Raw genomic sequence first — 71,765 nt, 5'->3', positions numbered from 1 at the left:
GGATCCAATATTCTTTTTCTTCAGTTGCACGGCTTGTGCAAATCCAGAATCGGGGACCAAGCAAAGCGTATCCGGCCGGCTCCCCAGACGTGCACATCGGTCGCGCTATCACACAAGTCCGTGAGTCCGCGATCCGCATCGATCCTAGTCCTAGGTAGGTAGTAGGCACGGACTGTCAACGGCGTGGCGCAACCGAGCGCAACCGCCTCCTCACCATTTTTCCGCGTGGATAAAAGTGATGGCCCGAGAACTGTTCAAAAACATCCCATTCGCTGTACGCGATTCCTCGGTGTTTTTCTTCGCCTCCTCCTTCGGGAAAAGGGACGGAAAAACGACGTCTTTGGCGTGGACGCGAGAGGCCCGGGGCTTCGACGGAACCGTGCCTACCACGGTACATTAGGCTCATGTAGACTGCAGCGGAGCACCACCGTGCGTTTCTTTGGCTGGGTGAGTCCCGCACAAGAAGAACTCGGGATTTGAATTGGGGCGTCCATGACTCTCACTCCACTCGTTGTCTTGCGACAACGCTACTACTATACAGTTTTTTTGTGTGTGAAAATGGTCGACGACAATAAGGTGAGCGGGCCGCCATGGAGATGCTCTGGGTGGAGCACATGTCGTCAACAGGGACCGGCCGGTTCGAGCTAGTTGCCGCCTTCAGCATTGAACGCTCCGGTGCTCGTCCGAATGCATGCCACGCACGATGCCCTCCCAAAGGCCAAAGATCCTTAAATTCACTACTCCTCGATTATGAGCAAGTACAATACAACTGAGTCAGTTGGTTATAAGAAATAAACTAATATATTTTTATTTAGTTAAAGAAAAGAGAAGAGAAGAGAGAAGGTAAACGAGCTCTTAGCTAAGAGCGAGCTTTAGCACGTGCTCCTAGGCATTTTGTGAGTATGAAAGGTTAACCATATAATGAAGAAGTAGTACACTTTTACAATTAACTATTGTACATATTGATTATAAAATGAGCTATAGATGACATGACAATTGCTTATAACCACCAGCTGGCTATACTATTGTATTTGCTCTAACAAACACCGGCCTGCATGCCCTCTCTCGCAAATTGCCGGCCACTAGGCTGCAGAGATCAGTAGTTGAGTTTTCAAGAGCTGGCTTTTCTTGGCTCCACCACTGCAGGTATATACCCACATCCTTTGTCGAAAACCAGTACTAGTATGCACAGCACACCCGGTCCTTCGAAAGTAGCGTCTTCGCTCGCTCTCGTGTTGTTAATTTTGTCAACTTTGCAGTGGCCAGATCTTCTCCATGAAACGGAATAACTAATTTTCCACACCGCAGACCGCACACGGTCCCTACATATCCTATCCGTTTGTTTCATCCGCAGTCGCGACGCTCCTCCTCCTTCCGTCCGCAAGATACGATACCACGACGCATGAGATTTGAGCGAGGGCGACTCCAACTATAATCCGGTGGACTTTTGCGAGGTGGCCGCCGGAAATGGTACAAACGTACGTACAAGACGTGACGTTAGTGTTTCTGGTGGATGGGAACAGAAAATAAAAGTGTACGGACGTGTTGCCACTAGACCAGGTTATTTGTATTATAAAAGACACGAAAGGATGAATCCAACTAGCAATATTAATAGTCGGATTAATAAGTTCAAGGTTGTTAAGCCCACTAACGAAACGATGTTAAGAAAACTATTGTACTCCCTCCGTCCCAAAATAACTGTCTTAACTTTATACTAGCTCTAATATAAAATTGTACTAATCTTAAGACACTTATTTTGGGACGGAGGGAGTAACTAGCAATGTACGACCAGACCAACGTCTCGGTCCCAAAAAAGGAAATCACCCACTCCCCCCACGCCCCAACTCATTTCTTCCACGCCCGCCGCCCTGCAACCCCTCACCCCGTCACCGCGCTGGCCCTCGCTACCGCCGCCGCCTCGCCCCCGTGCCGCACAAGAAAAACTCGGGGCTTCCTTCCCCGAACTGAGGCGCCCATGACTCTAAATCCAATCGTTGTCATGCGATAACGCTGGTATTTGTGTGAGAAATGCTCGACGACAATAAAGTGAGCGGACCGCCATGGAGATGCTCTGGGTGGAGCATATGTCGTCGAGACATGGACGACGGGCGACGTGATCACTACTGACTAGGCACAACTCAGTGGTACTACCAATACTCCATACCTGGATTCCTAGCTATCCAAACAGTATGCAGCCAGGGACCGCCCGATTCGAGCTAGTTGGTGCCTCTGACATTGACCGATCCCGTACGTGCTCGTCCGGATGCACGGGCACGATGCCTAGCTACCTCCCAAAGGTCCTCAAATCGACTACTCCTCAAGGGTGTGTTTGGTTTCAGGATGAGGTGGAATCGGATGGGTTGGTTCCATCCCTAGCAGTCGTTCTCGTGTTTAGTTGGGTTAGGAATCGGAATTGGGTCATCCGCATGCAGGAAATATTCCCTCCAGATGCTTCACCAAGTGATTCTGCCGATTTGAAGGAACCGACTCATTATTCGTCCATGAAAGCAAGGAAAAAAAGAAATAACCAAGCAATTCTCACCGCGCTCACCCCCGCACCCAAACAAAAGTTTCCGTGGTTATTTTTTTTGTGGTTATTTTTTTGTGGTTATTTTTTTCATTTTCGTGATTATTTTTTTCGTGGTTATTTTTTCATTTTCGTGATTATTTTTCGTAAATATTTGGTATGTACTCATGATCATATATTTTTATTTGCATGTGTTGAAAATAGAATGAAAATGTTGCTGAAAATTTAAATTATAGGCTTATCAAATGCAAAAAACTCTATTTGTTCAGAGATGTAATCTCACCATTTACAGATTCTTCTCATTACATCTCTCCAACTAAACACCGGAACGAAACCAACCCATGACATTTTTTATCATCAACTGAACACAAGGATGAAACCAATTCATGACTTTGAAATGAAACCATAACATTCCATGACTTTTGGTCCTCAAACCAAATACACCCAAGTAACCAAGACCACCCACCCTGCATATGATCCTCGCGAGTTGCCGGCCACCAGGCTGCAGATTAGTTGACCTCTGCACATGCGATATAATATGCCCCAGCAGGTTAATTAAACTACACGAAACGATCACAACACACTCTCGTTCTGTCGGGTCAACTTTGCAGCGGCCAGATCTTCTCCATGGAAAACACACCGCAAGGTCCCTCTACGTATTCTATCCGTTTGTTTCATCCGCCGTCGCGACGCTCCTCCTGCCTCCCTCAGTCCCTCCGTCCGCTAGATACGACGACGCGTTCATACCTCAGGGCTAGCATGCATGCCACCGCACCATGCGTGGACGCGACGCCGGTTTCCATTTGAGTGTTTGGAGCCACGATTTCAGAGATCTGATCGAGGGCGACCGCAGCTGTAATCCGGCGGACTTTTGTGCGGTGGCCGCCAGAATACTAGGTAGACCGAAGCTTATCTGTCTTGTGGTTACTAGTAGCAACTCTATAATGTTCTTACTATTTTGTGAGAGAACTGGGGCTCCAATTTACACTACCACGGGTACGGCCAGTGACATTTTGCGTAAAGCACCGGCAACTGATGATGAGTGAATGGCAACGCCGGAGGCCGCGCGCCAGCATGGGTCGCATTTTCTTCACGTGAATCTTTCAAATGGCGTCATTGCTTAGATGATGCAGTAATTTCCATCTTGTTTAAATTAAGAACTCGATCGTGAGAAGTTGTCTGGTTTCGTTCATCTATTTATTTTCCGTTCAGAATTTATGTAGTTCTTTTCTTAATAGATGAAAAAAATACATATAGTTTTTTTCTCTGTTAATAAGAATATACAGTGGTCCATAGAGTTTGCTCTTCACGCAGCACATAGTACAACGCATACCTCGTCTCAAAACAAAAAAAACATCACATACCAGTTAATGCTATATTTTTTCAATGAAAATTTAGATTTATTCTAAAGTTCATCAAAAGTAGAAAGCACCTCAAATGTAATAAAATTTACATCGAGTTCTTTAGGTTACGGCGTAACCACTACCGTCGTCAAAATGAGCCGCCGACGCACTTTTGTTGTCGCAATTCACCTGATGACAGAGCCTGTAAGACAATTCGAAGAAGTGCCACAATCCATCTAGGGACTGGAAAAAGCTAACTTAAACTACTAGCTGAAGCAAAGGCATTGGGATTCCTCTCCTCACTACCGACCACCGGAGTGGAAGGCACCGAAACATCCACGGGTTCGACGGGGAAGCTTGAATGAGAAAATTAGACTTAACGGCCGTACGGAATAAGTCAATACCGCAATAACGCCTTCATGTTTAACAAATAATTATATTGTATGTATTTTTATTTTATGTGGGGATTGTAGTAAGGGCATCTCCAACGTCGATCCTCAAAGTCGAAACTGTCTGGACTACGTGAGCCATTCAACACCGGCTCATCGGTCTATAGAGCAGTCATGGCAACAATTTGGATAGCGTGCTCCAGCGCGCCATATGGATCAGATTTATTTGAATTTCAAATTATCCATTACTGACAGAGATATATTAGATAACTTCGGATGACAGCGTGCTGCATCCGTATCCGCGGACTGGCCCCCTAGTCCACGAGCGGATGTTGTGTCTGATTTTTGAGTCAATGTTAGTGCAAGTACAATAGTAGAGCCGGCTGCCGGCTGTAAGCTCATGCCATGTCATCTATATCTCATCTTATAGCCAACATGTACAATAGTTGGTTAGAAGAGTGTACTACTTATTTATTATATGACACACATTTCATTCTCACAAAGTGCCTAGGAGCACGTGCTAGAGTCGGCTCTTAACTAAGAGCCGCTTACCTTTTCTCTTCTCTTCTCTCTCCTTCAACTAAGCAAAAATATAATATTTTATTTTTTATAGTCAGCCCACTCAGTTCTATTATACTTGCTCTTAGAGATGCCCTAAGGGCAAATCCGGACATTCAAACGCCACGCTAGGACCGATCACACTTCAAATTTGTTCATCTACCTTCGTATACCTCATACTTAAAACCTTAAACGCATACAAAGCATGCCGACAAGAAAATTCACGTAGGGCATGCTTTGTATGCGGCTGGGTCTCTGGCCGTGGATTAGTTGAGCGTGCCGCATCCGTGCATTCCGATCACGCGGCACGGCATGGCACGGAGCAGACATTTGCATCGAGCCGCCGCAGCCGCCGCGATCCCGGGGTCATCGCCGCCGGTCCACGTGGGCGCACCCACCCCCTTCCTTCCTTCCTTCCCGTAGTGCTTCCCACTCGTCATATCCGCCGGCAAAGGAGAAGGCGAAATCGACCTTCCTCCGTCCGTCTCGCCCCGCCCGCTTATAAGTAGCCGCGCACGCCCCGTCGCCGCCGCCTTTGGGCACCACACCACACCACAACAGCTGCTTCCACCGCCGCGCCGAGGAGCTACCTACCCGGCCGCGCACCGCACCGCTTCCTTCCTCCTCCTTGCCCCGCCGCCCGTTCGGATCACCGGTACGTACGCTGGTACGCACGACTCTCTCCCGTCCCCGTCCGTCCGTCCGCAGCTCGGTTTGGTTTCTATGGCTAGCTAGCTAGTAGGTCCCTGGTCGGGCAAGGTCGGCGGTGCTCCTTCCTCGGCGCCGCCCGCCCAGCTCGTCATCAGATGCTTCCCGACCGGCCGCCGGATGGCCGCCATTCTTCGCGAGAACAAACAAACGCGGCGAGCTTTCCCGGCGGTTCCTGCTCCGTTTTCACAGTTTTGCACATGACGGCCCAGCCCCCCGGCCGCATGCCTCGCGTGATTGACTCCCCACGTCCACGAGCGGATTCATTCCCTTTCCAGTTTCTTACGGCTCGCAATATTATTATGTCAACCGGAGTGTTGACGTCTTTGTGACAACAAAGTTGAGGCGATGAGATGAGCTTTTCTTCCTCAAGTCGTGTGCGTAGACCGAAATAGTTTGCCCCTTACGAAGTGCCAAGTTGCTGTGGACGGGCCCATCCAAGAACTTAATTTTTAATGCTTCAAAAACAATATTTTAAAGTTTCAAAAAGTAGGGGGGAAATCTGTGAAAACTTCACGCATTCACGACGAATCTGTGAAATCTCGTTCAAAATATTATGAATTGCAAGCTGGACAAAAATATCCCGGCCCAACAAAAAACAGGCCCATTTTCATGCATGCATTCTCTTGTTCTACGCCACGTACGAAAGTATAGTTATGAAAAATTTCTTGAACTGGTTGTAAATTGTATTTTTTGCGTGTACACATTTTTCAATCTTTTTTGCAATGTGGAAATATGATATTTTTCCCATCCCCTTACGTCGTTTCTGTTGGTAGGTAGTACTACTAATGCTACCAACTTTTTTCTGGTCATAGTAAAACTAAGCAACTAGATCCGATGCCTATTGTGCATATAATAGTACGTTGAGGTTGTTTCTCTCATCAGCTCATGGATCTACTGAGGAACCCCTTCAAGGGAGTGGTCGCAGATGTCAAAGGGAGAGCGCCTTGGTACAAGGACGACTGGCTTGCAGGGCTCCGAGCTGGCTTCGGGTTAGTTTTCTTGTATTTTGCATGTATATAAACAAGAGAGAATTCCTTATTTCACCCTTTCTTAAAATATGCTTTCCTATTTAGTCCTAAAAATATTTTTCTTCCCCATACAACCCTTAAAGTAAAGTTGTTTCTTATGTGAAATTTCTGTCAATTTTAGCTATTAACGGTGTTTAGCGGAACCGAAAAAGATAATTTTACCTCTGTTGGACTATTTGACTAATTTTTTCAATTTTGCACACAACTGAAGAACATATATTACTATAAATCATTACCGTTCACCAATCGACCGAAGCCAATCAACTCTAAAAGACATGCCTAAATAAAATGAAATACCACATCTCCACTACATGCATTCAGGAGCACACACGCGGAGATCACACAGTGTGTGCTCGCCATGCACCACGCAGCTGTTTTGGGCGTGCTATGGCCCAACATGATCGATCGTTGCCCTGCCACGATGCCCATATATGCTAGCTGCACCGTAGATGCCTAGGCCACACCCACATCGGCTGTGTTCTGCTGTTGGTTATGCTGCCGGCAACGTGCCACCGTCGCGTCCACAGCAGCACATAGATGGCCGTTGTGTATAGCTCGCCGAGTCTGCCGGGTGCGTACGTACTGGTCGTAGCTACCGCGCGAGTTGGCCGGTACCACCGCACCATGAGGCATGAGCCTCCGCGTACCGCCGTCAAACCGTGCGTGTGCCTATTGACCTGAACCGCCATCTCGTGTGACGCTTACCCGGCAGCCGTGCATGGCCGACTCCCCACACTGTAGGGAAGTGGCTCTCTCACATTCACTTTTGTCTTCTCAGCATACAAACCCAGGGGTAAAAACGACTTTTCATGTGGGGAACAAAATAAAGTTTGAGTGTCGATCGAAAAGGAAAGAAAAACCTCTTTTGGGCCAAAAAGGAATCAGATTTTAAGAAATGGTCAAATAAAGAATTCTCGCTATGAACAACCCCAACCATATCATTTTTAGCATGTTTGCTGAGGGATTTGCTTATGTATGTTTCTTCCCTTCCGATGTTTGTTTGCCAGGATATTGGCACCTACCATGTACATATTCTTTGCCTCCGCGCTCCCTGTCATCGCCTTCGGAGAGCAGCTCAGCAACGAAACAAGTAAGAGAAAATTTAGCATGATCGTCTTAGCCGTCTATATTTTTTTATCATGCATTTGTTTTCAATCAATTGTCAGTTTCTTCACAAAAAAAGAGAATCCGTTGGCAACAGTCTTATTCCGCATGCAAAATTAAGTTTGATTTAGTTTGTTTGGATTTTCTTAAGCCACACACGATTTGTTTGAATCATCCATCCATATACCATATTTAGTTTATTTTTCAAATATGCCAGAATCTTTCGAATATGTCAGCTCTTTGTACTGCGGGAAGTACATGATTCTTATAATGTTTAATCTCCAAAGAATGTGTGAAGTTCATTAACTGAATCCCCCTTTTGCAAAAATAATATTAATTAACTTAATCCCCCTGATTTTGTGAACAAAGTGTCTAGTTTGTTTACGAAAAACGATAATGTGCAGTAGTAGTTCCCTTTTATGCCACAATGCACTAATCGGAGGATCCAATTTAATCTTTTGCACGATAAAAGAAACATCAACAATCAAAGGCCAGGATTCACTACAACTCTTACCACTCTAGGGATAAGAAGGACCATTGTAAAACTACCCAACATGTAAATGCTCCCCTCTTAATTACCACACTCTACTACACATGGGAAATTTAAATTTTCGCTCAATCTCTAAAACTAAGATGTGATCTATTTCAGATGGTATTCTCAGCACAGTTGAAACTTTGGCATCTACTGCAATATGCGGGATAATACATGCGATTCTTGGAGGGCAGCCGATGATGATCGTTGGAGTCGCGGAACCTACTATTATAATGTATACGTATCTCTACAGCTTCGCCAAGAAGCAGCCAGGTCTGGGAGAACGGCTATACTTGGCTTGGGCTGGATGGTACGTAGTATAGTTTAGGTACTAAAATAGATTCCACCACATGATGCGGATAGCTTTGTTATTGCAAACGTAATTAAATGCATGCTCTCTCTTGACGTGCAGGGTCTGCATTTGGACTGCTATCATGTTGTTTCTCTTGGCAATGTTCAATGCTTCCAATGTTATAAGCAGATTCACGAGGGTTGCAGGAGAACTTTTTGGGATGTTGATCACCGTTCTCTTCCTGCAAGAAGCTATCAAGGTGTGCTATCATGTCTAGCAAATTAACCCTAGCTATTTTCACTGTGCGGAGGATACTTAATACGGGCACTATCCATATATTGCAGGGAATCGTGGGCGAGTTCAGTATGCCGAAAGATGCTGAGATATTTGACCGCAGTTCGCCGATATACCAGTTCCAATGGATATATGTCAATGGCCTACTTGGGGTTATCTTCTCAATTGGCCTGCTATACAGTGCACTCAAGACTAGGCGGGCAAGGTCATGGCTGTATGGTATAGGTTGGTCACACGTTTACTTCATTTATCTTGTTGTGTGTATTTAGTCGGTCGATTACTGTGCCACTATATTTGACTTGCCATTTGCAGGATGGCTTAGGAGCTTCATTGCCGATTATGGTGTCCCGCTTATGGTGATCGTGTGGACGGCATTTTCGTACGCGCTACCGAGCGGGGTCCCTTCAGGAGTGCCTAGGAGACTCTTCAGTCCACTTCCTTGGGAGTCAAGTTCATTGGGTCATTGGACCGTAGCAAAGGTATCAATTCAAATTACTTGTAGTTCTAGATGTGTAGATACTATTCATTGTCTTGTTAGTCCAAATTTAGTAAAGCTTATATTACATGCCAGGGTTCTGAATGTTTTGTTTTTCTGGGTTTTACTCTCAGGATTTGTTTTCTGTCCCTCCGGCATATATATTTGCAGCCATCGTGCCTGCTTTGATGGTTGCGGGACTGTACTTCTTTGATCATAGTGTAGCTTCACAGTTGGCTCAGCAACAGGAGTTCAATCTGAAGAAACCTTCCGCCTACCATTACGACATTTTGGTACTTGGATTCATGGTACGTGGTTTTTACTTCATTTCATGTACAGATTCTTTTTCTGTGAGCCTTTTTACGGTTTCCTTAAGAACCTATAATAACCAACCTTGTATGCCAATGAAAATTAGGATAACCAATTTTTATTCCTCGCGTCTCGCGTGGTACATAAGAATGGGGATTAGTGAAGAGTGGCCATAAGAGGCCTGCACAATACATTTTACCTGTGCATGGTAGAAAAATTACTCTTACCAGACTGCATTTTAACTCCAAATTTTAATTTACCATGTGATGTTTCCTTTTCTCATAGTATGTGAATGGTGCAGGTCCTACTGTGTGGTTTAATTGGCATTCCTCCAGCAAATGGAGTACTTCCTCAGTCCCCCATGCATACAAGAAGCCTTGCTGTCCTCAAGGGGCAGGTTAGTGAAATTCAGACTGATTTGCGTCACATGCTACCGTAGTCAGAATTGCTCAACCCTTTTCTCTTTTTCTGTCAATTTAGCTAATGCGCAAAAGGATGCTTCGAACTGCCAAAGAAGGCATGTCGAACCGTGCAAGCAGTTTGGAAATCTATGGAAAGATGCATGAAGTGTTCATCGAAATGGATAATAAACAGGATGTGAGTTTCTCTATCTTTGTCATCTTACTGCCTAATTTTCCCTTCATCCATGCACAACACGTGAAGTATTTTGTTAGCAAATGCTATTGCACGAGTTGCCAAAATCACTTTAAGGTAAAGTCATGTAGTTGCTTCTGCATCCTTCTTTTTGGATAGCATGATATGTGTCATATTTTCATGTATTAGTTCCATTCCATAAAGTTTGTGCATTAACATTTCTATTATTTTTATAAGAATATTAGAAAGTAATCTTCATATCGCTAAAAAAAAAACTGGCACGCAGGCTGATTCTGTTGACAAGGACTTGAAGAGCTTGAAGGATGCTGTGCTGCGTGAAGGCGACGAGGATGGAAAATTGGCTGGAGAATTTGATCCAAGAAAACATATTGAAGCACATTTGCCTGTTCGTGTCAACGAACAGAGACTAAGCAACCTGCTACAATCCTTGCTGGTTGGTGGCTGTGTTGGAGCTATGCCGGTTATCAAGATGATACCGACTTCGGTCCTCTGGGGTTACTTTGCCTACATGGCCATTGATAGCCTACCCGGGAACCAGTTTTGGGAAAGGATACAACTTTTATTCGTTGGAGCAAGCCGACGCTACAAGTAATGTCTATTTCTGCTTCTGTTCATCCCATTTGATTTATTGAAGATTCGCCGATTATATAACAGATTGCACTAATCGGCTATTGTAAACATTGCAGGGTTTTGGAAGGTCCCCATGCATCTTTCGTGGAGTCGGTGTCTTCGAGAACGATATATGTTTTTACAATCTTTCAGATTGTGTACTTCTTGATATGCTTCGGCACAACATGGATACCGATTGCCGGGATCCTTTTCCCGCTGCCTTTCTTCCTCATGATTCTCATCAGGCAGTACCTGCTCCCCAAGTTTTTTGAGCCCAATGACTTGCGGGAACTGGACGCGGCTGAGTACGATGAACTTGAAGGGGTCCAACATGAACACACATTGGTATATATAACTTCAGCTTGTCTTCTCCTATAAATTTTTTTGTTTTGCTTTTGTTTCATTCTCTGCAATGCCCCAAGGTGTCGGTAATCCCTTATTAATCTGAAACTTTTTGGTTCCTCGAGCAGGAGGAAGATGGCTCCATTTCAGGAAGTTGCGACGGCAGGATTGACGCTGAGATATTGGATGAACTCACAACACACCGTGGGGAGCTGAAGCACAGGGTTGTGAGCCATCGTGAAGAAAGACACCTTCAGGTCCATTCAAATGCCGTTCAGCCAAGCGTGTGAAGATAGAACAATGGCCCAGGACCGACCGAGGATTTCATCAATGATTCTATCGGAAATGAGGAGGGAAATCCTCAGGCAGTCGTTCTTTGCCGACTGCACTATTATCTTTCCGTGATAATATGCACGGTACTGGTAGTATAGCACTTTCCATAAGACAGGTAGCAGTGAGAGCAGCAGACTGAAGGAAGTATTGCCGGAATAGCAACGGTGAGGAGTAGAAAGATTAGCTGATTTGGTATTGGAGGAAAACTGTCCCTCTGTGATCTGTTGTTGCTTGTGTGCCTGGCTTTGCTCTGTTTGAGTGTACCATGTTAAAAGTATTGCTTGATAAGCAACGGCACCGGGATTTCTCTCCCCGCCACCAACTACCGGAGTGGCATGCACCGAAGCATCCACGGGTTCGCCGGTGAAGCTTGATAGATGAAACTAGCCTTAGCCGCCGTACGAAATAAGTCGATAATGCAATAACACCTCCATGTTTAATGGAGAGTGTTACTCTATGTTTTTTATTTTGTGTGCGGGTGGTAGTAAGAGCATATCTAACGTCGACCATTAAACCATACGTATCCATCTAGACACAACTGTCTGGATCAAGTGAGCCATTTAATGTCGACCCCATCGATCCACAGAGCTGTCCGGGCCATAATTTAGATGGTGCGACCCCGACATGTGTTATGGATTGGACTTATTTAAATTTCAAACTACCTTTTACTACTGGATATATAGTGGATAGCTTTAGACGACGATTGCTTCCCACATACGTGTCTGCCGACTGATCCCTTGTCCGCACACAGATACGATATGGGATTTGCAAAAGATATACTTTAATATTGTACCATAGACTCCACAAGATCATGACCTTGCTATAGCAGGGACACGAGTTCAACCTCGTACAATATGTAGTACCATCAATTATAAGGCATGTATACTATAATATAATAATAATATATTGGACAGTAAACAACTATAGAAAGATATGTTGCGGCATGTCTCTCCAATAGGAGAGGAGAAGCTTTATATAGAGGTGTAGCCGGTTGGGTCACAACCAACTAGAGATATACATGAGAGAGAGATAGAGATAGAAAGTTAAATACAAAGGGAGTTACAACTATACAATATCCCTATAATATCTCATGTCTAACACCCTCTCTTAATCTAAGCTTCTCAAGTTTAGATTACGCTTGAATTCCTCAAATGGTCTCGTAGCCACGGCCTTTGTGAAACCGTCGGCTACCTGATCTCTTGAAGGAACAAACCGTATTTCCAATTCCTTGCTTGCAACCCTTTCTCGAACAAAGTGATAATCAATTTCAATATGCTTGGTCCTTGCATGAAAGACAGGATTTGCACAGAGATATGTAGCACCAAGATTATCACACCAAAGACATGGAGTTTGTATATGACATATCCCAAGCTCCTTGAGCATTGCTTTTACCCATATAACTTCAGCTGTTGCATTTGTCAATGCCTTGTATTCTGTCTCAGTACTGGATCTAGAGACAGTTGCCTATTTCTTGGCACACCATGATATGAGATTGGGTCCAAAGAAAACTGCAAACCCACCTGTAGATCTTCTATCATCCAGACAACCTGCCCAGTCAGAGTCAGAAAAGGCACTGACAAGTGTGGAAGGAGATTTACTGAAGGTGAGTCCAGCATCCAAGGTGTGCTTAACATATCTCAAGATGCGCTTAGCAGCAGTCCAGTGAGCTGAAGTAGGTGCATGAAGAAACTGGCAAACCTTATTGACTGCAAAGGAAATATCAGGTCTGGTGAGTGTCAAGTACTGAAGTGCACCTACCAGACTTCTATATTTTGTGCCATCCTCTGAATTCAAAGGAACCACTTCTGCAAGGGATAATTTTTCTGAGCTAGAAAGGGGTGTTGGTGATGGTTTGCACCCTTGTAACCCTGCCTTGCTCAAGAGATCAGATGCATATTTGACCTGAGAGAGATGAAGGCCCCCTTCTTTATTTCTATTGACCTCAATACCAAGAAAGTAATGAAGATCTCCAAGATCCTTTAGAGCAAACTCTGAATTTAAATCTTTTAGAAGAGCAGTAATAGCATCATTGGAGGAGCTAGTGACAATAATATCATCCACATAAATAAGGACAAAGATAGCTATCTGTGACTTATTGTAGATGAACAAGGATGTATCAGACTTGGAGGGAATAAAGCCAAGAGTGTACAGCTTAGAACTCAAACGGGAATACCATGCTCGTGGTGCTTGTTTAAGTCCATATAGATATTTATCAAGCCTGCAGATATGAGATGGTTTATGTTTGTCTTCAAACCCAGGAGGTTGCTTCATATAAACTTCCTCTTCCAGAACACCATGAAGAAACGCATTCTGCACATCTAGCTGTCTAAGACTCCATCCTATGGACACAACAACTGATAAAACAAGGCGAATGGTGGCAGCTTTAACAACAGGACTGAATGTGTCCTCATAATCCAGTCCATACCTTTGTTTGAATCCCTTGGCAACAAGTCTGGCTTTATAGCGATCAATGGTACCATCAGATCGGCGTTTGATGCAATACACCCATTTGCAATCAATGATATTTTTACCTTGTCTAGGAGGAACAAGATGCCACGTGTGATTTTTCTGAAGGGCATGAAACTCCTCTTCCATAGCCATGCGCCACTTTGGATCAGCCAATGTTGCATCAATGTTGCGGGGTTCATCGGGTAAAACAGAGGCAACTAGGCCATACCTAGTTTTGTAGTTTGTCCGTGGGATAGTACCATCTTGGAGGCGTGTACGGGGTGCTGCAGAGTTCGACGCAGCCGAGGATCCAGCCGCTGGCAACTGCTACTGGTGCGCCAGATCTGCTGTGGCAGGGTCAGCCGACGCGGAGATGGGTGAAGCCGCAAGGGAGCCAGGTGATGCCGTAGAAGATCCAGGCGAGGCGAGCAGATCAGCCTTGGAGTCAGCAACGGCATCAGACCCGGCGGCGCGTCGATCAGGCCTGCCTGGCGCAAAGGACACGGAACCCAGCGCTGCGGAAACCGGTGCAGGCCGTCGGTTGTACACCAGGGGGATCGGCGCAAACCGCACAGGCGGTTGGCGTGCAGCGGACGCGGAGTCCCGCGCGGGGGTCAGGCAACACGTGGCGTCGGATGAGGGGTGCGGAGCAGGGGATGGTGGAGTCCCCCTGGCATCCCGACGCGGCAGTGATCCCGACGTGGATGCTGTTGGGGCTGGTGCATGCATGCAGGGCGGGGCCTGGTGCAACTGCAAGCCCGAGGTGGATGTTGTCGGTGCTGACTCGCGCAGTTGTGGCGATCCCGAGGAGAGCTGCAACAGATCATCATTGGGGCACTGTTTTGTCCTGCAGAAGCTTGCTCAGGTGGTGCAGAAGATGAATTAGTCATATTTTGATCAGTACAAATATCAGCACCCGCACACGAGACACTGGAAGGGTTAGATGGTAGGAGAAGAATTTCTTTTCGAAGGAGTGCACCAACATTGGGGTGAAGACGTGAAAAGGGAAACTGTGTTTCATAAAAAACGGCATCACGTGAGATGTACACACGATCAGTAGACACATCAAGGCACTTGACACCTTTGTGTTGTGTACTATAGCCAAGAAAAACGCATTGTATGGAGCGATACATGAGTTTGCGAGTATTATATGGACGTAGGTTGGGCCAACATGCATAACCAAACACACGAAGAGCTGAGTAATCGGGTGTTGTGTGAAGAAGGCGTTCTGTGGGAGTTTCATGAGAAATAGTGCGACTGGGCCACATGTTAATGAGGTAAACAGCAGTAAGAAAAGCCTCATCCCAAAATTTTAAAGGCATAGAGGCGGAAGCTAGGAGTGCTAAGCCTACTTCGACAATGTGGCGATATTTCCTCTCAGCAGAGCCATTCTGCTGATGAGCATGTGGGCATGAGATATGGTGAGAGATGCCAATCTTTTGAAAAAAATAGTTGCTTCTCATACTCACCACCCCAGTCATACTGAACTGCAAGTATTTTGCTATCAAATTGGCGCTCTACAAGAGCTTGAAAGTTATGAAACACTTGAAACACATCTGAACGTTTCTTAAGAAGGTAGATCCATGTGTATTTGCTAAAATCATCAATAAAGATGACATAGTATTGGTGTCTACCAACAGAAGTGGGTGCTGGACCCCATACATCAGAGAAAATAAGTTGCAAAGGTTTAGTAGAGATGCTAAGAGACACAGGGTATGGTAATTGATGACTTTTAGCTCGTTGACATGAATCACAAATGGTTTCTAGATTTCTCTCACCAACAACTGGGAGATTATTTGTACTAAGAATACGATGAACAGTAGCAAACGAAGGATGACCTAAGCGACTGTGCCACCTCTCAGCAGAAAGCTTGATGGCACCGTAGACTTGTTTATTTGCTTGGCAGTAGTGGGGAAGCAAAGCATAGAGGCCTTGGACACAAACACCTCTATGAAGAATTTTCTTCGTGACCTGATCCTTGATCAAGAAAAAGAATGGATGAAATTCTAGAAACACATTGTTATCAAGGGCAATACGATGAACAGATAATAGGGTTTTGGAAGCATTGGGAACATGAAGGATTTCATTGAGAGCAAGGTTTTTGTGTGGGGTTTTGATAAGTGAATGACCAATATGACTTATCTTCATACCTGTACCATTGGCAGCAGTCTAGACTTGACCATGGCCACGGTATTTCTCCGGTATTGACAGCTTCTCTAACTCACCAGTGATGTGGTTTGTGGCGCCCGTGTCCATGTACCAGTTGGTGTCAACACCATAGGATACATCTGCTGCGGCTGCAATCTTCTTGCTCTGGGAGTTAGGATCATCGGTATAACGCCAATCACAGTCCTTGGCAACGTGATTTGATTTCTTACAGATTTGACAACGGCCCTCATAGCCGTCATACCCTTGGAAGGGGCGCCCCCTGTTGTTGTTGTTGGGAGGGCGCCGAGTGTTGTTGCCGCCGGCCGAGGAGTTCTGGTGATAGTGACCACCACCACCACCTGTTGGAAATATGCCCTAGAGGCAATAATAAATTAGTTATTATTATATTTCTTAGTTCATGATAATCGTTTATTATCCATGCTATAATTGCATTGATTGGAAACACAATACTTGTGTGGATACATAGACAAAACACTGTCCCTAGTAAGCCTCTAGTTGACTAGCTCGTTGATCAAAGATGGTCAAGGTTTCCTGGCCATAGGCAAGTGTTGTCACTTGATAACGGGATCACATCATTAGGAGAATCATGTGATGGACTAGACCCAAACTAATAGACGTAGCATGTTGATCGTGTCATTTTGTTGCTACTGTTTTCTGCGTGTCAAGTATTTGTTCCTATGACCATGAGATCATATAACTCACGGACACCAGAGGAATGCTTTGTGTGTATCAAACGTCGCAACGTAACTGGGTGACTATAAAGATGCTCTACAGGTATCTCCGAAGGTGTTCGTTGAGTTAGTATAGATCGAGACTGGGATTTGTCACTCCGTGTGAACGGAGAGGTATCTCGGGGCCCACTCGGTAATACAACATCACACACAAGCCTTGCAAGCAATGTAACTTAGTGTAAGTTGCGGGATCTTGTATTACGGAACGAGTAAAGAGACTTGCCAGTAAACGAGATTGAAATAGGTATACGGATACTGACGATCGAATCTCGGGCAAGTAACATACCGAAGGACAAAGGGAATGACATACGGGATTATATGAATCCTTGGCACTGAGGTTCAAACGATAAGATCTTCGTAGAATATGTAGGATCCAATATGGGCATCCAGGTCCCGCTATTGGATATTGACCGAGGAGTCTCTCGGGTCATGTCTACATAGTTCTCGAACCCGCAGGGTCTGCACACTTAAGGTTCGACGTTGTTTTATGCGTATTTGAGTTATATGGTTGGTTACCGAATGTTGTTCGGAGTCCCGGATGAGATCACGGACGTCACGAGGGTTTCCGGAATGGTCCGGAAACGAAGATTGATATATAGGATGACCTCATTTGGTTACCGGAAGGTTTTCGTGCATTACCGGAAAAGTTTCGGGCTCATCGGTAGTGTACCGGGAGTGCCGGGAGGGGTGCCGGGGACCATCGGGAGGGGTGTCACGCCCCAAGGGGTCTCATGGGCTATGGGAAGAGATAAACCAGCCCCTAGTGGGCTGGAATAAGTTCCCACTAAGGCCCATAAGGTTTGAGAAGGAAAAAACACAAGGTGGAAAGAGTTTCCAAGTGGGAAGGTGGAATCCTACTCCAAGTAGGATTGGAGTAGGACTCCTCCACCTCCAATTTCGGCCAAACCTTTAGGTTTTGAGGCTGCCTCCTCCCCTCCCTCCCACCTATATATACGGAGGTTTTAGGGCTGATTTGAGACGACTTTCTCACGGCTGCCCGACCACATACCTCCATAGTTTTTCCTCTAGATCGCGTTTCTGCGGAGCTCGGGCGGAGCCCTGCTGAGACAAGATCATCACCAACCTCCGGAGCGCCGTCACGCTGCCGGAGAACTCTTCTACCTCTTCGTCTCTCTTGCTGGATCAAGAAGGCCGAGATCATCGTCGAGTTGTACGTGTGCTGAACGCGGAGGTGCCGTCCGTTCGGTACTAGATCGTGGGACTGATCGCGGGATTGTTCGCGGGGCGGATCGAGGGACGTGAGGACGTTCCACTACATCAACCGCGTTCACTAACGCTTCTGCTGTACGATCTACAAGGGTACGTAGATCACTCATCCCCTCTCGTAGATGGACATCACCATGATAGGTCTTCGTGCGCGTAGGAAAATTTTTGTTTCCCTTGCGACGTTCCCCAACACCACCACCACCATAGCCTCCGCCTCCTCCATTGTTCTGATGGCAAGGACCACCAGAACCACCTCCTTGGTGATAGCCGCCGCCACCACCGTTGTGATGGCCACCACCCGAGCCATAGTTGCCGCCACTAGGGGCGCCATAGCCGCCGGCGTTGCCGCGGGGAGCACCTCCACCGCTGCCCTTCTGGTTGCGGTAGCCGCCCCTACCGGCGTCGGAGCGACCGCGGGAGGCCGCGTTGGCAGATGACTTGAAGCCACCGGCGCCACCACCGTGGAACATCTCGATCCGCTGATCGAAGTTCGCCACGAGGGAGAAGAGTGCGTTGATGGTGACAGGCTCAGTACGGACATCGAGGGCGGAGATGATGGGCTGGTAATCCATGTCCAGACCCGCGACGATGAAGGAGATGAGCTCCCCCTCTCCGAGTGGTTTGCCCGCCGCCGCGAGCTCATCGGAGAGGGAGCGCATGTGCCCGAAGTAAGCCGAGGCCGACTGGGTACCTTTCTGGGCATTGGTGAGGGCAGATCGGATGTTGTTGACGCGGGACAGGGAGACGGCGGAGAACATGGATGCGAGGGCAGCCCATATGGCATGTGAGGATTCGAGGGAAGCAACCTGGACAAGTACCTCCTTGGACAGGTTGCGAAGAAGATAGGCAACGATATGCTGATCCTGGATCAACCAGGGGGCATAGGCAGGGTTTGGAACAACCTGATCCTTGCCGTCTTTGTCTTTGGTGGAGATGGTTTTGGAGGGTTCTTCTAGGGTTTGATCGATATAGCCAAACAAGCCAGCACCCATTATCTGGGATCGTGCTTGAGCTCTCCAAAGGACATAGTTCGTCCTGGAGAGGGGCTCGGAGGTGTTGTAGTTTAGGGCGGCAGAGATGGGAACAATGGAGGATGACATGGCGGCGGGAGATGGTGGGGGATGGATGGAGATTAGCTAGATGAGATGGAAGGGCCTGCTTTGTATACCATATAGGAAGATATGTTGCGGCATGTCTCTCCAATAGGAGAGCAGAAGCTTTATATAGAGGTGTAGCCGGTTGGATCACAACCAACTAGAGATATACATGAGAGAGAGATAGAGATAGAAAGTTAAATACAAAGGGAGTTACAACTATACAATATCCCTATAATATCTCATGTCTAACAACAACAACAACTCTAGCCCGAGTAGATGCTCTTACCCCCTCTTTTCATATGAGGTGAGTAGGTGATACATCTTCAATGTATCTATATTTTTTGATTGTTCCATGCTGATATTATCACTCGAGTTTGCTTTTGAAGTATTTATTTATCATTTTACATTATTTTTGAGCACCAACCTATGGACCCACTGCCTAGTGCTAGTTGTTTTTTGCGTGTTTTTCACTTTGCTGGTTTTCCATACCAAACGAAGTCCAATTACCGTGAAACTTTTTGATGATTTTTTCTGGACCAAAAGAAGACCAACGAGCATCAGAAGAAAGCTGGAGGCCTCACGAGGGGCCCATAAGCTATCAGGGTGTAGCCTGGGGGTGTTGATAGCTTGTGCCCCCTCGAGGCTCTCTCGACTCCGTTCTTCGAATTATAAATTATCATCTACCCTAAAAACACCAGAGGGAGTCCCAAAACACTTTTTACGCCGCCACAAGTCTCTCTTCCTACGGGAGGCCATCTGGAGCTCAGTTCCGGCATCCTGCCAGAGGGGGCATCGATCACGGAGGGCCTCTTCATCAACCTTGCTACCCTCATGATGATGTGTGAGTAGTTCACCACAGACCTATGGGTCCATAGTCAGTACCTAGATGACAATCTCTCTCTTTGATCTTCAATACAATGATCATCGCATCTTTTCTTTGATCCATATGATGTAATTCCTTTTGTGTGGTGCGTTTGTTGGGATCCGATGAATTGTGGATTTATGTTCAGATTATTCATGATAAATATTTGATTCACTTCTGAATACTTATATGATTCTTATGTGCATGATTATGATAGATTCGTGTTCTCTATAATCTATTGAAATAGTTTGGTCAACTAGATCGGTATTTCTTCGGTGAGACAGGTGTGTTGTGGTAAGTTCAACCTCGCAAATTACTATATCCCAGTGACAGAAGGGGATAGGATGTATCTTTGTGTTGCTGCTACTAAGGATAAAACGATGGGTTTATTCATATTGATTGAGTTTACTTTGTCTACATCATGTCATTTTACTCCATGCATCACTTCATTCTTCATGAAATTAATACGTAGAGAGGCAAGCATAGAAGCGCTCTTGAAGTGAAGTAATAGTAATAGGTGCAGGCAGGAGTTGGCCTATTTTTTTATGGACGTGATGCATATATACACAAGATCATTGTCGTGAATATCGCATAACTATCTTTTTTTTGTCAATTGTCCAACAGTAATTTGTGTACCCGTTGTATGCTATTTTTCCATGAGAGATGTCATTAGGGAAAGCTATTGCCCCCGGGTCTATTCACAACATATTGATAAAACATTCATTACCTTGCTATTATTTACTTGTTTTTATTTTATCTTGCTATCTACAATTATCTACACACTTCACTTGCTTGCAAATAACAAGACAGGAGGATTAACAACCATCTTGCCCGCGTTGGGTGCAAGTTTGTTTGTTCTCTTATGTGCAGCCGTTGAAGATGGTTGTGGTTAATATTCCTATTGGTTCAATAAACCTTGGTTTCATAACTGAGGGAAATACTTACCCGCTTTGTGTTGCGAGCAACCGTTCCTCTTCATGAAAAACCCAACACAGATCACGAGTATCAGTAGGTAAGAATTAATCAGACCACTCGTTAATTAAATCAATGGCTCACATCTATTATGTACTCTTAGCTCTCATATGAAAAAGGGAGGTAAGAGAGAGCATGCTAAAATTTGCCATCATGTTAATGCAGTATGCAACGATCATAGAAAAGAAAACATCACAAGGTTAAGGTCACCGTAACACCACCATTACTTATCAATGGAGTGAAGATTTCAAAGGAAAGCAGTACATTAGTATATGATGCATGTAAAGCCGCTTTCCTTCTCTCTCTCGATACTCGGCCGCTTAAACACACCCATGCCAGCAGCCTCGTGACGCTCTGCTCTCTCGCCTCAACAGATCCATTCCGTGTCATCGTCGTGCTTTGCTTTGCGTGTGATGTGTCATGCCAACAACCTGGTTGTCCCGTCAGCAGCCTCCTTCCGCGCCGGAAGCCTCATTCTGCGTCAACACACCCGTTTCGGGACAAAATCACTGTTATGACCTTATACGTAAAAAATGCACTAAATGAAATCATCAGGAAAGTATTTCACGATCTGACCCTTTTAGAAACGCCACAGCCCGCGGTGTTGCTCGTCAACTAAGAAACGCATGTCCACCCCGCGTTTCTACATGTCCGCAACGCCACACTAGTCTGCGTTTCCGACCACAGCTGCAACACCAAGGAGCCTAGGTTTCTTCGGACGATATTTGTTTAGGCCCGCCCCACTCACCCATCAGCTCGTTCTTCCTCCTCTCCTAGCTTCAAACAGAGACGAGAATCCCCTCTCTCCTCCTCCCGATCCCCCCTTCGATCTTCCTCCTCCCTCAATGTCTTTTCCTTGTGCACAAGGTCCTCAATCGATGCCGCACACTAGCCGCTTTACTTTCTTGTCACGGTGGTTCATCCACCAATGTGCGGGCACGTGCTCAGTATAGAATGGATGTGCATTCTTCCGCCCGTCCATCTTCCAGCCGACCACGTGCTTCTTCCGCTCATCCATCTTCTAGTGGAGCTCATGGTTTGTCGAGCCGAGCACATATTGAGGAGATGAAGAAGAAGAATAGGAGACAGATAACGAGGCGGATCCGGACTACATGGAGCTTGGGGCTTCGCAGACGGAAGACACTCCGCAGCCAACTCAACCTACTCAGTCGACATAAGAAACAAGCCGAGCTAGCTCAAGGAACATTCGACGTCCTTCATGGCAGAATACTCCAGAGGGCTACGTCAACAAGGGCAAGATCCCTGCGAAAAGAGGGAGGAAGTGAAGTGATGACCGATGCTTGTCATGTGTTAACTTGATATGCCTTACGAGCACTTGAACTTATCGTGTGTGAACTATCTATGTGTGAAGTATTTATGTCGTTTGAACTTGTCATGTGTGAACTATTTATGTCATTTGAACTTGTGATGTGTGAACTATTTATGTCGTTTCAACTTGTCATGTGTGAATATATGTTATGATGTTGTTAATGTACATATTGTGAATATATGTTGTAAATATATATTGTGATCTTCTGAGTTTGCTGCTGGTTGTGGTAAAATAGTGCAGAAACAAGAAGCGTAAACGCCAGGGTCCATGGCGTTTCAATGAGAGGCAGCAACGCCAAAGTCAATGGCATTTCTTAGTCTACCAGCAACGCAAGGTAGATCGGTGTTTCCTGGTTGACCAGCAAGGCGAGGTAGATCAGTGTTTCTTAGTTTACCAGCAACGCCGCGGGTTATGACGTTTCTAAAAGGATCAGATAATGAAATACTTTCCTAACGAGTTTATTTTATGCAATTCTTCACGTATTAAGGTCAGAACAGTGAATTTGTCCTCGTTTCGCGTTGCTGTCCCATCCCGTCCCGTCCCATTGGGCTTTAAAGTTGTCTCCTTCATCAACCAAAGTCACGTATGCTTTGCTCTGCTATGTCCCGTCCCACCAGATCATACCGTCGTTGTCATGCTCTATCTCGCGCCACCAACCAAACTGAGCAGTTGCCAGTAGCAACAACTCGAGATCGTTGTAGGCAATAGCAGTAGCTAGTAGCGGCAACACGAGATCCATACACAAGTGCTATCAGCGACACCAGCAGCGCACCCCATTCGCTAGAATTTGTTCAGCCAACAATCACAGTACGGAGCACAGGTCATGTAGGGCGCAGACGCTCAGTGAGTAATAGGGGACGCACGTCTGATTAATTCTTTTGTAGGAGTAGTGGAAGAAAATATTATTAACATTGACTTTTCTACTCTTTTCTTTTTCTCTAGTATGGAGTGCCACAGTCCCAGCAGACTTGCGAGGATTTATTTTCTTCTTCTTAATTTCAGTGGAATTTTTGTACCCAAAATTTCACAGCCACACCCCAACCTCCAAAAGGCACATGCGTACTTGAAGAAAACATAATTATGGTATCTATGTGAAATGTCATGGCTTGAGGAAAAAAAAAAGGATGGCATCTATCTGAAATTCCACTTCTATAAAAGGCACCCGCGTACAAACATTCCACTTGTACAAAGATAATGATGGTATCTATCTATTTGAAAACATAACCATGGTAAAAACATAAGCCATGTCTATGAATGTCTACTTTCTCTATGCAGCCATGACTTGAAAAAAACATAAGCATGATGTTTATCTGGTTGTAGAAGGCAGGACATTTCAGGGAACGGGCTGACTGTACTAGTACTAGTACATGCATAGCCGACATGTAACAAATATTTTATCCTCTCTTACCTCGGGTTGGACGCGTTCGCATAAGTTAGATCATATGAATCTCGTTTACTCACATATACAATAGGCAGTGGCCAATAGTTACCTTATGTGTCTGAGTATTAGTCCGTTATCACATACTCCCTCCGTCACGGTTTAGAAGACACGCTTGGAAAATCTCCGAAATCAAGATAGTCATCGATTGGTTGTGAGATGTAGTAGGTGTAAATGATAATGCGCTTAATCAACTGAGAAAATACTAGTACTAATGTGTAAGGGCGCATGCATGAGTACTACTAGTACTAATTAATATAAGTAATTGCTTTCGTGTCTTAAACCTTGTCTATATTAAAAACACACGCAAGTTTAACTGTGTCTTCTAAACCGTGACGGAGGAAGTACTACAATACGCGCTTGCCAGATGTACGCGGGTTTAAAGCACAATTAAGAGAATGTGGCGACTTTCTATTTTAGGAATGATTGTGACTTTCTATTTTAGGAATGATTGTGCTATTACCCCATACTAGTCGAATGCCTGTGCGTTGCCACGAGAGATATAAAAAACAATGATGTTACCGATCAAATAATCGCACTATTCAATATTTGATGTGCTTATTTTGGAGCATAAGATAATCTGATCAATTTGGTTATCAAGAGTACATTATTTATTTAGGCATATCATAGAAGTGTTATGAGCTCTAAGTTTTATGAATAAAATTTTGTATGACAACATTTCAAAAACTAAAATTGAATCCGAACTTTAGTGAAAATCCCCCCTCCTTCTTAACACTCCCTCCTTCCCAACATCTAAGGCGCGCTTGACTTTTTCTTGATCTTCATGACACAACTCTGACAATTATTATCATTTATTGTATCTCTACAATTAGTACAAACATATATGAAATAAATTTATGTTGCAAGAAAATAATACAATACAATTTATACATGCCCAACCCATGTACATTAGTATATAAAAATGATCAAAGTCGCACAGGCGTTCATGAAGGAGGGTGTACCAAAAGTAAAAGTCTACTTCATGTATTCCCAGATGTAATACTTAAAATTGCACGACATTCCCTTGAAACATGGGTACTGACTTTTGACCGAAAATCTTTGATATGATTGGTTACAATTCTCACAATACAACAATGACACACCTCGTTAAAGATAGATGGTTTCTCCTTTACAGCAGCAAATACATGTAGAAAGCAAAGACATGTTATATTACAGCGTCATGAATACTTACACCAGTGTGAAGTTGTCCGCCTAATGGCTATAGAACTAACTTAAAATCCTAATATTAAAGCTTAAGAGCGTAGCAACATATCATGTCTGTTTTTTTGCACTTGTGAAAGATTAGAAAAGCAGGTTTAAATTATGATGACAAACTCATGTAAAACTACATTATGATAGTTGCCACCTATCTAAGATTATTTAGAATCAAACTCAGTCAATATGTTTGACAAAAAATGGAATGAGAATTGTAACACGTGAGATCATAGATGATGTGAATCCGCAACAAGTCCCCTGCCCATTTTTAGGACGCTCAACAGTATAGAATGGGCAACCTCCAAACCTGCAAAAGATTGCTAAATGAATATTAGAATCTTCTGTTTGGAGCAAACACATAAAAAATTGTGATAGGAATAGCTACATTCGAGAATGGAGTTAAAACTTTGCCAAACTTGTAAAACTTGAACTTTTTACTGCTTTCAGCAACCTAACGTTACTCATCTGAAATGCATATGATCTTGAAAATTATAGGTCTAATAACAGGAAAATTTGATACAAAAGTTCCATTCAAGCATGAAATTAAAATTTGTCAAACTTCAAAATCTTGCAATGTGTTTTCTTGCTTTCAGCAACTATACCTTAGTTCTCCGTGGTGAACAATAGTCTGAAACTAAATTGCATAGACCTTATATGAGCCATCAAGGAAAAGACGAGCATTTTTTGAGGATTAGGTTTCACCTAGTCAAAGGCCAAATTATAAATCAACTTAAGAAATGTTCTTCCATCTCTACCTCCATCTCCGTGGATCCATTGTCTTAAGTAATGCCCATGATGCAAGATGCAAACAAAAGAACAGACGTGAGCACTCACAAAAGTGGATGAATGATGTGACTTGAGACCAATGGTTCTTGAAGAAGAGTCCGTCCGAAGCTTTAGCAACAATATCCAAGTAGAGGACTATATCAAGTCTTTGTGATGGAGTGGAACGCACCTAGGCTGGCCCTGGAGCAGAGGAGGGCATAGATGAAATCTAGTGCATTCCCCCCCTTCTATTTCAGCTGCAAATAAATACTCAGTATGACTACAAGTACATATTGGTATTCTTTACTATCAGAAAAACCGGTGTCATAAACTTTTTTGTGGGGTCATAATCATCCACAGTGAAATTGGTCAATCTTTTCAATCGACACTTAAATATTTTTATATTATTAGGTGAATTAGTAACATTTTGTTCCTATTCAAATTTGTATCTTCCTATAGTTTTCAGTAGGTCGTTCTTCAACAACAATTAAAGCTAACTCCTCAGAATTTCTAGAAGTAGAAATACTTGTTTTTTTTTTTGCACGGAATCAGCAGGGTACTTGTATCTATTATTAAAAAAATGTCAGTACCTCACGTGGGACTCAATCAACTCACATGCATGATTTCACTTCTCATTATCAGATGGATACTTTCTAGATAACACGTTGCTAAGTGAATATGAATCTTGCTTATTAGCACAAAAAGATACTAAAAGAAATGTGCTACTCCCTTCGTTCTCAGTTTACAAGGCATGCACGTAATTCTAGATTGACAATTTAACTAACTAAATATGTATCATATGTGATGAAAAACATATGTTTAGAAACTACATCCGCATAAAAAATTAATGATATAATTTTTGTGACATATAAGAGCATCTACAACCGGATTCCTCAAATGACCCCTCATACTCCCGCGGGCGCGCTCGATCAGTGACCGAACTAACGAAAGGAGGAAAAAAGTGACCCAAACAGATCCCTCATATCGTCTCTATATGTCCAACCTGTCCGCGCACCCTCATATCCATCTCAAATATGAAAGGATATGAGGGCTCCCGGACGCGCCTGGGCAGTCCGGCACATAGGACGCGACCCCACCCCGTACCACCTTTTTTTTTCTCTCTTCCTATTCACCAACCACGTGTAAGTGACCGGACATATGAGGAAAAAAATAAAAAATGTGGCTACGCGTACAGATAAATAAGGAACACGCCCGATCACTGACCGAACGTGTTCGCACGCGTTTAGGGATTCATATTTGTAATGCCCCGATGTAGATGCTCTAATGCATATTTATTTAGTCAAATCAATAACCTAGAACTACGCACATACTTGAAAACTGAGACGGGAGGAGGGAAGGGTACAAGAAATTAAGAACACTGCTAGTTAAACAAAGCTGCTAAGAAAGGCATGGAAGAAAGTACTTGGATGGCTAGAAAAATAGAAGTCCGAGTTTGTCTTTTCTAATCGGGGAATTTGAGGATTTGCCACATCTCTCCCTACACTTTGATGATTTGCGGGTCATAGTTTATTTTCATTTTAGATAAATAATACACCACCTGTTCAAACAACGAATCAGAGGTTTCCGAGAAGATAACAAGGGCTGCAAATATCACAATAATAATTTGAAAGACCTTTTTTCTATAATCTTTTTCACCTGCTGACTCATTTCACCTTATTCCATATGCTGCCTCATTTCACCTTATTCCATATGCTGACTCATTTCACCCTTTTCACCTTATCATTTCACCTGCTAAGCTCAGTATGGTTGGTCATTCTCATTTATTCCTTGCCCGTGTCATTCCCATTCCTCATATTTTTCACTTGATCAGATCAGTTGAATAAACCTGTCAAAAATTAAAAGCATGAATAGATTTACAAAAATAAAATAAACAGGGAACATGATGAGATGCACAGCATGATGAAGTCAAACAGTTATGAAACATGGTTGCAAAGAACTTCAAGGTATGTAGGTCAGTATATTACTATAGCAAACTATTCAGTTCTATATTTTCTAAAGGTCCATGTATTTAGACGGTGTATAAATTAGCTCTGTCTCACGATTGTCCGTGTTCTACTTATGGTTTAGATGATGTGTTCGGCCCAAAAATTCTGATGCAAAAAGTGTCAAATTCTTGATAGGCAGATCATAAAAACTTAGATAAAGGTGAACTCCAAATGCACACATTAAAAAAGCGAGAACAAAGAATCAAATTCTTAGAATCTACAAATGCAAGACGACTCAAACAAAATATAACATCAGGTTAAATTTTGAGAGGAGGGTGCAAGGAACCATCTGAATCTAATTATGTTTCTCATCAAGTCTAAGCTTGGCGCGGCCTTGTTCTCTTGATTGCCGCGTGCCACCATCATTATCTTGAATTGTTTCAAACATAAGTACAGCCTGATTCTTCCATTTAAGAAAAAACTAAATCAGTGAGCAGTCCATTAGTACTTTGCAAATATTAGTACATCAAAGTGGTGAGGCTACCACAATCAACAGACACTCCCGGCCATGTGTACATGGATGTGCATATGATAACTGCCTCCGCTGCTTTGTCATCTTCTGCCAACATCAGACGTCTCGGCTTCATGCTAACCTGTCATTGATGACCACAAGAACATTATTTGTTGTTGTTCTTATATATTCCAACAGAGACATAATACATAAGAATTGCACTTTTGACAACATTTACACTTTAGAAACTTGATATGTTGTCATTAATAAGTACTTGAGTCTAGATGATTTGCAAGTTTCTAAAGTACATAAGACTTACTCACCCACCCAATAACCACGAATCTTTACTTCCTAATAGCCAGTTCAACATCTTCATTTTCTCTCTCCATCCAGGGTTTCTTCCTCCGGTGATGTCCATCGACAGAAGCAGAATGCACAGCTAAAACTTTGAACCATATACAATACCTGTACCTAGTATTTGCAGAAAAAAGTAGGTATGGCAGCATCCAAACCATGCCAGATACATGGATCCGCCCGTAAGTTCGGGAGTTGTTTGCATGTGAGCCCTTTGTTGTGACAATTTTTGTCCGGTTTTTGTTAATTAATTAGGAAACTATCTTCTTCTTAATTACTGAATCAGGCAATACTTTTGCCTCCTTTTAAAAAAATGTATACGTCCAATTCAGCAGAATTAGGAAAGAACATTACAACAGAATATATGAAGATGGAAATTAATACCTTAATACCAAAATACTATTTGGTGCCTAAGCAAACTGTCGATTCTTTTAAATTCCTACAGATCAGAGGCCATAAAAAGATTACATTTTAGCAAACTTTGCCTGGAGTCAGTGGCGGAGGACGAAAAATAAATAAGGTGGGGCAAACACTGAAGCATATTTTTTAATGCAAAACCCGCATAGATAACACACGTTAACAGACAGGTCTGGATCACCTTGTATGTTATCTACACAAAAAATGGATATTTCATGTCCTTGATCCTCAATATTCTCCTTCATTGTGGCTTCAACGGTACCTGTAACTTGTTCATCAGGTGTGAAGTTTGCATTCTCTCCTTTCACTAAATCTGTAACTTGTTCAGCAGGTGCTTAATCTTGATGAACAAAATGTGTCATAGCATTGAGACTTTCATGGCCTCATGGGTACTTGGATTGGAGCTACTGCAACTACCAACGGCCTCAGAATCTACAATCCATCACAAAAAAAGTCAGTAAAATCACTCGATTGTAGGTTGCTAAGTCATTCTCTGAAAATGACAGTAAAATTCAGACTATTGAGCGCCACCCACACGCGGACTACAGTCCTGGTGGTTTCCAGCCCCACCCCCAAGTGCGCGCTCCTGTTGGCTGCTGCTGGTTGCCAGCCCCGCCCCCATGCGCGCGTTCCTGTTGGCTGCTGCTACTTGCCGCTGCGAATGGAGCCGCTGTTGCTTGCCGCTGGAACTTGTTCAGCAACTTGGCGCCTCTGCTTGCATTCCTCTCCTCCAGGCTCCAGCGCAGGCGCAGCCACCATGCGAGAAGGCCTCCGTGTTCTAAGTGACCCGTCGGCCAGCGCCCACGTCCCTGAACACCTCCACGCCCACGCCTCTGCTGGCATGTGCATCTGCCGATTCCTTAAGCTTTTGAACCAGCCACTGCTCTGGTCGACGTCGAAACGTAGATCCAAGGGGGAGTGTGTTGGTCGTCCTATTCGACCGACACCACGCTAGTGGAGATCGTGGCACATCACATGGGAGGCGGCGACGTGTGAAGATAAGGATCCCTTAATATGTCATCGACGACAGGACGACGGCATCACGTGGAGTGGAGACCACGGTCGGCGCTCGCCGATGGAAACCGCAGTCCGTGGTGCCCCGGCGAGCGGCGTCGCAGGTTGAGGCCGCATCACGGCAAGAGCCCGGTGGTGGAGAAGGGTGGTGTCGGATCGCACTGGTCGCGGCGGCGACTTTTCCTGTAGAGAGATGGGATCGGGAGGGGAGCGATTTGGGAGTTGGGGAGGGGGAGACGTGCGTGCGTGCTTGCGAAAGTTTTTCTCTGTCTACGTTTGGTCGAGGATGGAATTGTGGGATGCTTTCTGGGCCATGTCGTAGGTGGGGGTGGGGGTCGAACGAGGTGGCCCATAGCGGGATGGTTAGTCGTACGAGGGGTGAGGGATCGAGCGTGGTTGAACCATCACGACGACGGCAGATCCCCCTTTAATAATAGAGATAAAATATAGAGGACAACACTAGACAAACACATACACAATAGACTAGACAAATCTCATAGATCCACCACAGTACAATACACTACCAAATCTCATACATCCACCATAGTACAGTACACTAGTCATTACAGGGTTTTTTAAAGGTCAAGGGGAGGGGACATTTGCCCCCACCCGAATTTTTTGACAAAAGTGATGGTCCAACGCAGAGACCTATTTCCATTTTGCGTCCATTTTTTGTCCGCATTTGGATCACATTTGGGTCGTCGGCGGACATAAAGCGGGGTTTTTTTTTGTGTCGTCCGCATGTGTACGGCTTGACCCAGTTGTCACACACCCACCCACCCACCTCTGCCTATTTATTTAACTAGCAAATGTGCATGTGCAACGCACGTATTATTCACGATGTAGTTGAGCAGGTGAAAATCGATTCCTTAGATCGCAATCATCCTTCATGAAAATTATGAGTCATTGTATGAAGAGTTTTCAGTTGTAGAATGCAACTATGTGCAACCATGAATACACACCCTGCAAACTGGTGGACTTAGTCTTCTCTACTCCATAGTGTATGAAACTAAAAACTCTACTCCATACTACATGAAACTAAAAACAAAATAACAAGAAAAGATAAGTTCATATAGTCTAGAAATATGGACAGGAGGGAATACATTATTTTGAGCATTAGGAGATGTGGGTACCGATTTTCAGAAGTAATCACTTGTTTGTGCCTTTTGGAACACAAGTTGGCAATTGACAATGCAAAAAAAAAACATCATGTCATGCAAAATGTGCTATTTTGCAGTGCCCATGGTTTCAGAAGTCCTAAAAGTTATAAGCCCACGAAACATATATATGAACAGAAAGAATGCATTTACACATGCTAAAAATACTTAGACATTTTTTCATGTATAAGTGTTGGAGATGTATCAGGATATACATGAGGATGACCGGGTGATTCTACATTGCCAAGAGTGGCAGCCATGCCAACGCACGTGACAACACGTCAACCTAATACATTACAAGGAACCATAGTACTCGCTATCACACAAGACATTACACCGGCGCATGGTCAGAGCTATCAGATCAAGCCCGTGTAATCCTTAGCCCTGCCTTCATGCTCAATCTTCTTTTAGTAACCAATAGGAGCTCTGCCCATTGATTTAGAAGAGAATTGTTTGATTAATCTAGGAAAACCAGACGAAACCCAGATACAAAGGGATTCACTACCTAGGCCAACAAAATTCTTAGACATAATTAAGAGGAGCAACAAATCTTGGTGATAAGATAACATGAGCGAAATAAAATAAAATACAAAACAACATTGTCAAAATATATTGCTAATGGAAAACAATGTTTCAAAAAAAGGTGAGCTGGAAAGTAAAATAATGAGCTATATGCTAATGGAAAACAATGTTTCAAGAAAATGATAGTGATACAACACACTAAACATCAATAGAACAGTTTGTTGATTCATGTCTAGAGAATTCAGACATGACAATCAAGGAACATGATTGACATTCCTAGATATCCGCCCGAAGAAATCCTTTGTACCGTCAAATTGGATGCAAGTGACTTGTGGAAAGAATATAAACTATTATGGTAATTTCTAAGATAAACTTAGCTAGCTTCAACATCCACTATCTAAACTGCACAATATATCAATAAAACTAACTACAAAGCTAGAATAGTACGTCATGTTACATATTTCAGTACAAAGGGAATAAATGGCTCTTCAATAATCATGCTAATTGATACATATTCCAACTAATCAGAATTGCAAGTAAAATTGAATTGGAAATCACCAAGCACGTGGGCGGCATGTCCATCAGCGTCATGGGTGGCGCGACCGCCAGAGAAAAGGAAAAAATAGAGCACATGATATATATGTTTGCATATGGTTGATGGATATTGTACCTTTGAGTCATCTCGTGTTGGCTCGACTTGTGTACAGAGAGCTTTAAGCGTGTATGTGTCACACCCATAAGCCGTAGATTTAGCCTCGGCTTCAGCAATGACATCATACAACTCCTCCTTATTGTGTTGGATAAGAGATGCAAGTATCTTCATACGAAATGTTGGAAACACGGAAGCAAGCGGAATTGAGAACTATTGACCAAATAATCTTGACAAGTGATCTGGTGTACTGTGTAGCATATAACAATCTAATTCTAAGAAAAAATAAATTTGGTTTTACTGTATATTTCATAGTAAGAGCACATAAACACTGTCATACTAGGAAATGTGTCAAGCATCATGTCAAGCAGCACAACAAAATATCAATCTTGCTAGGAATCAATAAGAAAATGTCTTGTGAGGAAGAGCATCCACATGTTCTGTGGATAGAAGCGGAGCATGCAAATCATGAATTGAAGTACCATCTTATTTGAGTATCAATCCAAGTAATCTCTATGGAGTTGCCTTACCTCAACCTACTGGGGAGACATCAGGAGAAAGGAACAGTAAATATCTCACTTATGTTGGTGACTGCACTCAGTCAGGAGGCGATGCTTCCCTTATTTGTTCTTCAAGCACTAGAGGGTACAGTCTCTCCTAAATAATTTACAGCATGGCCATGTCCTAACAGGCTTAAAAGAAACAGCCACGCATCGCCATGCGCATCTGCCATATGGAGCTCGTCAGGGGTTAATGGAGGCACCTTGGATGGAGTGATTACTCGCTCATACACAGCAATTCAATGCATGGGTCGTCAGACTGGGAGCATGTGCTAACTGAAGAAACCGGATGGAGCTAAATGAATCTGAAGGTTGAAGGCAAAAGGAAACTCACCTAGGGATTAAGCTTCCTCACAATATGCCTGCCTACGGCAAGGGAGGAGCGAGTAGGTCACGGTGTGGTTGTGCTTGCGATGGGACAGACTCGGCGACGAACAATTCTCAACCGCTGCGACGAATGACGCCGACAGTTGTGGCGGTCGTTCGGCTCGGACCTCGGCGCTGGTGCGTCAAGGACTCTAGGGGGAAGGGGGAAGGCCATGGCGTTGGGCACTAAAGGGAGGAAGTCTGGGAGGACGCTATCGGCGGGAGAACCCTAGTGCGTGGTTGCCTCCTGGAGGATGCTGTCGGCGGGCGTCCTCTCAGTCTAGGTTGCCGAGGGCGCCGATGGGGAGCGGTGGTAGAGAGAAGGGAGGCGCAAGGAAGAGGAGAAGGGTGGAGCGGCAACGATGGCTGCGGATTTGTCCTCGATCTGGAGAAGGTCGGGGAGGCACGGTTCGGGTGGAAACGAATTCGAAAATCAGGGTGGGCCGCGGGAATCGAGGGACGCGGAGCGCAGACGATTGGCAGACCACCCCGTGTGCTCGGCAGAACATTCCATCTGAGTCGTTGATTTCGGTGGTTTGATCATGTGCGTAATATGAACAGTATGATGTGTTTAAGTTCTTTTGATCGGAAGGTCCTGGTTATCCTGTGTACAATTTGTGGTGTGACTTTAGAAAAGTTTACGTTTGCTCTTTTAATAGTAGTATAGATTCGTTGGTCTATCCTCACTCATCTTTTTTTTTAAAAGGAGGCGTCGCCCCGGCCTCTGCATCGAGTGATGCATGCAGCCTTTTATTAAACATGAAATCAGTCTGAATCAAGTACAAAGTGGTCTCAAAAAAGAAAAAGAAAAAGAGATACAAGGTGTCTATCGCGCCACAACCGATGATTACAATAGGCCTAGATGACTATCCACCTATCCTATTAATATGTCGCCATCCAAATCGGTTGAAGATACCCTGAGCTACCATCTCCCAACGGACACACCCAGTAACCAAAGGCTCCCTGACTTCCACAAGAGTGAGTAAGGACCACGTACGGATCAAGGCAGTAGCCCTGAAGATGATCTGCAAAAAGTAAACGTATCTTTGTCTGTTAAATACTAGATCATTTCTGCAGTTCCATGCAGCCCACAAAAGGGCACAGATTCCAACCCGAATAAGTTTAGCGTAATCAACATTAACCCCCTCCAGCCACGTCCCAAATAACATGTTAATGCTAGTAGGAGGAGAAATGTTAAAAGCAATATGTATCGAGCGCCATAAAAGTTTAGCCATAGGATAATCTAGAAAGAGGTGCTTAATATTATCTTTATTCTAACAGAAGCTGCATCTTTGATTTCCTTTCCAATTTCGCTTCGCCAAGTTATCCTTAGTTAAAACAACTCCTTTGTGAACAAACCACGTGAAGATTTTTATCTTAAGAGGAACCTTGACCTTCCATATATGCATGGATTTTGGAATAGGTGAAGAATCTATGAGGTGCACATACATAGATTTTACAGAAAATATACCATTAGTGGTCAGCCTCCATTGAACACTATCAGGGCAGTCAGAAAGGCTAATGTTCATCAACCTTCTGACTAGATGCAGCCATCTAATCCATCTATCACCAATCAAGGCTCTACGGAACTGGATATTTAGAGGAATCTCACGCAATACTGTCGCAACGGACGTCTGTCTGCGTTGGGCAATATTGTAAAGCTGCGGATACTGAATAGCCAAGGGCTCCTCCCCTAGTCATGTATCTTTCCAAAATCTAGTTGATTCACCATCACCTATGATAAACCTAGTTTTGTTAAAGAATGCAGTTTTTGACCTCATCAGACCCTTTCAGAAAGGTGAGTCGCCCGGTCTTGCGGTGACCTGAGCTAAGGTCTTGTGTTGTAGGTACTTGTTTTTTAGAATTTATACCCACATACCTTCTGTTTTCACAGATAATCTGAATAACCATTTGCTAAGCAGACATCTGTTCTTAACCTCTAAATTTTCAAAAATCCTCACTCATCTCTCTTCTATTATTTTATTGCGACAGTACCGACGGACAGGTCGGCGGAGGATCCAACCGTTGGATGCATACGCTGACCTATTTAAAAAAACGGACACGATAAACGACACAAACGGACAAAATGCGGGCTTCCTTTGGATCGACGCTTTGGTGATGCTCCAACATTGTCCATAAGAAAGGCAATTTAGCAGTGAGAGCAGCAGATTGAATGAAGTGTTGCCGTAATAGCAATGGTGAGGAGTAGAAAGATTAGCTGATTTGATATAGCCTCAAAACTGTCGCTCCGTGATCTGTTGTTGCCAGTGTGCCTAGCTTTGCTCTGTTTGAGTGTACAAGGTTAAAAGTATAAGTATTGCTTGATAAGCAGTGGAGTGGATGCCGTGTCCCCTGGCTGTATTTTTGGTGTATATGTGCTTAATGAAATGAGGTGCATTTACAATGGGATGGCTTCAATTTCAGTCGACATGCCACACCATCCAAACAAATGTTACTACAGTTTGCTGCTGCTTCCGGTCTTGGTCAGGCTGCCCATGGCCCGGGCCTTCTCCCGGAGAACAAACTTCTGCGTCTTCCCCGTCGAGGTCTTGGGCAGATCCTCGAACACCACCGTCTTGGGCGCCATGTAATGCGGCATCCTCTCTCGGCAAAAACCGATGATCCCTGCTTCTGTGGCCCTGGCGCCGTCCTTCAGTTTCACGAACGCGCATGGCGTCTCCCCCCAGTGCTTGTCGGGCCTCGCCACGACCGCCGCCTCCAGCACCGCCGGGTGGCTGAAGATCACCGACTCCACCTCGATGGAGCTGATGTTCTCGCCGCCTGATATGATGATGTCCTTGGCCCGGTCCTTGAGCTGGATGTACCCGTCCGGGTGCCGCACGGCGAGGTCGCCCGTGTGCAGCCACCCTCCGGCCATGGCCTCCTTGGTGGCGTCGATGTCCCTGTAGTACCCGCTCATGACGGTGTTGCCGCGGAACATCACCTCGCCCGCCGCCTCGCCGTCGCGCGGCACGCTCTCCATGGTCGCCGGGTCCTTGACGTCGACTTCCTCCATGGCGATGTGATGGAACCCCTGCCGCGCCTTGAGCCGCGCGCGCTCCTCGGCCGGCAGCGTGTCCCACTCCGGCATCCACGTGCACACGGTGGCCGGGCCGTGCGTCTCCGTGAGGCCGTAGATGTGGTACACCACGAACCCGAGCTCCTCCATCCCGGCCAGGACGCGGGGCGGCGGCGGAGCGCCGCCCGTCATGACGCGCACCGTCCCCGGCAGCAGCCTCCGGTCCGCGGCCGGCGCGTTGACGATCATGTTGAGCACCGTCGGCGCGCCGCCCATGTGCGTCACCCCGTTCCGCGCGATGCTGTCGAAGATGACCCCGGCGGTGAAGTGGCGGAGGCAGACGTTGGTGCCGCCCTGCATGGCCACGCCCCACGGCAGGTGCCAGCCGTTGCAGTGGAACATGGGCACCGTCCACAGGTAGGTCGGCATCGGGGTGATGTCGTAGGCGAGGACCGTGCCGATGGTGTTGAGGTAGGCGCCGCGGTGGTTGTAGACCACGCCCTTGGGCCGCGACGTCGTGCCGGACGTGTAGTTGAGCGTGATCGGGTCCAGCTCGTTCGCCGGCCACCGGACGTCGAACTTGGACGGGGCGTTCTTGATCAGACCCTCGTAGTCGTAGTCCGCCGCGCAGCCGGAGTCCTTGACCGAGCCGGCGTCGTCCGACATGATCACAAGGAACGGAATGCTGGCGGCGTTCGGCTGATCGGCGAGGCGCTTCAGAGCGGCTTTACCGATGTCGAGGAGGCTCGACTCGACGAGGAAGACCTTGGCGCCGGAGTGCTTGAGCAGGGCGGACACCATGGCCGCGTCGTGCCGCGTGTTGAACGTGCAGAGGACGGCGCCGGCCATGGGCACGGCGAAGTGCAGCTCGTACATCGCCGGCACGTTCGGGCTGAGGACAGCAACCTGCACGTCGGCGGCATGGTTAGCTGCGTGCGACAGATGAAAGATCTGCGTAGAGCTTGGGCTGTGACTATTTTTCACTCTGGTAAGAAAGATAGAACACGGACGAACGGACAGAGAGCAAGCAAGCAAAAAAGGCAGAGAGCGTGACGGCAGTTCCATAGTCCACACTCACCACATCGCCGCGGGCGACGCCGAGCCGCGTGGCGAGCGCGGCGGCCACGCGGACGCAGCGCTCCCGCACCTCCCTCCACGTGCGCCGGCGGGCCTCCCCGTACACCACGGCGGCGCGGTCACCGTACACCGCCGCGGCGCGCTCGATGAAGCTGAGCGGCGTGAGCGGCGCGTAGTTGGCCGCGCAGCGCACCGTGCCGGCATCCATGTCCAGCACCTCCGCCTCCGGCTCCTCCCCTTGACCCCTGCCTGCCACCAGGCTGGAGAAGAAGGACGACGGCGACAGGGACGCGCGCGGGCGGCACGGCCATGGTGTGGATAAGGAAGTAAACGCGCGCACCCCGGCGAGATCGGGGCCTGGATTAGAATAACGCTGGTGGGGATTAGAATAATGGTGGCGGATGGGGATCAGCTGACGCTGGTGCTGCGGCTGGACTGATCCGATGTTGTCGTCGATGCTGCGATGGCGATGGATAATTAGTCTGCGGAGCAGCGAGGCTCTGCTGCTCATGGCGGGGGGCTCCTGTGGAAGTGAGAGTGAGAGTGAGAGTGAGGGTGATGGTGTCAGGAGGAGGGAGGACGATCACGGAGGCCACGGGCTGTGTGGAAAGCGGACAACGAACTTGCGTCAAGCTGCATGCTCTCTGGATAAAAACAACAGGCGCTGATGGGATGGGATGGGATGGGATGGGATGGGATGGGTTGTTGGATTACTTGCGTGCTTGCTACGGAGGTACGTACACACACAAAAATTAGGGGAAATGTCACAAAACTGATGTCAGGATTTTAAGGTTAACTCCAATTCACGATTTCAAACGGGCGTCCGTTTAGTTCAGATTTGATCCGCTTGAGATGGAAAAACGAACGTCCATTTCCGGTTTAAGCCGGCCTAGTGTCGAGACACACAATGCACGCCCGGCGTCGCCAACTTGTCTGTGGTGAGCGTAATAAGATGTCCTAGCGAACGCATGAAATTGCCATACGAAAATAGATAAAATTGCCATGTTGCTTGCGTGGATTTGCCATGCTTTAAAGCGAAAAGTGCCATGTACTAAAAGACTTTTCAGATCTCTAAAGTAGTATGCTAAAAAGTCTTATATTCTTTTATATAGAAAAAGTATTACAAAAAATATTAAAAAAAATCGCCACACGCACAAAGTAATTGCCATGTGTTCTATAGGATTCTGATGGTCCTAAGGACGTCTGTTGGAATTGCTTAAAAATCAGACGTTTGTTGGTTATCATTCTTTTTTTTTTTTTGAAAGATCCAGCTTGAAATGCTGGCATATATTAGAACTTAGCAGGTAGAAGGGCGGTTACATAAAGGCGGGGGATACGGTCCTAGGACCAAGGATAAAAGAAGGAGAGAACATAAAAGAGGAAAAAAACGAGAGAGCCGATCCCTCACGGAGGATCCCAGAACGGGGGCTCCAAGAAGGACGCTCCAGCTTGTCTCCATAGTTCAACGGTTCTTGTGATTGCGCATTGAACGTCGCGTTCATGCGCCCGCTTGCCTGTGAAAGTGCAATCATTCCTATGTTTCCAGATCTCCCATAGGATCAGAATGATCATCGTCTTTGTAGCCTTCCGTTGACGTGGTTGGGCCGTCCCGATCATTGTGGTTATCTTCTCGGCTGATCCAGCCTTTGTCGCCCATAAGGTAGGGGACAAAGCGGCACAACCGGCCCTGGAGGCGGCGTATGTCCAAATCTGCGGCGTCATGGGGCATTCCCAGAACAGATGAACTGAAGTCTCCAGGTTCCGTAGGCATAGCTAACAGAAATAGCCGTTTGGCCATCCCCGACGTTGCAGTCGGTCATTGCACCATAATCTGTTGCGAAGAACTAGCCAGCCAAAAATCTTGAGCCTAGGTGGCGCCCATGTCCTCCATATCAATTTGTTGAAATCTGACGTTAGCCTTCCTTGGAACTGTGCTTTGTATGCCGACCTGGCCGAGTAAGTTTGCGAGGCCTCAAGGTTCCAAGTAATAGTGTCGGCAGATTCCGTTTGGAGCTGCAAGTCTCTGTTTTGTAGCCATCTGTGTAGCCTAATCGCCTCCTCCCAAAGGTGTGAGTTGGTACCATGTGCTAGGTCTGCAACCCAGGTGTTGTTCCGCAGTGCGTCCCGCACTGATCTTTGCTTCCTCCTGGAATGCTTGAACAGGGATGGGAACAGTGTCTTAAGGGAACCTGAACCCGTCCACGAGCAATGCCAGAAGGATGCCTTTGCGCCGTCGCCTAAGGTGACCGTTGTTGATGCGGTGAAAAGCTCTCTGTCCACCTCGTCGCAAGGAAGATTCATGCCCTGCCAGGGTCTGTCATTGCTCGTCCATTGCAGCCATAGCCACCTAAGCCTGAGGGCCCGGCTGAAGCGGTGTAGGTCAAGGATGCCAAGTCCCCCATTCTCCAAGGGGGAGCAGACTGTTGGCCAATTCACTTTACTCTTGCCTCCACCTAGCTCACCGTCTTCTTGAGCCCACAGAAATCGTCGTCTCGCTCTATCTATCTCCTCGAAAAATTTCCTGGGCGCCCTTAGTACAGCTAGGGCGAAAGTGGGTAGGGCTGAGAGGACGTTACGCACTAAGACTCGCCTCCCGGCTATGTTAAGGAGCTTCCCCTTCCATCCTGCTAACCTAGCCCTGATCCTGTCTAAGATAAACTGGATGTGGACGAGCCTAAGCCTCGATAAAGTTATTGGTAGGCCTAGGTAGGTAAGCGGGAAGGCGACTACTTCCCCTCCGAAGGCGGCTAATATGTGGTGCAGATCCATGCCCTCACACCTGATCGGGGCAGCTGTTGATTTGGACGGGTTGATGAGTAGCCCCGAGGCTCGCCCAAAGTCACGTAGGATAGCCATGAGAGCTATGATCTCTTCTGCTGCTGGGTTGGCGAAGATGACTGCGTCGTCTGCATAGAGGCTAACTCTGAGGGGAATTCCCCTGCCTGGCAGCGGAGCAATCGCTTGTAATTCCGTGGCCTTGTCAAGTAGGCGATGGAGTGTGTCAATGGCGATGATGAATAGCAGCGGGGAGAGGGAATCCCCTTGTCGTAGTCCCCGTTGATGGGTGAGGTAGCAACCCGTAGCGCCGTTGAGCAAGACGGCCGACGAGGCCGTGCAGAGCAGCATGGACACGCAGTCCCGCCAGCGCGCCGGGAAACGCAGCTGTTGCATTACCTCTAGCAGGTATTCCCATGAGACGCTATCGAATGCTTTAGCAATGTCTATCTTCAGGAGAAGAGCTGGTTGTTTCTTCCTATGCAGCGATCACACTATATTTTGCACGTATAGGAAGCTATCTTGCGTTGATTTGGAGCGAAGGAATGCAGATTGCGCCGGCGAGATTATGGTGGTAATCACCTCGGAGAGACGCCTGGAGAGGACTTTGGAGATAAGCTTGGCCACCGAATGGATAAGGCTAATCGGTCTATAGTCGTGTATCGTACTGGCACCGTCCTTCTTTGGTAGCAGAATTATCAGGGCTGTGTTCAACTTGGCGAAGTCTCCTCTAGACAGATTGTAGAAGCTAGCGAATGTTGCCATGATGTCTCCTTTGATAATGTGCCAGCAGGTTCTATAGAAGGACCCCGAGAAGCCATCTGGCCCTGGGGCCTTCTCTGCCGGTGATGCTTTGATCGCCTCCCAGACCTCCTCCTCAGAGAACGGGTTGTCTAAACCCCTATTTTGGACGGATGGTAGGTTGAAAATCGACCAGTCCACTTGTAGAGATCGCTCTATCCTGCTACCCATGGAGAGTCTGAAATGGTCGTGGATGGCCTCCTCCTTATGCTCATGCTCTGTAAGAAAGTCGCCTCCTACTCGAAGGCAATGAATAAAATTCTTGCGCTTCCTACTAGTCGTCTTGGCGTGGAAGAACTTGGTTCCCGCGTCTCCCAACCGGAGCCATGTGAGCCGAGAGGCCTGTCTCCTGCGCGCACGCTCTAGTGCCGCGAGCCCCAGTAGTCGTAGTTTGAGTAGCTTACGGAGGGCCTGTTCTGCATCAGAGAGGCGGCGCCTCTCCTGCGCGACATCTAGCCGTAGCACTATCTCTACTGCCACATGGAATTGCAGCCTGGCCTGGCTAAAGAAGCTCTTACTCCATTTCTTGAGCTCTCTTGCAGTTCTCGCCATCTTCGTGGCAAGGCGTTGGAATGGACATGATGACCGCTCCGTTCTCTTCCATGCCTGCTCTACCGTTGCATGGAAGCGAGGGAAGCTGGGCCAGAAGTTCTCGAATCTGAATAGGGCTGTCCTGGGGGCGGTAGAAGTGTCAGCTAGAATCAGCGGGCAGTGGTCTGAGGTTGCTGTTGACACTGCGATGAGAGCTACAGATGGGAAAAAACATTCCCAGGAAGTGTTGCAGAAGAATTTGTCGATGCTCATTAAGGTTGGGTCATTTCGCTCGTTGCTCCACGTGTATCTACGGTTCTTGCATTTGATCTCTTTCAGCCCCTTAGCGTCGATGGCTGCTCGGAACCTACCCATCAACCTACGGTTGAGATTTATGTTATTCTTATCCCGTGACTCATATATGAGGTTGAAATCACCGTTGATAAGCCAAGGATCGTTTGGTGGAGGCGCCGAGAGCGAGAGTTCCCGAAGGAAGGCGTCCTTTCTCGCGTCATCCGCCGGACCGTAGACTGTCGAGAGACAGAAGTCCTGCGCCTGTCCGAGGAAGGTCACTTTGGCAGTAATACCAAAGATCCCTATGGCGTGTGATGAGATTGTCACCAGATCCGTGTCCCAAAGGATCGCCGCGCCTCCACAAGTACCTATCGCCGGTAGCACGATACATCCAGTAAGCCTAGCGCCACCGATCTCGCGGACTAGCTCCGGTGACCAGGACGCGATCTTCGTCTCTTGGATGCAAAGAATGGCTGTGCGCTGGGCGGCTGCCAACTCCCCGAGAGCCGCTCTCTTGGCTGGATTGTTCAAGCCCCGAACATTCCAGCACATAATGGGTTTAATCTTGTTAATCATCTAAAACACAAGGGGGACTCCGAAGGGTAGAACAGGACGGCCCATGGCCGCGACAACACACCACCTTCCTACACGATTTGGGCCGGCGCCCACCAACAGCACCCAAGATGCGCCGACACTCTAGCTTCCTACTACTCCCGCTACGAACTGAAGAACAAACTAGATAGCTATAGTAGGGGGTCGGTCGACCTCGGAGGCTAATACTAGGTGTAACTAACATGATCACACTATGGCCTCATCGGCAGCTCCGTCGGGACCATTCATACGAGCCATGACCCGTAGCGCCTCATCGTCGAGGTGTGTCAGCTTGGCGATGACCGAGATGTCGCCGTCGGATAGAGGTTCTTCGAATCGCTGGAATAGGGCCTTTGCTACATCTGCCGTGAGCCTATCCCGAGGGCCGAGCAGACCAAGCTCCTTTACGATGCGCATGGATGCGCGCTGTGCCACCGGAATTGAGGAGCCGATTGCAGCTTGCCGTGCACTGGAACGGGTCGGGGTTGAGGTGGCCCTCGTCTTGGAGGGCGCCGCGGAGCGGCGCGCGGGTGCAGGAACAATGAGCGGCTGCTGCTTGGAGGTCCGGAAGAGACCTCGCGACTCCGGCCCGGCTCCTCTCCCGCCGAGCTCCAGCTCCCTGACGCGTCCGGTGACAGCCCCGAGCTGGACCTCGAGGGTGTTGGCTGCTGAAGGGGTGGCCTTGTGGAACTGTCCCAGATCGGATGCCGCGGCCGACAGCGTCGGGCTGAAGGCATCCAGCTGCACTGACTCCCCCGGGGCTTGGAGGAGGGTGGCGTCGACGAAGTCGAGCGGGGCTGCGACCGCCGCCTCCGCGGCGCTGTGAACGTCGGCTGCCAGGCCGTCAACGACGACGGAGGCCAGGGAGGGTTTCTTTGCTGTCTTGAAGAACTCTTCGACCGGGTCCTTGCCGGTTACACTGGACCTGCGACCTGAATCTGGCTGGTCGCCTGCCGTAGCCTCGCCCGCGGGCTTGGCAGGCCGAGACGGAGCAGCAGAGACAGTAGGACGCCCCGTCGGGCGCCTAGCCGGCGCCTTGCTCCTACCTGCCCTCGAGCGGCGGTCCGAAGACACCCCAGCACCACGCCTCGTCGGCGGCGACCTGCTGCGATGGCGCCGGGAAGGCGAGCCGCGGGGGGCGCGCGAGGCACCGCGGCGCAGAAGGACGTCCTTCCAGGACCTGTGGCCCCCTGCGCCCGGGCCGTCGTCGCCGTCCCGGTCCTTCGGGCGACTATCTCTTGGGGCGCCCCGGCACCCCACGCTGGCCACAGGTGCGGGCGCCCGACGGCGCTCTCGATCCCCTCCTTGGCCGTCTTCCACCCCCAGCGTCCAGGACGCAGGGGCCACGAGGGGGAAAGGAGAGCTCTCGTCATCGGAGCCCGACGACGGCAGCCCGCTGCGGGCGGAGCGGGAGGAGCGCGGAGAGGGCTGCGTCCAGTCTTCGACCCTGTCAACGTGGATCAACATGGAGTACTCCGCTGAGGCCGGCGGCGGCGCGACTCTCCTGTCTGGCGGGGAGAATCCCTCCATCTCCTCCACCCTGCCGGCCCCGCGAGGGAGGACCCCCAGCGTGTGCGACGTAGGGATGTCCGCCACGTCTCTGGCCCATACCCAGCAGGCAAAGGTCTTGGTGTGCCCTCGCTCGAGGGTCCGGCTGTCGAGGCGGTCGACGCGCACCCGCCGGCCGAGGATCTCCTCCGCCCCCTCGACCGACCAGAGGTGCATGGGAACCTTCTCGATGACGACGCGGACATGGAGCAGGAGGGAGTCGAACGTGGCGAGGTCGTGCTCGTGCCACGGGCTGATGTTAAAACAGGCGCCGTCGATCCGGATGGAGCCCCGACGCACGGCGTTGACCTGATGAGCTGGTTGCGTGAATGTGACGAAGAAGTGCTCGGGATGGTGAGCCGTGGCCCGCAGCGAGTGGACCGGCACCGAGAGCTGCGCCTCCAGCGCCTTGCCCACCGCCATCGGCGAGGAGATGTTGACCCCGTCCGCTGCGGTGATGGTCACGGCGTGGCTACGGAGGAAGAAAACCGCCTGGTCCAGAGCTGGGGAGAGCACTGTCGTGGAGCGGCTCTCCCTGGGACGCCGAGAAGGGTCGAGGTGGCGGAGCATGGAGGCGGTCGCCGGGGCCATGGCCACAGGTGGAGGAGGGGGGAAGCGCAGGCGGTCGGATAGCTGAAGCACTCGGGGCGACGGACCCAGCCTATCCCTAATCGAGGCGCCTGCCTTTCGGTTGCGAGGGCACCGAGAGGCGATGTGCCCTGCTCTCCTACAGCTAAGACAATGAACTGGATCGCGGCAGGACGACAGCCGATGGCGCTTACTGAGACAGCGGAAACAACGTACGGCGAACAGGCTTAAATGGGGCGGCGCGGCTCGCGGGTCAGCAGCAGAGTGAACGACGCGGCGGTCGGACCGGCGCGTACCTGGGAGAGACCGAGGGACCGAGGGGTCCGTCGGTGTCCGGCGCCTCCCCCGCCGAGCCACCTCGGTCCAGCTCGGATCCGGCCCCGAAATGGCAACCTCAGCTCCCGAGGCGTCGACGATGATTGATTTGACGCGCCGGCCTTGAATGCGCCCGGGCTCCCCCGGGACAGGTGATGGATCTCGCATCCGCGGATCCTGCGGCTCCCATCTCCTGTCCCCCAACGGCTCCGGGGAGGGGGCATGCGGCGGTCCGTCGGGTGCCGCGTAGGAGCATTCCCCTCGGAGCAGGATCCGCGGCGCAGGAGCCGGATCCGGCGGGGACCCCTGGGGCGGCGCGGGAGGAGCGGGCCTGGCTGGATCCGACGGCGACGCAGGACGGGCAGACGACGGACCGCGGGGTGCTGCGGCGGCGCACTGACTGGAGCCTTGGGAGGCCGGGAGAGCCGGCGGACCGCCGGGGGAAGGCCCGCCCCGGCCGGTCATAAAGAGCTGGTTGGTGGCCGCCGCGGCCGGAGTGGCCTGCGGCGCGGGGGGGGGGGGGGGGGGGATTCCGGACGGACAGGTCTCCAGGGAACGGAGGTATTTTGAGTTCTGGTTATCATTCTAATTTGATTGGATGTCCCCGAAGAGACTTTCGTTTGTTATCAAAATCCAAAATTAATTAGTCATCGCCTGGTTGCTTCTCGTTTGAACCATAGTTGTAGGGAACATAGTGATTTGGTACATTCGGGCTAACATGTCTGCAAATGGATCGGTACACAATTGTGTCAAGATGACAAAATGTTGGTCGCAGTGGCGTGATTACATTATTTCGAACCACCACTGAGGGAAGACCTTGCCATTCCAGACAAATCAAAATTCATACCATATCATCCCAAGGGTGGTTGCGGATCGTTCCTTCTGATAACTCTCCAAAGGTCACCATGCTCTCGATTGCGGGCCACCAATATGTTGTAAGTGTTGCCTCCAGTTCAATCATATCGCTTATTTCTGCTAAGCCGAATCATATACCGACGGGACTATGACGCCTCGGTGAGCTGGTTCACCACCTCCCCCACCGCATACACCCACCATGCTACCCCAATTGGCGTGCCTTTGCAGCTTGTCCTCGCAAAGGATGCCAGGGTGTTCACATTGAGCTTCAATATTGTCTTAGGCGTGTTGGAAGTGTTTTCACGAGAGCAGAGGCTGCTCTCGGCGAACTCTAGGACGTGTTGGTTGTGTCTCCGGTGCCCGAGCTTCACGTTAGTTCTACAGATGGGGGAGGGGCAACACTCTATGCAGGTTCCTTCCTTCGTGTTGGAGCCTGCCTATGCCAACTGCTTCTAAGAGTGAAGTCGTCGCTGAGGTTGTGGCTCCGATACTACAAATTATGCCTCGGTTACAAGAGCTATGCATGGAGCCCATTTTGCCTTTCTTGATGGTGCTTCCGAGTGAGATGGACTCGTTATGGGCCTCAGCGATGCCCATGACACCCTTGTCACCTTTGTGGACCATGATGGTTTGGATGTTGTTGTCACTCACTCGTCTATGACCATTGGATGGGCGATCGTTTGTGGGTGACAAGCTTTCTGAGGCAGGTGAGTTGGCATCGAATTCCGAGCATCCATTCACGAAGAGCTTTGTGACTTGTTTGCTTGCTTAAAGGTGGATAGCCATGTATTTTATTGCTTGCCTATTCATGAGGAAGCCTATAGTAGGCGGAAAATCAAGAAGGATGAGGTCTCCCGGGAGCAAGGCCAGAAGTGTGGCTTCATTTTGTAGGTGTTTGCGACTGCGGTGTCTGCGGCTGTTTAATTGATAGGTCTCGGTTTCTTGGATCGTCCTCGTGGTTTGGCTTGTCACTTTGGATTTGATGGCGTCCGTTCTCTAGAGCTCAGGTGCTCTTGTTCGAGTTTTCTTTGGGATGTAGAAGTTCAGACTGTGACAGGGCTTCGTACTTCGTGAGTAGTCCACGGGTGAACTACTTGTATCGGTTTTTCATAAATTAACCGGACAACCATCATCTGCTTAATTAATCAGTGAGGAAAAAAAATGGCTTGACTCGGCCTGTTTACCTGGGGATCTGATTCCGTAGGCTATTACGCCAGCATATCGCACAATAGAAATTTAAATGCAGAGACGACCAGGCCACGCATAACTACTTTTCTTTTGATGCTGATGACCAGAACAGTGTAGCATAGTTGTAGCTGAGGTCACACGCTCTGATCTGAGGTATCTACGGCTTGCTGCTGGAGATCTCTACAGATCATACCTGTACCATTCCTTCCAGTTTTTTACAGAAAACATCTTCACATTATTGCATCAGTTTAAGGGCACATGATAAATACATCTGGGAAGCTCTCGGGGACCCTAGGCGACCCGCCTGCATATTCCCAAAGAGGTCCCTCGGCGGCCGAGAAGGGGGGAAGCACCAAGCGTGCCTCGCCAAATATCCAGCGCCATGCTCTAGGATGTCCAAAATTCATTCCTCCTTGTTGCCACTCCATCCAAGTTTTTTACTTCACGACGCTTCCTGCAAAGAAGAGATGGTATGTTGTAGTAAAAGAAATACATAACTGAAATGGTACACTCGTTATAGATATATCGGCAACTCACCATTGGATCTACCGTCTGGAAAACTACCGGCGACATGCTCAAAATAATCTCTCCTTGCATCTGCGTTGAAAAAAAAGAGGAAAGAATGAGGAAACACAGCTCATAAAAAAATCTATGGTCAAGGAACAAGCACCATGGGCGGTGGGCTGGAATTGAACCCTTACAGTGGTATGTTATTATTAGGCTGTCCAGTTACTCCTAGCCTCACATTCATTAAACTCGTCTGAAAATACAAGCAAGAACTATGCAAACACTTACCATGCTTCATGGTTAACGAAGGGTCTTCTTTCTCTGTATAGCCAACCACCTTCGCAGGATTTCCTACCGCCATGCTTTTAAACACAAAACAGGTGTCAAATCAATGGTCAACATAAAGCAGATATTAACCACGGTGTAGGGCTAGTCATGAAAGATATAGGGAAATGATAACTTAACAAACAATGACAATGGAGACAAATGTCAAGAAACTAAATATTCACCAAAACAGACTAAGCCATTAGTATATCTAAAAACATACAGGATCGCAGGCTTTAAGCTTCAGTGTGTGCATTCAACAGATAATGCATATATTCCTTTCTACTTTACTTCTTAACTCAAGAGAATATGATAGATCCTTGTCAGGCCCACCAGGCTACAAGTGAATATGTTTAACTTGAAAAGGCAATAAAATAAACTATTTAGTAATGATGAGCATAATTAGACCTCGCTATCCTACCTTAAGGGAAACTGGATGACCATGAAAAAACAGTATCCTAAAGGGCTCTCCTTTAAAATCTCCAAATACTTATAATGCCCAGTTTGTTGGAAATATTCAAGGTGCGGCCGGATGGATGAAGTGGCGGCAAGCTTCTGGCGTTCTCTGTGACAAGAGAGTGGCACAAAAGATAGAAGGCAGATTCTATAGGATGTCGATTCGACCTGCAATGTTGTATAGTGCTGAGTGTTGGCCGACTAAAGGCGGCATGTTCAACAGTTTGGTGTAGCAGAGATGCGCATGTTGAGATGGATGTATGGCCATAGAAGGAACGATCGGGTCCGGAATGATAATATACGGGATAGAGTTGGGATAGCACAGATTGAAGAGAAGCTTGTCCAACATCATCTGAGATGGTTTGGGCATATTCAGCGCAGGCCTCCAGAAGCTCCAGTGCATAGCGAACGGCTAAAGTGTGTTGATAACGACCAAAATTGATATGGGAGGAGTCTGTAAAGAGAGATTTGAAGGACTGGAATATCACCAAAGAACTAGTCATGGACAGGGATACGTGCAAGCTAGCTATCCATGTGCCAGAACCATGAGTTGGTTGTGAGATCTCATGGGTTTCAGCTCTAGCCTACCACAATTTGTTTGGGACAAAAGGCTTTGTCGTTGTTGTATTCAAGGTGCAGTATTCAGTAGCTCAATTAGTAAAGCAAATACAGTATGCTACACTGAGCAGAAGTATTCAGATCATGTATTCTTCTTGTTCACTCTCTTTCTAAGGAAATCGCATTGCAAGTACGGAAAAAATATCATGTCTAAAGTTGCTCATTACTAACAAAATTTGGCATTGCGGCATCACTATTCAAGAATTTAAATTAACAGTCTTAACTTCTTACTAACCTGTGAGGCGGTACATGCTTTAAAACAAGGGAACCAGCAGCAATCATGGCACCTTCACCTACAGTTATGTTGCCAAGGATAGTAGCACCAGCTCCAAGAAGAGCTCCCTGACCGATCTTGGGGTGTCTATCTCCATGTTCCTTTCCAGTACCTCCAAGCGTAACACCCTGTAGCAAAGGCCTACCTGGTAAGCTGGTGAACTTCCATTCCTGCTATGGCTTTTCCTAAAGAACAATTAGGAACCTTCTATAATTAAATTTGGACCAAATAGAAACCACCATGGGAACACACATAGGAAGGCCATACTTCGGTTATATATTTACATCAAACCAAAGGGAGGATTACATTTGTCACAAAAGCTTTTACAAAACTGAAGGTAAACATGCATGGTAAGAAAGGCCAAAACAAGCACCCCTCATGTTTTGCTACTATTTCTTATAGTATCTCGTACAGCAGAATTGGAATGTTTCCTCGAGCCACTAAGGGTGTGTTTGGTTGGAGGGATAGGCTAGGGTGGTTGTGGGTATCCCCAACCAGGTGGCTGGGGATAGCCCTTTTTTTTGTTTGGTTGGAAGGGTAGGGTTATCCCTTTTTTTGTTTGGTTGGGAGGATGGGATCCTGCCGCGTCGGCCTCCTCCAGCGCCGGCCGCGCCGGCTGCCTCCCCCCACGCCGGCCGCCACCCGCGCCCCCCGCGCCGGCCTCCTCCCGCGCCGGCCGCCACCCGCGCCTCTCGCCTCCTCCCGTGCCGGCCGCGCCTCCCGCGCCGGCAGCCTCCTCCCGCGCCGGCAGCGCCTCTCGCGCCGGCCGCCTCCTCCCGCGCCGGCCGCGCCGGCCGCCCCAGAGTGGTTGCCACCGCCCGCCCATTTTTGGCGGTTGGCCACATCCCTTTTTTTGGAGAATATTCCCAGCATTTGGTTGACTCTATCCCTCCTCGCCCCAGATCCAAACGCATGGCAACCACAGAAAAAAGTGGTTATCCCTGTCCCTGGGAGGATATCCCTCCAACCAAACACACCCTAAGTTATCCACCTGATGTGAGTTGGATGATTCACAGTTGTATACAAAAACAAAAAATATTCACCAAAAGTTTTTAAAGTGGTGTGCAGATAGATACTTCGTTATCTGAATCATGTTATCCATTTATTTAGTATAGTAAAAGCACATGGAAGAAATATTCAATTATTTGCACAAGGACAAATGAAACTATAGCAAACAAGATATTGTGAGAGGGCCAACAACCAAGCAAGAAGGAAAAGAAGTTAACCTGTGGATGGAATTAAAAATTGTATTGAATAGTACTTTATTTTAAATTAAAAAATAGCAAGAAGAGTGTGATGCATGGCACCTGCATTAATGAAACCCAATTGCCAACAACAGCAGTTTCACCAATGACTAGACCTGTTCCATGATCCAGCAATATTCCTTCCCCAATTTTGGCAGCTGCAGATTTAGCAATAAAGAATGTTAAGAGAACAAACTAAAATTACCATATCATACCAGGATATAACAAAGCCGCCACTTAAGATGACAGATTTACTTTTCAAAACTCAAAAGGCAAACCATGTATTATTTCGGGGGAGCCAGGCCCCATGCCCCAAACATCATCTGAGCATGAGGATATATTTAAGGATTTGATGCTTATGAATTCATAAATTAAAAAATAATCGCAGCCTCATGTGTAAGCAAGTTTTAGAAAACGCAATGCTTCTATGCCCCCAAAAAGTGAACATAATTACAAAGACAAACCTTGGTTCAGGTTAAGATATTTACAAGGATAACATAACATACATACATATTCCCAAGCAGCAGACCCATATGCAGTAGTTAAGGCGGCAAAACATATTTCCACGAAGGTAGTAGAAGAAGCTAAACATCATTCGATAAAAAAAAACTAAACATCATGTACAAAATCAGCGAAAATAATATGGATTGGAGGGAGTAGCTATTTTTTTAGTGGAAAAGCCAAACATCATATAGCTAAAGAGCAACCCCGGTATTAAACACAACAGCAGGAAGTATAAGACAATTTTGTACAGATATTATGATACACCAACAGTATACCTGGGTGTATATCCACTGCAAAAACCTGAAAGGAGAAGGACAGCATATTTTAGTCCACATAAATGTATGCTAAAAAACTGCTTCTTAAGAAATCAAGGTTCACCTCGCTGATACGGCTTTGCAGCGCCAACGCCAGAACCTTACGCCCTTGATTCCATAATACATGAGCTATCCTATAGGACTGCAAGGAATGGTAACCCTGTAGCAGTTTGCAAGCAACATGAGTCTTGTTTTTTCAGATATGAATTATATGATAACATGAACTCATAGTCACCTTTAGGTATAATAGTGCCCAGCTATATTGTGCACAGGAAGGATCTCTCCCTTTGAAGGCCTAAATTTAGACAAGGAGACAATTAATGCAACGATAGTGTGATACAGAACAAATTAACATGCACACACAAAACACGATACATCAATAGAACAATGGTGCACTCACCTGAGCATCAAGGCGAATGGAACGGCGTATATCTGCGTCGTTCATCATAACATCATTGAAAATGTCAATGAGCTGAGTCGCAAGCAAGGTTGGATCTTCAAGCCTGTTTGCAAGGACGAAGCTCAACGCCCGCTCGAGGCAGTCGTGAGATAATACGCTCGCATATAAGAAGCTACTTAAAATAGGCTCCTTCTCTGCCTGCGAAATGCAAATACTGATGTCAACCATCATGTAAAACTAGGAGTAGCACAATGTGAAGTTTTGCAATAAGACAAGAACAGTATAAGAGTCAACACTCAAAACCATAGCTTTGCCACAATAAAGCTCAAGATGTCAGACGTGGGTCATGCCTAAGGCTTGGTTGGGCACAAAATGTTTTGGTTCCTGCGTCTTATTGGCATTGGAACTTCACACATCTTGTTAGGACAGTCAGGTTTCAGCATCATTAGATGTGAGTTGCCTGAAATGTTTTCCTTTTCCAGATTTGCCCTCCGAAGTAGTGACGACATATATACCCAGTGAGGCTTCTAACTCACACCGCACAAGTTTGAAGTGATTACACTTTTGCCTGCATAAATTACTTTGGCTGAACTGAACTATTAACTACTACTCCGTATTACACAATAAAAGTATCAGACGAACAACAAGTCCAAACACTAAAGACGAAGTACAGTAACACTTTTACCACATCAACTAGCTATATTTAAATAACAAAATTATCAAGACATATGGTAATACTATCGAACTGAACTTCACTCAGTCACTGGACCCAGAGCAGACATCTGTGCACGCTAGAAAAAGCTAGATCAAGAGACAAAATAAAATCCATCTGCACTTGTTCATTAAATTCGAACTCTAGAAATAGCTAATGAATCAGAAGAACAGAAAAAATCAAATCTAGTTGCAGTATTTTGACCATTAAATTCGAAGGCTAGTAACTTGGAAGAAGAGAATCCAGCTGCTGGATTCCTGCCGTCTGGAACCAAGAAACACGAGAAAGGTCACGAGACGAGGAAATCAGCGCCCAAAAAACGCAACTTTTCCTCCTCACTCCAGGCCCCAAATTCACCGCCAAGGTGCAGCCAGAGCAGAAGTAGAGCGATCGAATCAAAAGAACGGAAGAAGAAAAAAAACGGCGTAACGCAAGCGAATCTGCGATCGAGCGGCGGGATGCTCACCTCGGACCTGGCCTCGGCCTTGACGGCCTCCCATATGGGGTCCCCGGCGGCGGAGGGGTCGAGCAGCACGGCCCGCGCCCGCGAGCTCCCCATGACGTAGATGGGGAACATGGCCTCGGACCGCGGGGCCCGGCCGGCCCACCGCTCCCCCGCGCAGGACCCGCCGCTCCCCCTGGCCGCCGTCGCCTCGCCGCCGCCGCCGGCGTGGTCCTCCGCCACCTTCTCGACCACCAGGCACTCGCACGACGTCATGGGCACGGCCGGGCCCGAGCGCCGACGGAAGGCGTGCCTAGGTTTTCGGCGCCGACGCCGCGGCGGTCCGGCGCCGGAGCCGGGCGGGGGGGATGAGGTTCGCGGTGCGGGGGGCGGGCGGCAAAAGGGAGGGAAAGAGCGGTTGGGAGCAGGGGAGAGCGGCGAGACGGGACCGGCAGCAAGGGGCGGTGGTGGTGAGGTGAGAGGGCGTGGGCGTGGGCGTGCGCGGTGCGGCGTGGCGCGGCGCGGCGTCTGGAGGCTTGCGCTTTTGGCCGGGGAAAATTTTGCGGCGCGTGGGGGATGGGGGGTGGATCACGGGGCCCGCCCGCCTGCCCAGGCCTGTGCCGGAACGGGCGGCGGCCACGACATTGCCTGCGGGTGGGTCCGTGGGGATGAGCGTAGCGTGGCCGTGGATGCGCGCAACCAACGGTGGGATGGAACGGAGCGGTGGTGCACGCCCGCGGCGCCGCTCTCCTGCTCCTGCTCCTGCTCGGGCGTGCCGTTTCAGTTTTCAAATTCGTCTCGTCTCATCTCTACTACTCCCTCCGTTCCTAAATATAAGATCTTTTAGAGATTGTACTATAAACTACATACGGATGTACACAGACATATTTTAAAGTATAGATTCACTCATTTTATTCCGTATGTAGTCTTCTAGTGAAATACCTAAAATGTCTTATATTTTGGAACGGAGGGAGTAGATGCCAAGGTAAGCTGGCAATCATGATAATTGTGGCCTAAACAACAAAGGCCCTGGATCCATGAGTTAGAGTTGGTTATATTGGACCAATCTAATCCCAAAACATCCAAACAGGAAGGGTTAGAGTTGGTTAGATGCATCTAACCCACCAAAAAAAACTAACCCACCCAAGAGGTGTTTATTTGGGTTAGAGTTGGGTTGGGCCCACAAAAAATTACTTTTCTCTCTACCTCCACCACACCAAATCCTTGATAAAGGAGCCGAATGATTAAAAAGGTTCATTTATTGACAATCTAACCCTTCCATCCAAACACCTCTTTGGTTAGAGTTAGTTTAGGGTTAGTCCAGGTTAGAATCTAACTGTAACCTCTAACCGAGTTAGAGTATCCAAACAGGGCCAAAGGTCGGTCGCTCGCGGCTCGCGCGTCTGGTAGCAGCCATGCAACATTGTTTTAGTGCAGATTTGCTGTAATCATGTATAAATTTAATACATTGGTCCACACATGCAACATTTTTTAGTGCAGATTTTGCTATAAACGCGGTTAAATTTGCTAAAAGCCTTTTCTATTTTGTTGCAACTTGTTCATTAAAAAAATTGCATTCACATTTGGTTGCAACTCGAGTTCGTTGAATTTTTTTGCTACAACCGGCGTTTGATTTTTGCTACAACCGTGTTAGTTTTTGCTACAAACGGCATCATTTTTTGCTGCAACCGTTCATTAAAAAAGTTGCATACACGTTCGTCAAAGTTGCAACCCGAGTTCACCGGATTGTTTTGCTACAACCTTTTTTTGTTTTGCTACCACGCATCATCAACTTCGTTTTTTTGCTACAGTCACGCAGATATTTTTTTTGCTACAACTTTTTTTGTTGCAACAGTTGACGAAATGGTTGCATCGTGAACGAAATTTGTTGCATCGAGAAAAAATTGTTGCATGAAGATCTAACGGCGTGGCCCGTATACAACTGGCGGATCGGGTGGCTCGCGCGCGGCCGGCCGAACGATTCGGCTGGCGCGCCGGCACAGACCACTGCCCAACAACAAACCGAGGACAAAATTGTCATGTTTGCCAACTTTGTTTTTTAGACAAAATTGCCATGCTTGCCAATTAAACTTGTCTTCCTTCGCGTCAACTATAATTATGATAAAATATTCTAGTATTTTACATTGACAAAATTCAAATGTTTGAAATTTATCCTTTCTGTAATTGAAACCAAAATGATATTTTTTCCTTATCCTACTGAAACCATTTTATTCATTAACTCAATCAAATCTTACCAAAATCATGTCCTGCACCAACTCAATCAAATCAAATCTTATCAAAATCATGTCCTGCACCAACTCAATCAAATCAAATCTTACCAAACCTTAACCAAAAAAAACTTGTGTTCTCTTGTCCATACCTAAATCAAATCAGTACAACCAAAACTGGGCTAAATCATAACTTTGGTTGTCTTCCTCTGCCTATAGACAAACCAAATCTTATAGAAACATAGAATATGATGGATATAAGGTATATGGCGGGTATGATTATCGTGTTGAATCACTAGAAAATGTATGCCTCGTTGCAACGCATTGATAATTGACTAGTTACTATAGCCGTTTGATCATAAACCACACAACAACACGAAAATAAGAGATTAAATGGAGTTTATATTTGAAGGTGAGTTCAATTCAAATTGCCAATGTTGTGGTGGTTTGAGAAAAAAATATACGTCCCATGTTACGAAGGAGGAGAGATGTTCGAATATCCAATTATGAGTTGGGGGTCACCTGTGGTGATGAATAGTAAAATAAATAAAAATACTAGGAAAGTACAAAACAATCTGAAAAAAATGCATGGAATAGTTTTGAATTCGTGAGGTCCGTGCCAATTTTCAACGAGCTAAGAGCTACTAAGACGTCCGAACACGCTAGAAATTGACACGGACATCACACACTCAAACATCTTCCACGTAAAAAATAATAATCAACCTTTTTTTAGTTTTTTTTATTTTACTGTTCACGGACAGGAGTATATGAGATCGGGAGCCATTTTGCCGCTCTCGAGAGATGCTCCGCTTTGAATCGAGTATAAATAGCATAGTGATAATCTCCACCCGTGTCTTAGATTTGACGCCATTAATATCAAGATTTAGTGCACAAAAATCAATTTCAAGTGATTTTTTTCACTACGTGAAGCATTTTCTAACATGATCACCCTGCTCACCATGGTGATGTGACGCTCGCTTGACACATCATATGCTAACTGGAACAATCAATACACAAGAATGCGCCAGATTTATTTTTAGAACAGCCACCGAGAGGAGGGCGTATATATATAGAAATCTCCACTTGAATACGATATCATTTCAAAATAGATTGATTCGGTTTGCAATGAAAATCGGATTGAAAGACTAAAATGCCCGAGGGGCAACATATCTTGCTGACGCAAGTACACACAAAATCTCAAGTGAAATATTACAACCCCATGTAAAATAACCAAAACACAGAAGGGCATCAGAGTACATTTATGTGGCTATGAGGATGAGCATGTGTGTCATGTGGCTATGTACTACTCGGTGTTAAAAGGGTGGTGATTTACCTTGTGATGTATGTTAGCGATTTGACTCCGCTTATCTTTAACCCATGAAAACTTAAGAGTGTGTGTTTTTCTTCTTTAAAGAGCATTTCAAGTTTTAAGCATAATGCGGCATAATTGCATCTCCCCACAGCTATCAATCACCGACTCACCCTAGTATAGCATGTCATTGCCGCGCATGAGGCATGCATGTTTTATGCTTGATTATACCCTCTTCGTTCCATAATGTTTTTGTCAAGTCTAACTATACAAAGTTTAACAAGATTTTATAAAAACTAATATCTACATCTAGAATACTTAATACAAATTATTAGACACATCATATGATGTATTTTTATATTGTATATATTTGATCCCGTAAATATAAATAGTTTTCTTTATAAGATTTGTCAAAGTTTGTTAAGTTTAACTTTATAAAATATACTTATGCTCATTAGATCATGGAATAGATGGTTCGCGCAACTTTATGCATTCGGTTTATATTATTTGGTTCATACATTTATTTTGTCTTGTACGGTAACTATGGCATGAAATTAAAATATATGTACCAAATTATTTTATTGGTATATACCGCAATAACCAATATTAACACAAATTTGAAAATACACAATAATATTTTACAAATTTATGACTCAAAACACATGCTTCTTTTTATACAAAAGTATATAACTACGTATATATGCATGCATGCGTAGATTCATGTGCTGGTGGTTGCCTGGTTGGTCGTGCATACACATATGCAATGCATACTTTGCTTTCTCTATGGACGTGTTTATCATTTTTCTTTTTGTAAGAAAAAAAAACTAACTATGCTACAAGAAAAATGAACGTGCTTAGTAAGAAATTTGACTTCATTACAAGATATTTTGAGTCTTAGTATGGCTGTTCGCTCAAGAAATATAGGTATTTATTTACTTTGGTTAGCCTTCTGGCTTTCCTGTATAAACGTCAAAGAAACTTCATGCTATACTGAAAATTAGAAACCATAAAAATAATAAAATATGCTTTCTCTGTTTTTAAATAAGAGTTTTTTTTTTAAATGCAGATGTATAAAAGTATGTTTTAGAATCCAGATTCATTCATTCTGCTCCGTATATAATTCATAATAAAATTAATAAAATATTTATATTTAGGAAGCGGAGAAGGAAGGAGTAGTAGTTTGGTTGGTTTATTATCAGTATGGTTTTTGTTTGGTTTTAAAATATGCAGAGTGAGGCACGCTATTTTGGTTGATACTCTACGCCTGGGAGTAATCTGTAACAGCATAGCTGAGTCAGAAGTCACTGTGGCAATGTGTCCAGGTGCAAAGAACCCAGTGCCCCCAAAACTCCATGCCGTACACTGCAATCATGCTACTACAATAGCTTTGTTTCAGACAAACTAGCTAGGTTGCGTGGATTATTTATTTATAACGCACATGCGGCCAGCAAACCAACCAACTCGCGTCTGGAAAATGATCACAACAAACAAAGGCGAACTAATAGAAAAAGAAATTATTTCTCTGAATATTAGAAAAAGACATTTGTTTGCCCTGAATATTAGAAAAAGACATTTGTTTGCCCTGAGCATACACATCCAAATAAACAATAATCAAGATGCTTCCTCGCTCTGCAGCACTAAATTGGCTGGTACGAAAAAGAATAAATATTTCCGAACCAAACCTGAGAACACATACGTACAAAACTTTGCTAAAAGGCAGCATAATTAATATGAATTGCAGAGAGTAGCAAAATTGCAGCACACTATTGCACGACTTCCTAACCAAACCTGGCATTTTCATGCGCTCTACCGTGCGCGGATCGGAAGACTATTTTTTTACTCTTTTCTTCCCATAATATATGAAAGCGTTTTGCAAGCTATGATTATACTTATAAGTACACCTAGGCATGGGCAGCCCGGCCCGGGCCGGGCCTGATCGTGCCATCGAGGCGGGCTTGGGCCTGAAAAGTAAGGCCGAAGAGCAGACCGAGTCAGGTTCGGGCTTGCAAAACGTATTTTTTAAGCCTAGATCGGGCCGGACCTGTCGGACTTTACCGGGCTTTGCATGTTCGGGCCGGGTTCGAGCCTGATTTGTTAGGCCCGACGACCGGGCTGGGTCGGGCTCGGGCCTGAGTTTTCCCGTTCGGGTTTTTAAAGCCCGGCCCGGACTATGCCCAGGTTTACTTATAAGGTACTTATAAAACACTTTTATATTATACTTTTTTCATTCAGAATTATTTATTGTATAAATGTATAAAAATAAATATATTTAAAATTTAAATACATTTAAACATATTATTTTTGTGACAAGTATTTTTGGACGATAAAAGTAAAACAGAAGGAGTAGTATACACGATTATGTTTGTCTCCTATCCAGAAGAGATTGGATGACTATGGCCCTGTTTGTTTCAGAAGTTTCAGGACTTTTTTTTAGTTTTAACTAAAAAGTCCCTAGTCCCTACTCGTTTGTTTTCATGGATTAAAAAGGGACTAGAGGTTATTAAATGACATGCAAAAAAACCATGTTACCTCCTAGCAATGTACTAGAAGTTATTAAATGACATGCTAAAAGTAGGGGCACTGTTGGAAAAAGTGTCAAAAAAGTCTTAAAAAGATCCCTTCCATAGGGATTTTTTCCTTTAGTACCAAATACCTCATTTTAGTCTCTAAAAGTTCCTCCTGTTTGTTTCACATAAGACTAAAAGCGACTTTTTTTAGTCTCTACATAAAAAAATGTTGAAATTAGAGATGGGCCTTAGGCCCATAAGACAAATTTCAGAAAAATCTCCAAGGGCCCATGTAGGTGGTGGCATGACAAGGTGGTGGGAAGTTTAGTCCCACCCCGCTAGTGGAGGAAAAGTTGGACCCTTTATGAGGGTCTCTCTTCCACATGCTATTGGAGAGTGAGAAGAGAAGGTGCCCTCGCGCACTCCTCCTCCGCCGCCCGCCTCGCCACGCCACGCCCCGCCGCGGGTTGCGGGAATGAGCCGAGCCAAGCTCATACCTACTCGCTTCTTTTTGCCGGCCAGGAATGGAGAATACGTAACGGACAAGGTACGATCCGACGTCCCCAGCCGCCTTTATAAGCAGGCTATCGCCTACCCTAGCCGTCACGAGAATCAGATCACATCTGCCTCACGCGTTCGTTCCTTGACTGCTGCTGCCGCCGGCGACTCCGTCCCGTTTACCGGGTTCCTGTACGGGAGAGGGGCGATTAGGTTTTTGGGGAGCGATCACGCGACTGCTCGCCTCCGTCCGTCTGCTTCGTCTACGTCCGCGTCGCCCTCGTCATCGCCATGTCTTCACCAAACGAAGCTGACCGTCTCGTTTGCGAGAAGGCCGAAGCCGAGAAGAAGGCGGCAGAGGATACTGCCGCCGCCACCGCTGCTACTACGACCAATTGGACGATCGGAGGGTATGATATGTTTATCTCTCTCATGTTTCTGTCTGCACTAGTAGTACTTCCTAGATGCATAGATGTTTCTGCTATATGCGTAGTACTTGCTAGTATACTCCGTGATCAGTATGTCATGAATCTAGTCAATGCCATGTTAGTAATTATTTCATGGATTAATCTACTCGGAAAATTGCCTATTTACTCAACAATCAAAAAACCTAATTTGTGGAGGGAATTTTTCAAGTAATGGTTTTGCTGCTGCACTGAAACCGAATAAGTTTACCGGTACCCTTTTCAAGCGTTGGCAAACGAGAACCACCTTATGGCTCACGGCTATGAACGTGTTCTGGGTAGCCGGTGTCACTCCTACGGAAACTATCACTCCTGAACAGGAGAATATGTTTAAGGAGGCCACCGTCCTATTCCTTGGAGCAGTCATTAGCGTGATCGGAGATAAGCTGGTTGATGCATATTTACATATGCATGTTGCCAAGGACTTGTGGGAGGCGCTCGAATCTAAATTCGGGGCCACCGATGCTGGGAGTGAGATGTATGTTATAGAGCAGTTCCACGATTACAAGATGGTTGAAAACCGTTCTGTATTGGAACATGCTCATGAGATAATATGCATAGCTAAAGAACTTGAGGTTCTTAAGTGCAATTTGCCGGACAAGTTTGTCGCGGGCTGTATAATTGCTAAGCTCCCTAATTCCTGGAGGAACTTTGCTACTACTCTAAAACATCAGAGGCGTGAGTTCTCAGTAGAGAACATCATCGGCCATCTGAGTGTTGAGCAGAACTCGAGAGCAAAGGACTCCAATGGAAAAGCGGTGGAAAGCTCTTCTGCTGCCAATATGGTACATCAGAGGAACTTCAATTCCCACAAGCCCAAGGGAAAGAATTCTGTCCAACAGAATACCGACTTCAAGAAGAAGGGAAAGAAGCCCTTCAAGAAGAATAAGAAGGGAGATGGCTGCTATACTTGTGGTTCAGAGGAACATTGGGCGAACAAATGCCCACACAAGTACAAGAAGCCGGCGCAAGACTCCAAGTCTGCCAATATGATTGTGGGCAACAATGAAAGTGGTGCATCTGGGTACGGTAATTTACTTACTGTATTTACAGTTTGTCAGTCCACCGATTGGTGGGTAGACACGGGTGCAAATATTCATGTCTGTGCTGACTTATCATTGTTCTCTTCTTATCAGGCCACCGGTCGCAGGTCCGTATTGATGGGGAATGGCGCGAGTGCTTCTGTTCTTGGTGTTGGTACGGTCGATCTGAAGTTTACTTCGGGAAGGATCGTGCAGCTGAAGAACGTGCAACATGTCCCCGCCGTCAAGAAGAATCTCGTTAGTGGCTCCCTTCTTTGTAGAGAAGGGTTTAAGTTGGTATTCGAGTCTAATAAAGTAGTAGTTACGAAATATGGACTTTTCGTTGGAAAAGGTTATGAATGCGGAGGTCTGTTCCGCCTTTCTCTTGCAGATTTTTGTAATAAAGTCGTGAACAATATTCACTCGAGTGTTAATGAATCTGAAGTTTGGCATTCACGTCTTTGTCACATAAGTTTCGGTGTTATGTCGCGGCTAGCAAAACTGAATTTAATCCCAACTTTCACTTTAGCCAAAGGTTCTAAGTGTCATTCGTGTGTGCAAGCAAAGCAACCGCGCAAGCCTCACACAGCTGTAGAGGAGAGACACTTGGCACCATTAGAACTCATACATTCTGATCTTTGTGAGATGAATGGTGTGTTGACTAAAGGTGGAAAGAAATACTTCATGACATTGATAGATGATTCCACTAGATTTTGCTATGTGTATCTGTTAAATACTAAAGATGAGGCTCTACACTACTTTAAAATCTATAAGGCAGAAGTTGAGAATCAACTTGAAAATAAAATTAAGCGAGTCCGGTCTGATCGTGGTGGAGAGTACTTCTCAAACGAATTTGATTCATTTTGTGCGGAACACGACATTATTCATGAGAGGACGCCTCCCTATTCACCCCAGTCAAACAGGGTTGCCGAGCGGAAAAACCGTACTCTAACTGATTTGGTTAACGCTATGTTAGATACATCAGGTTTATCCAAGGCATGGTGGGGGGAGGCTATATTGACCGCGTGTCATGTCCTGAATAAAGTTCCTACAAAAGATAATGAGGTCACTCCCTACGAGTAGTGGTCGAAGAGAAGGACGACGCTCTCGTACTTACGTACTTGGGGCTGCTTGGCGAAAGTCAATGTACCGATCCCCAAGAAGCGTAAGCTTGGACCAAAGACTGTGGACTGCGTTAATTTGGGATACGCTAAGAATAGCGTAGGCTATAGATTTCTAGTAGTGAAAACTGAGGTACCTGACGTGAAGGTCGGTACAATAATGGAGTCGAGGGATGCTACATTCTTTGAGGATATATTTCCCATGAGAGATATGCAAAGCACTTCTAAACAGGAATCTGAGATAACTCCTGAGCCTGCCATTCCTATGGAATACTATGAACAAACACATGATGAAAATCCCGAGGAGGATGACGAGGAAGCCTGTGGTAGGGGCAAGAGACAAAGGACCGCAAAGACCTTTGGTGATGATTTCTTCGTATACCTCGTGGATGATAATCCCACTTCTATTTCAGAAGCGTATGCTTCTCCAGATGCTGATTACTGGAAAGCTGCGGTCCGTAGCGAGATGGATTCCATCATGGCTAACGGGACATGGGAAATCACTGATCGTCCCTATGGTTGCAAACCATTGGGATGCAAGTGGGTGTTCAAAAAGAAGCTTAGGCCCGATGGTACGATTGAAAAGTACAAGGCTAGGCTTGTGGCCAAGGGCTATGCCCAGAAAGAAGAAGAAGATTTCTTCGATACTTATTCACCTGTGGCTAGACTGACCACCATTCGAGTACTACTCTCATTGGCGGCCTCTCATGGTCTTCTCGTTCATCAAATGGACGTTATGACGGCTTTCCTGAATGGAGAGCTAAATGAGGAAATCTATATGCAACAGCCAGATGGCTTTGTGATAGAAGGTCAGGAAGGAAAGGTGTGTAAGTTGCTGAAATCTTTATATGGTCTGAGACAAGCACCTAAGCAATGGCATGAGAAGTTTAATACAACTCTGACATCTGTTGGCTTCGTTGTTAATGAAGCTGAGAAATGTGTATACTATCGCCATGGTGGGGGCGAAGGAGTTATATTGTGCTTGTATGTTGATGACATACTGATATTTGGAACCAACCTCAAAGTAATTGAGGAGGTTAAGTCTTTTCTGTCTCAAAACTTTGAGATGAAGGACCTTGGGGTGGCTGATGTTATCTTGAACATCAAGCTGTTGAGAGATGATGAGGGTGGGATTACACTTCTGCAATCCCACTATGTTGAGAAGATTTTGAGTCGTTTTGGATATTCAGACTGCAAAATTTGTCAAACACCATATGATCCTAGTGTGCTTATTCGAAAGTTTAAAGGCACAACTATAGATCAATTGAGATTCTCTCAAATTATCGGTTCACTTATGTACCTAGCTAGCGCAACGAGGCCTGACATCGCGTTTGCTGTGAGCAAACTTAGCCGGTTTGTTGCAAACCCGGGCGATGTTCATTGGCGTGCTGTTGAAAGAATTATGCGCTACTTGAAAGGTACTGCCAACCACAGGCTTCACTATACGGGATTCCCATCGGTACTTGAAGGGTATAGTGATGCGAATTGGATCTCTGATGCTGATGAGATGAAGGCCACTACTGGGTATATGTTTACTCTTGGGGGTGGTGCTGTTTCCTGGAAGTCTTGCAAGCAAACGATCTTAACAAGATCGACAAGGGAAGCAGAATTAATAGCATTAGACACATCTAGTGTCGAAGCAGAATTTCTTCGAGATCTTTTGATGGACTTACCTGTGGTTGAGAAGCCGGTTCCGGCTATCCTTATGAACTGCGATAATCAAACAGTTATTGTTAAAGTGAAGAGTTCAAAGGACAATATGAAGTCCAACAAACACATAAGAATGAGATGGAAGTCTGTCAGACGTTTGAGAAACTCCGGAGTGATAGCGTTGGATTACATCCAAACGGCTAAGAATCTGGCATATCCCTTTACTAAAGGGCTATAACGTGTTGTGATAGACAGTGCATCGAGGGAGATGGGTATGAGACCCACATGAGTTTCCATGGCAGTAACCCAACCTATATGATCGGAGATCCCGTGAAGTAGGACCTGGGAAAACAAGCCAGTGGTGAATTGAAGAGAGTAACTTTACTAACCCACTCCGTTGGAGATGCAATACTCTCGGATACTGTATGGTAGGATGACTACTGTCTTAATGTGTTCTAAAGCTTATATGTAAGCAAGATGCTGTCCTACAGAGCGATCTTTGGAGGAACACACCTATATGAGCTTGACTCCTGGTCACAGTCTATGAGATTTGGGTGATCTCTAGTAAACTCATGAATAGGCCAGGAGTGTGACTAATATGCTCCACCCGAGGGGTCACCTTCGGCAGCCTAGTACTAGTAAGACTTGTGGTGAAGCTCCTTTACGCCAAACTGACAATTCAAGGCATAGTCCATTGTTCAATTGTAAAGGGGTGTAGCTACTTGCTCTAGGTGAAGCTCAACCTTAACAGGTCTTCACTGAAATGCTGGTATATTAAAACAGTGATTGAACGAGGGAACACGATGTGCCCTTGAGATGTGGTGGGGGATTGTTGAAATTAGAGATGGGCCTTAGGCCCATAAGACAAATTTCAGAAATATCTCCAAGGGCCCATGTAGGTGGTGGCATGACAAGGTGGTGGAAAGTTTAGTCCCACCACGCTAGTGGAGGAGAAGTTGGACCCCTTTATAAGGGTCTCTCTTCCACATGCTATTGAAGAGTAAGAAGAGAAGGTGCCCTCGCGTACTCCTCCTCCGCCGCCCGCCTCGCCACGCCACGCCTCGCCTCGCCTCGCCTCATCACGACGCGCCGCGGGTTGCGGGAATGAGCCGAGCTCATACCTACACGCTTATTTTTGCCGGTCAGGAACGGAGAATACGTAACGGACAAGGCACGATCCGAGACGTCGAATCGTGGCTGTTACCGACTCGGACGTGGGTTTGGCCCACGTCTTTCCACCCAGCTGCCTTTATAAGCAGGCTATCGCCTACCCTAGCCGTCACGAGAATCAGATCACATCTGCCTCACGCGTTCGTTCCTTGACTGCTGCTGCCGCCGGCGACTCCGTCCCGTTTACCGCGTACACGGTCGACGGGAGAGCAGGCCTCCGAAACCTCGCTTCTCCGGTTCCTGTACGGGAGAGGGGCGATTAGGTTTTTGGGGAGCGATCAGGCGACTGCTCGCCTCCGTCCGTCTGCTTCGTCTACGTCCGCGTCGCCCTCGTCATCGCCATGTCTTCACCAAGCGAAGTTGATTGTCTCGTCCGCGAGAAGGCCGAAGCCGAGAAGAAGGCGGCAGAGGATACTGCCGCCGCCACCGCTGCTGCCACGGCCAATTGGCCGATCGGAGGGTATGATATGTTTATCTCTCTCATGTTTCTGTCTACACTAGTAGTACTGCCTATATGCGTAGATGTTTCTGCTATATGCGTAGTACTTGCTAGTATACTCCGTGATCAGTATGTCATGAATCTAGTCAATGCCATGTTAGTAATTATTTCATGAATTAATCTACTAAAAAAATTGTCTATTTACTCAACAAAAAATCCCTCGAAACAAACACCACATATTTGTCTCCACGTTACCAAACATGGAGTAGACGCTATGCCAGCATGCGAATCACCTGCTCGCACTTGTTGGTCGCCACACTTGTTGAATTGTTGTGTGCAAGCATCTGACGATGACTATTTTATTACGTAGCACACAGTCATGCTTATCTTCCTCTTAGTCCCAATAAAAAGAGGAAAATGCTCATATTCTAAGAAAGAAAGAAAGAAATGATGAGAACAAAGAAAAATAAGCCTCTTATGTGAATCTTATTAGGGTATCTTCAATGGTAATCCGTAAATTTTCTTTCGCATTTGCTCGAAAAAAGGAAGACCAGTTCGCAGACACGTATACGAGATTACACCATCCAACCGGAGCGAGATAAATTTTGACAACAACTTGAACCAACCGGACAAATTCGTTCGAACACTGCCGAATTTCATATAAAAATTGACGGATTTCATATAAAATACCGGATTTTCATATAAACATGATAGAGTTTTATTACATTTACATGAACAAAGCGGTGGTAGTCCCGCTACCTAAACTAAATGGTCACTCGCGTGTTCCTTTGTCTTCCCCATGTCCGGCAGCCCGATCACTGGACTGTCGGGAGGCTGAGAAGCATATGCTTCACCGCAAAGGACAGCTCGCTTCCCCATTGCTCATCGGAGTGGACCCCAGACTGATGTTCCAGTGGGAGGCGAATGGGGTGCCTCTGCTTCCGTGAAGCCCATGCGGGGTCGAAGATGGTTCTCGCAAAAGAAGAACCAAGCAAGAAACTGGTTGTCTATGCCGGCGTCGCCTCGACGGTGGCCTTCATGGGACCCAAGTGGGGATGACCTCCTGTGTGCTACTTATCCTCGATGATGGTGGCGAACGCGGAGGTGCTGGCCACCGACTCGTCGCTCTTCGTGCACCCTGCTTCTGTCTCTGCCTGCATGGCGCGGCCACACGCACGAGAGGCGCGGTCGCATGCACAAGAGACGCGGCCATAGGCACGGAGGCGTAGTTGTCGTTGTGTTCCTCAACATTGCCAGCATGGAGCAACTCGCCACTCCTCATCGAGCTGCCCTGGAACGACGAGTTGTTGAAGCACGCGCCGACTTGGGGCGACAACTGCCTTCATTAGGCTAGGCAAAGGAAGTGGAGCAGCGAGCGACCTCGCTTATATCCGATGGGCTCGACGGGCCACCCAGTCGGCTTGTATGCCAGAGAACTGCTCTTCAGAAGGCATCAGAAGAGTGGAAAATGGTAAAGGAGGAGATGTGGAAGCGATGGGGGGATGCGATTGTTGCCCCGCATCTGGCCTCGTTGAAATAAAGGGCACATGGATGAGCTCGGCCGGCATTGCATTTAATGTCGTCCCCTCATGAACACACGTGTTTCTGGAGTATGTTTCTCGACTTTCACGTAGGTTTAATGAAGGCTATTGAAAGCAGCGAGGAGGTGTGTTCAGCCGAGCGTGTAACGGGAGGCGCCCTCGGGTGGCGGGCCGCTTCAATGACGGATGCAGTGAGAGGTCGCGTCCGTCCTGAGCCTCCTTCAATGTGGAGCGACACGCTCTACAACGACATGAATGCGGGCAACTCGTACCGGGAGAAAGACCGCACGAGAGGGAGAGCGGTTTTTGGTGTGCCAGGGCGGTCACAAGCGGACTTGGGACCGGTGTGGACTCACACAAACCTTCCCCATGTTTATCTTCGGTTTGCTAAAAAAAGCGTCCGAATCACACCACGTACTGATACATGACCATGTTGGATAGATTCCATAATCCATACTGTTACGAGAGGTTTGCGGATCCACCTTGAAGATTCCCGTATAGGAGAATGAGTCCTCGAACCCAGGTCATCGACAACTACAACCAAGTTGTCTACCACTAGGCCATAGGAGAGTTCTATAAAAAGAAAGCTCGTATTGAGAACATGAAGTTTCTAATTCCGAGAAAATATTTCTTGGAAGAGAAAACAACATGTACCTTAGTTATTATTTCTACAATGAAAACAAAGTACATTTCTTATTTGTTTGAAAAAAATCCATTCTCCTACATTCTTATTTTTTCATTCATTACCTCTGATGATCCACTATGGTCTTGTAGACCTAGTTACCATATTTGTAACTGTATAATTTTTTAATATTGGGTCTATCATCTGAATTTCGTAACAACATACTACAAGTTTGCACAACCAAATCTAGATCGACCCGCTCGCTCTGATGAGCCAATGGTGACTTGGTATGCTCAAGGCACGACTCTGTGTCATTTATAGCGAGGACAAAAGAACACTCGCTCGTGCAATGCTGAAAGGATTGATATGGTTGACTAGAGAGGGTTGATAACCCACAAGTGTAGGGGATCGCAATAGTCTTCGCGGGTAAGTTAACCCAATTTATTGATTCGACACAAGGGGAGCCAAAGAATATTTATAAGCTTTAACGGTTGAATTGTCAATTCAACCGCACCTGAAAGATACTCGCTTGGCAACGAAATATTAGTAGCAACGGTGATATGGAAGTGATGGTGATGACGATGGCGACGATTTCCCTTATCCGGAGGCCAAAACAGCCTCCAGATTAGCTCTCCCGAAGAAGAACCGAGGGTGGCGGTGGCTTCGCGTCGAGAACTTGCAAAACGACTTCTGTTTTGGAATTTCCTCGTCACAGGTAAACATAGGAGCCAAAGTAGGGCACCAGAGGGGGTGGGCCCCACCCAGGCGGTCTCCCGGCGCGGCCAGGGGCAGGCCGCGCCAACAGGTCGCCTGGAGGCCCTGTGGCTCCCCTCTGGCCCATCTTCTGGCCCATGGTTCCTCCCGGTGCATGGATTTTCTCTATTTTTTCTAGGATTTTTCCGGGACGTCTAAATATCCCTTTTCCTGCACACAAGAAAACCATACACGCAGCTCTGCTGAAAACAACGTCAGTCCGGGTTAGTTTCATTCAAATCATGCAAGAATGAGGCCAAAACAATAGCAAAAATGTTTGGTAAAGTCGATACATTTGAGACGTATCAACTCCCCCAAGCTTAGCATATTGCTTGTCCTCAAGAAATTAAGTTTCACGAACTGAACGCGGTAAAGAAAACTTTGACAAATTCTTTTGCTTCATTAGATGTATATAAGCATGCACTACGAACAAGTCTAACAAGTATTGAAGCAATGCTACAAAGACAATGCACGAAGCAATCTTTCGATCATGTGAAGAGTTTCAAACAACTAAGAAAGAACAACATGTAACTGAAAATCATAACAAGATCACAATGCACATGACTTGGATATACTAGGGTGGTATCTCGCTAGCCCCAATGAGTGAAGCAAAACATAAATACAGACGCTCCTTCGGAGTATTAAAGGAGACTAGAAATAAATATTTCAGAATAAGCAATATCACAGTCGTGCAGAAGACAATGTGGTGCTTTGGGACAACGCACATTACACTCAGAATGACAATTATGCTCTCTATAGTTGGTACTTTTTATAAGAAGAGGACGACTCAATAGAAAAGTAAAATAGATAGGCCCTTCACAAAGGGAAGCATTGATTTGCAGAGGTGCTAGAGCTTGAGCTTTAAAACAGAGATAAATCAAAATTTTGGTTGGCATGCTTTCATTGTCAACGTAACAACTAAGAGATCTCAATATCGTCCATGCTAAATACATTATAGGCGGTTCCCAAACAGAAAAGTAAAGTTTTAACTCTCCCTCCACCAATCGATCACACTCAACGGCGGGCCGAATCCACGGGTACCGTCCATACAAACAACAATCTCGGGGGAGTTTTGTTTCATTAAATTCGATTTGACTCTCAGCATGGAACTGGGCATCCCGGTTACCAGCCACTTTCTCGTGAATGATAGTGAATCAACACATATCTTGAGAATAACCTACTTAGCATGGAAGATACTGATAGCCCCTAGTCACTACATGAGCGATTCGGGTATACAAAACAAAATATTTATTTGAAAATTTAGAACACGACACATGCAAATTTACTTAGGACGGCACAAAAATACCACATATAGGTACGTCTGGTGGACTCATATGGCGCAACTGGTTTTAAGGATTTTGGATGCACAAGTAGTCAGTCCGCTTAGTACAGGTGAAGGATAGCAAAAGACGGGGAAGCGACCAACTAGAGAGAAATAACGGTCATAATCATGCAGAGCGACAAAGCAACATTGAATGTGGCATGAAAGCGATATAACTATTCTGAAATAAAAATATCATCAAGGCTTGATAGACTTCTAGTCATAAACATGTGTAAGCATGTGCCTAGTCAATCCAGAAATTCTCCGAAGGGAAATACCACTCTAATATGCAAAACCGTAAACAATGCAATGCATGCTAAACATTTCAATAACACATTATGCACACCAGCTATTTGAGACTAGTCACAAATAAAGCAAGAACTACTAGGAAAGCATTGTAATCATAGCACTATGTCGCTACAAGCTGGTCTCTAGATCATAAGTACATGCATATGTACAAAAGTAGAAACAAATAGAGTTCATACCGGCTTTCCTTGTTGCATTCCTTTCGCCGATCTTCATCATTATTGCATCGTCACTTGTACGATCGAACATAGAAAGATATAATCAAGCGCAATTGCAACCATGGATGTGAGGTGAACTCTCCAAACAAAGCAAACTAAAGAAAATAAATCTTTTTGGGTTTTACAAAGGTTAAACGAAAGCTAAAGAAAAGAGAAATCTTTTTGCTGTTTTTGCAAACAGAGAACAAAAAAGAACAAGAAAAAACTTTGAAAATATTTACAAAGGATACTACAGATGATACAATGAAAGGGGAGAAGGATACATACTCCCCCAAGCTTAGGCTTTTGGCCTAAGTTGAGCTCGGGTACTGCGGGCTCCAGGAGCTTCCTCCGGCTCCGGAGTGGTACTGGTGGCTCCAAGAATCATACGAGGTATCGGGCGCATACACAGATGCCTGGCTGGCCTCCCAAGGAGAAGGGTCTTCTTCCTTGGGAACAACCTCCTCCATGGGGTTTTGGAACTGCTGCTGGATCACGAACTCGTCCAACTCAGTCGAGGTGAAAGACCACCCATTCCTGCTAGTATAATCAAACAAAAGTGGTGCAGGTAGACGGATCTTGCGAGTAGTAAGCTTGCCAAACCTCATAATATAAACAAGGTTACCAAACTCGGAACTCCTAGTAACAAACTCTTGCCTCTTCATAGCGGTAAGATCAAAGTTTATGTATGGAAAAGGTACATCATCTGCACGTACAGTGCGCCCAAGGTGCTCGAGGACAAGCGTGGCATAAATGCCACCAAAGTGAGGCCCTTTGCCGCTGTTAGCGATGAGGCGACGAGCAATCGAAGCACCAATATTATATGTGTTATCTCCTAAGAGGGCGGATGCCAAGATAGCGAGATCCAGAGCCGAAATGTTGCTCATGTTGTCACGAGCTAACACCCCTCGAGCAGTATAGTATGCGAAATACCTGATGTAGGGAAACAAGATGTTGGAGATCTTCGCCCGGTGAATTTCTCGCGGGTCCTTACTGCAAAGGGAAGCGAATAGGGATTTCAGCTCGTAGGGCTGAACGTTCATTTTGGTCATCTTCCCGACATTCCGCACACCTATAACATCACAAAATTCTGCCAAAGATATGGTAAAGACATCCTCATATAATCTGAATTCAATCATAGAAGTTTTATCATTATATCTAAACCAATTGACAAAATAATAGGTGAGTTTTGGATATTGTTGTACACGTCGTGTTACGAGATTCGTCAAACCTGCAGCTGCACAGAGGTTATCAAACTTATCCTTAATACCTGCTGCCATAAGGAAATCTGAACACGGGTATGCCATGGCACGTGCCGTGTCCGTCTCGTGAAACAACTCCAGTGGCACGATATCATCATTGTAACTTGTCCTCACAGTAGAGGATGAAGCTGCAACTCTAGATAATCTATCGGTAGGCCCGGGTCTCTTCTCCCCAAGCCATCCCTTGTGTCACGCCCAAGATGCGATACTATCCTCAATTCGGCACGAGCGCCTCGTCAGGGATAGAAGCGTATCCTCGTCGTTTCACAAGAATGGATATCGTTACAAGTACATGTACTGAAAAGAAGAGATATATATATATATATATAGAATTGGTTTACACTCGCCACAAGCTACATCAGAGTCACAACAATACAATACATAATCATCATGAAGAAGAGCAGGGTCTGACTACGGACGAAAACAAACGAGAAAAGAAGAACGACGTCCATCCTTGGTATCGCAGGCTGCCCGCCTGGAACCCATCCTGGATCGATGATGAAGAAGAAGAAGAAGCAACTCCAAATGAACAATCAACGCGCTTGCGTCAAATAATCTTTACCTGTACCTGCAACTGGTGTTGTAGTAACCTGTGAGCCACAGGGGACTCGACAATCTCATTTCCAAAGGTATCAAGACTAGCAAAGCTTAATGGGTGAGGTAAGGTTAAGTGGTGAGGTTGCAACTGCGGCTAAGCATATATTTAGTGGCTAAACTTACGAGTACAAGAAATAAGAGGGGGAAGATCTACGCATAACGGACGTGAG

General features: G+C 46.3%; 3 protein-coding genes across 3 annotated transcripts; 1 reads left to right on the top strand and 2 right to left on the bottom strand.

The window, feature by feature from the left end:
• The first annotated feature begins 5,225 nt into the window (after positions 1–5,225).
• On the top strand, positions 5,226–11,760 carry LOC123449756 (boron transporter 4-like). The gene is made up of 13 exons (XM_045127076.1): positions 5,226–5,472; positions 6,411–6,517; positions 7,564–7,646; positions 8,310–8,502; positions 8,605–8,743; positions 8,829–9,003; positions 9,091–9,257; positions 9,388–9,561; positions 9,864–9,959; positions 10,043–10,159; positions 10,443–10,765; positions 10,864–11,131; positions 11,257–11,760. Exons 2-13 carry the CDS (start codon positions 6,414–6,416, stop codon positions 11,416–11,418), a joined length of 2,001 nt encoding a protein of 666 aa, XP_044983011.1. The 5' UTR covers positions 5,226–5,472; positions 6,411–6,413; the 3' UTR covers positions 11,419–11,760.
• A 23,753-nt stretch (positions 11,761–35,513) lies between these two features.
• Positions 35,514–37,931, bottom strand: LOC123449755 (butanoate--CoA ligase AAE1-like). Its single transcript, XM_045127075.1, has 2 exons — positions 37,309–37,931; positions 35,514–37,136 (listed from the first exon to the last, which is right to left on the bottom strand). Exons 1-2 carry the CDS (start codon positions 37,816–37,818, stop codon positions 35,667–35,669), a joined length of 1,980 nt encoding a protein of 659 aa, XP_044983010.1. The 5' UTR covers positions 37,819–37,931; the 3' UTR covers positions 35,514–35,666.
• Positions 37,932–46,865: 8,934 nt separating this feature from the next.
• On the bottom strand, positions 46,866–53,123 carry LOC123449754 (probable serine acetyltransferase 2). The gene is made up of 10 exons (XM_045127074.1): positions 52,613–53,123; positions 51,435–51,632; positions 51,270–51,329; positions 51,099–51,194; positions 50,996–51,020; positions 50,280–50,374; positions 48,934–49,100; positions 47,589–47,662; positions 47,331–47,390; positions 46,866–47,247 (listed from the first exon to the last, which is right to left on the bottom strand). The coding sequence occupies exons 1-10, from the start codon at positions 52,862–52,864 to the stop codon at positions 47,231–47,233; spliced, it is 1,044 nt and encodes a 347-aa protein (XP_044983009.1). The 5' UTR covers positions 52,865–53,123; the 3' UTR covers positions 46,866–47,230.
• Positions 53,124–71,765: the final 18,642 nt, after the last annotated feature.

This window comes from Hordeum vulgare, chromosome 4H (genome assembly GCF_904849725.1).
Source record: "Hordeum vulgare subsp. vulgare chromosome 4H, MorexV3_pseudomolecules_assembly, whole genome shotgun sequence".
NCBI classification, from domain to species: Eukaryota; Viridiplantae; Streptophyta; class Magnoliopsida; order Poales; family Poaceae; genus Hordeum; species Hordeum vulgare.
Note: the sequence above shows the minus strand (reverse complement) of the source record. Positions and strands in the feature narration are given on the sequence as shown.

Excerpts from the sequence above, each read along its gene's own strand:
- LOC123449756 (XM_045127076.1), top strand. The coding sequence starts at position 6,414 with ATGGATCTACTGAGGAACCCCTTCAAGGGAGTGGTCGCAGATGTCAAA. Across the intron at positions 7,647-8,309 it reads GCAGCTCAGCAACGAAACAA|ATGGTATTCTCAGCACAGTT; the intron begins GTAAGAGAAAAT and ends GATCTATTTCAG. Across the intron at positions 11,132-11,256 it reads TCCAACATGAACACACATTG|GAGGAAGATGGCTCCATTTC; the intron begins GTATATATAACT and ends TTCCTCGAGCAG.
- LOC123449755 (XM_045127075.1), bottom strand. The coding sequence starts at position 37,818 with ATGAGCAGCAGAGCCTCGCTGCTCCGCAGACTAATTATCCATCGCCAT. Across the intron at positions 37,137-37,308 it reads GCGTCGCCCGCGGCGATGTG|GTTGCTGTCCTCAGCCCGAA; the intron begins GTGAGTGTGGAC and ends GCCGACGTGCAG.
- LOC123449754 (XM_045127074.1), bottom strand. The coding sequence starts at position 52,864 with ATGACGTCGTGCGAGTGCCTGGTGGTCGAGAAGGTGGCGGAGGACCAC. Across the intron at positions 51,633-52,612 it reads AGGCCGAGGCCAGGTCCGAG|GCAGAGAAGGAGCCTATTTT; the intron begins GTGAGCATCCCG and ends TGCATTTCGCAG. Across the intron at positions 47,663-48,933 it reads AAGCATGTACCGCCTCACAG|CATGGCGGTAGGAAATCCTG; the intron begins GTTAGTAAGAAG and ends TGTGTTTAAAAG.